Source organism: Melospiza melodia, chromosome 6 (genome assembly GCF_035770615.1).
Source record: "Melospiza melodia melodia isolate bMelMel2 chromosome 6, bMelMel2.pri, whole genome shotgun sequence".
NCBI classification, from domain to species: Eukaryota; Metazoa; Chordata; class Aves; order Passeriformes; family Passerellidae; genus Melospiza; species Melospiza melodia.
This window is the reverse complement of record NC_086199.1, coordinates 54,898,960-54,966,397: the sequence shown is the minus strand read 5'-3', so window position 1 is coordinate 54,966,397 and position 67,438 is coordinate 54,898,960. Positions and strand designations below refer to the sequence as shown.

General features: G+C 51.3%; 13 protein-coding genes across 13 annotated transcripts in view; 1 reads left to right on the top strand and 12 right to left on the bottom strand.

Annotated features, from left to right (window-relative positions):
• The window catches only part of LOC134419816 (mas-related G-protein coupled receptor member H-like), a 3,230-nt gene extending 227 nt beyond the window's left edge, over window positions 1–3,003 (bottom strand). Inside the window, exon 1 of the mRNA XM_063159423.1 lies at window positions 1–3,003. This exon is cut by the window's left edge and continues 227 nt beyond it. Coding sequence (XP_063015493.1) covers window positions 1,916–2,938 — 1,023 coding nt within the window. The 5' untranslated portion in view covers window positions 2,939–3,003 and the 3' untranslated portion in view covers window positions 1–1,915.
• A 2,624-nt stretch (window positions 3,004–5,627) lies between these two features.
• On the bottom strand, window positions 5,628–6,832 carry LOC134419906 (mas-related G-protein coupled receptor member H-like). The gene has a single exon (XM_063159507.1). The coding sequence runs from the start codon at window positions 6,648–6,650 to the stop codon at window positions 5,628–5,630; it is 1,023 nt and encodes a 340-aa protein (XP_063015577.1). The 5' UTR covers window positions 6,651–6,832.
• Window positions 6,833–9,457: 2,625 nt separating this feature from the next.
• Window positions 9,458–11,219, bottom strand: LOC134419815 (proto-oncogene Mas-like). Its single transcript, XM_063159421.1, is given in 4 exon segments — window positions 9,458–10,514; window positions 10,517–10,643; window positions 10,645–10,850; window positions 10,853–11,219. Coding segments are annotated over 4 exon segments (942 nt in total). The 3' UTR covers window positions 9,458–10,272.
• Window positions 11,220–21,118: 9,899 nt separating this feature from the next.
• LOC134419814 (mas-related G-protein coupled receptor member H-like) lies at window positions 21,119–22,335 on the bottom strand. The gene is given in 2 exon segments (XM_063159420.1): window positions 21,119–21,831; window positions 21,834–22,335. Coding segments are annotated over 2 exon segments (918 nt in total). The 3' UTR covers window positions 21,119–21,415.
• A 4,818-nt stretch (window positions 22,336–27,153) lies between these two features.
• LOC134419813 (mas-related G-protein coupled receptor member H-like) lies at window positions 27,154–28,059 on the bottom strand. Its single transcript, XM_063159419.1, has one exon. The coding sequence runs from the start codon at window positions 28,057–28,059 to the stop codon at window positions 27,154–27,156; it is 906 nt and encodes a 301-aa protein (XP_063015489.1).
• A 4,911-nt stretch (window positions 28,060–32,970) lies between these two features.
• LOC134419812 (mas-related G-protein coupled receptor member D-like) lies at window positions 32,971–33,973 on the bottom strand. Its single transcript, XM_063159418.1, has one exon. It carries the CDS (start codon window positions 33,886–33,888, stop codon window positions 32,971–32,973), a length of 918 nt encoding a protein of 305 aa, XP_063015488.1. The 5' UTR covers window positions 33,889–33,973.
• Window positions 33,974–36,884: 2,911 nt separating this feature from the next.
• Window positions 36,885–37,892, top strand: LOC134419905 (mas-related G-protein coupled receptor member A1-like). Its single transcript, XM_063159506.1, is given in 4 exon segments — window positions 36,885–37,071; window positions 37,074–37,343; window positions 37,346–37,590; window positions 37,593–37,892. Coding segments are annotated over 4 exon segments (1,002 nt in total).
• A 2,636-nt stretch (window positions 37,893–40,528) lies between these two features.
• LOC134419811 (mas-related G-protein coupled receptor member H-like) lies at window positions 40,529–41,545 on the bottom strand. Its single transcript, XM_063159417.1, has one exon. It carries the CDS (start codon window positions 41,435–41,437, stop codon window positions 40,529–40,531), a length of 909 nt encoding a protein of 302 aa, XP_063015487.1. The 5' UTR covers window positions 41,438–41,545.
• Window positions 41,546–46,235: 4,690 nt separating this feature from the next.
• On the bottom strand, window positions 46,236–47,321 carry LOC134419810 (mas-related G-protein coupled receptor member A1-like). Its single transcript, XM_063159416.1, has one exon. It carries the CDS (start codon window positions 47,211–47,213, stop codon window positions 46,236–46,238), a length of 978 nt encoding a protein of 325 aa, XP_063015486.1. The 5' UTR covers window positions 47,214–47,321.
• Window positions 47,322–54,760: 7,439 nt separating this feature from the next.
• On the bottom strand, window positions 54,761–55,732 carry LOC134419904 (mas-related G-protein coupled receptor member D-like). The gene has a single exon (XM_063159505.1). The coding sequence runs from the start codon at window positions 55,730–55,732 to the stop codon at window positions 54,761–54,763; it is 972 nt and encodes a 323-aa protein (XP_063015575.1).
• Window positions 55,733–57,216: 1,484 nt separating this feature from the next.
• On the bottom strand, window positions 57,217–58,181 carry LOC134419809 (mas-related G-protein coupled receptor member A6-like). Its single transcript, XM_063159414.1, is given in 2 exon segments — window positions 57,217–58,064; window positions 58,067–58,181. Coding segments are annotated over 2 exon segments (963 nt in total).
• A 2,481-nt stretch (window positions 58,182–60,662) lies between these two features.
• LOC134419903 (mas-related G-protein coupled receptor member H-like) lies at window positions 60,663–61,691 on the bottom strand. The gene is made up of 2 exons (XM_063159504.1): window positions 61,306–61,691; window positions 60,663–61,266 (listed from the first exon to the last, which is right to left on the bottom strand). The coding sequence occupies exons 1-2, from the start codon at window positions 61,650–61,652 to the stop codon at window positions 60,663–60,665; spliced, it is 951 nt and encodes a 316-aa protein (XP_063015574.1). The 5' UTR covers window positions 61,653–61,691.
• A 2,411-nt stretch (window positions 61,692–64,102) lies between these two features.
• LOC134419902 (proto-oncogene Mas-like) lies at window positions 64,103–66,078 on the bottom strand. Its single transcript, XM_063159503.1, has 2 exons — window positions 66,074–66,078; window positions 64,103–65,075 (listed from the first exon to the last, which is right to left on the bottom strand). Exons 1-2 carry the CDS (start codon window positions 66,076–66,078, stop codon window positions 64,103–64,105), a joined length of 978 nt encoding a protein of 325 aa, XP_063015573.1.
• Between the last annotated feature and the right edge of the window lie 1,360 nt (window positions 66,079–67,438).

The window sequence follows — 67,438 nt, the reverse complement described above, 5'->3', positions numbered from 1 at the left end:
AAGGAAAGCCACAGTCCAGGGAACTTCTCGGCCTCAGCCAGCTGAAAAAGCCTAAAAGCAAAGGAGATTTCTGTGTTGCATGTCTGTGCTGCAGACAGCATGGTCTGGGAGCAGGAATGGGGAGGAGTGAGCGCAGCTTCTGGAAACAAACTGCTGCATCTGCTCTGCCCCTCTTTGCTCAAGAACCAGTCTGAAATGTGCAAAACCTATTTCTGGGTGAAACAGATGAATGGGGATAAAATTCAGCTCATAAAGTCACGCAGGAGAGGTTGGAACCAACGGTAGAGATCATCTCATTCCATCTCTCCTTCTTCCATGGGCAGGGACAGCTAGGAAAACTTTTGCTTTGAAGTCTTGCTCTTTTGAAAGGAAGCTCGAGTAGGGAGTGGCCTGGGTGACAGTGGAGACAAGGAACATGTTGGGAAGCAGAAAAACTTCATGGAAGGATAATGGACCTTCTGCACTTGCCTTGGGAGGGACGCCCAGGCTGAGTTGTTTTTCCCTGAACAAGGGGTTCCACCATGGAAAGTTTTCTGTTTCCAATGGACAGGAGATGGGAGTCAGGGAGAGAAAAACCATATCAAAAGTCAAAGTCTCTTCTGTTAATTTTTACCAACTCTGTTAACAAATGCTCCTTAGGTGTTTAACCTCATGTGTGTCTACAAATCCTGACTGCACACATGACTTTCATTCTCACTTCCCTTCCCAGAAGCAGTGGCATGTTGGTTTCCCCTGGATTTAAGGCAGTGGGAAAAGGAGGGACAACTTCCCCCTGAGCAAGAGATGTGGCTGCTGCCCAGGTCTCTCCCAGCAGGAATCAGGAGCTCTTGGCACTGCCAACATCATCCCAACCATTGCAGGCATGTGCCTTAGGAAGGGCTCTGGTATGAGACAGGGACCTGCCCTGCTCCCAGACCAGCCAGAGGCTTTAGAATGGGATAAAAGAAGGAAATGAACCATTTTGGACAGTGTTTTACCAAAGCAGGCCCTGCAGTGAAGCCTGGATGTTATTTATTCCACTAATTCTGGGCCAGGAATTACCGCTCTGGAAACAAAGATCAGGAGAGGCTGGACTGTGGCTGGAGCTGCTGTGCAGAGTGGCTGTGCAGCTCCTCCTGAGGGTGGCCAGGTTCAGGATGGAGGTGCTCAAGGGCTTCCTTAGACATTGATGCTGGGGAACCAGAGGATGGATGGCCCCATTCTGCAGAAGAGCAGCATAACCCCCTAATTTCTGTGCAATTAAATGGTCCAAGCATCTGGTGATGGGAATTTCCATGTTTAAAGCTCTTTTTGTCCACCTGTTCCAGGCTTCAGTGGAGTTCACCTTTCATCCAGCACTTTGATATTCAGAAGGATTTAATTGTGGAATTCAAGAATGTGAGACATTCCCACTGAAAGGATTAGGGAATGTTGCTGTCCCTCCCCAGCTCTACAGCCCTACCTGGTGTCCCTTCCCATCAGCTGGGAATGCAGGGCTGGCTCTGCTGGACAGAAGGGGAAGGATGCTCCCTGTGATCCCAAGCCCTCTCCTGCCATCCAGAGGCACCAGCCCTGCAGGGATTTGGGAAATCACTGCCACGCTGTGCTGGGTTTGTCCCCAGGGATGAAGGTGTCCCATTCTTTGCAGGAAAGAGCTCCCTGGAAACACCATGGAACTCATCTGCTGAGCCAAAGGAGATGGAGTTCATTCCCTGGGGCTGAGGCCATGAGGGTCATTGCATGGGGAATAGAGCTGGGGAACAGCACTGAGCCCAGCTGCACTGCTTGGAGCCATGTGGATCCAGGAGGGAGGAGGAAAGCCATGCTGCAATGTGCTCCCTGCAGAGCATCCCAAAAAATCACCCAAGGCAATGCCCCTGCTCCCTTCTCCTGCATGAATACACCACCATGGGGAAGGTGATCCCATGGATATTTATTAATGAGAAGACTCAAGGAAACCCTCAGCCTCTGGCCGAGGTCCTTCAGCAGAGCAGTGGAAGGGATCAGCAGGCTCACATCCCCGTGTCCCTGAGGCATCATCGCTGTGGTCAGTTTTTTGTTTCTGCTCCTCAAAGACCCTCTGGAGGGAATCCCTGAGAGATCGCACTCTACAGAGCCTCCAGCAGCTCGCCATGGAGCAGGGTCTTGTGCACCACCCTGCCAAGAAGTAGATGAAGGGTTTGATGCTGCTGTTGATGCAGGTGAGCAGGAAAACCACCTGTGAGGACACATCGATGTAACCGAGCTGCTGCATAAAATGGCAGACGCTGAGGAGGAGAGTGAGGAGCACAGTGATGACGATAACGGTGTCGCGCCTCTTGTGTTGCTGCTGCTGGGAGTCCCACTTGGCCTTAAGGGAATCCATTGTGCTGGAAACGAGCATGGGTGCAACAAAGAAGAGCAGGATGAGGGTGTATATGGAGATGAGAGGCGCACGACAGTACTTCTCCTCGTGTGACGGGCACAGGAAAGTCACTGCAGGAATGACAGCAAAGAGAGCAAAGAAGGCACAAGATTGGACACTTCCGACCACCAACCACATGCACTCGGGAAGGTCATAGGGGCAGCAGCGCTGGAAGAGGTTGCGCACATAAAGCACAGTGATACTGCGTATCAGCTGAAACAGCCCCCAGTAGTAGGAGACCACTGACATCCGGAAAAGGAAACTCAGGTACAGCAGGGGCATAATATGAGAGCAGGACACATCCTCCACGAGGAAGAGAAGGGCAGAGAGGACTGTGAAGAGAAGGAAGAGGAAATCAGTGACAGCCAAGTCAAAGATGCCAGAGTTATGGCTTTGCAGGCTGAGGAGGCCGATGACAGCCCCGTTCCCAGCCAGCCCACAGAGGCAGATGAGCAGTGTCACACTGTGTATGGCCACTCTGGTGACATCTGTCTCACACAGATCATCTCCTTCAGTGGGTGAGGCAGGAGATGGGGACACGGTGGTCACCTCCATGGATGGACGCTGGGCAGGCAGTGGGATGTGGCCCCTGGCTGTGGTCAGAGTGGATGGGCAATGAGTGCTTGGAGAATCCAGGGATGGACCGTGTGGCTCCTCAGCAGCTCCCTGAGGTGGGAAGGATTCAGTGGGGAGGAGTGAGATGTGCAGGGAAGGAGGGCAGTGGAAATAGTGGAAATGGTGGGGTGGGAGAGGAAGATGGGAGGAACAGAGCAGCTGCTGCAGGAGAGGAAGGTGGGGTAGGGAGGAAGGCAAACATTCCACTGACCTGTTCCCTGTGGGGCAGCAGCAGGCAAAGGGCTCTGTGCAGATCAGCGGCGCTTCCTGGTCCCTCTTGCTCCTTTGGGATCCATGTCCTAAAGCGGCTCCTGCCAGGTCAGGGACATGAAGGAGAAAGTGCCCAGGTCACCAGGAGCTCCCCATTCCCGTCCTGCTGGCTCCTCTCTGTGCCCTGTCCTGGTGTTGCTCCCCAGCTTTCAGTGCAGTCCCAGGGCAGTCGCAAATTGCATCTTGGGCTACATCCAAATGTTGCTTCCTCCAAGACAATTATCTTGGGGTTTTTTGCAACAGAGAAAGTGTTTTTTTGTCAAAAGGTCCTAAATGAAATATTCTGCACATGGTTTATTTCTTCCTCATTAGGAATATTCCTTCTCAGCTAAACCTCCCATATTCTGACTGCCTTCCATCTCCTGACAGGCTTTTACCAGTCCTCATATCTCATGCCTGAGCAGTCATAGCTATGATAAAATAGAAGCATAAAATATCCAGAGTTGGAACGTAGCCACAAGGTTCATGGAGTTGAGCTCCTGGCCCTGCTCAGGACATCCCAACAATCCCAGCCTGTGCCTGAGAGCATTGTCCAAATGCTCCTTGAGCTCTGTCAGGCCTGGTGCTTTTTGCAGCAGGGGAACTCCTGTCTGGGGTGGTTGTTGGATGACCTGAGGAATCCTCATGGAATGGTTTGGGTTGGAAGGAACCTTAGAGATCCTCTCATTCCATCTCTCCTTCTGCAATGGGCAGGGACATCCAGGAAAACTTCTGATTTGAAATCATTTCTCTTTTGAAAGGAAGCCCCGGGAGGGAGTCGCCTGGGTGACAGTGGAGACAAGGAAGGTGCTGGGAACTTGGAAAAATACATTGAGGATCATGATCTTGCTGCACTTGCCTTGGGAGAAGCCCCTTGGCTGAAATGTCATTCCCTGGATAAGATGATGTGGAAAGTTCCTACTCTCCACTGGGCAAAAAAACGGGAAACAGGGAGAGAAAAATCCTTTCAGATGTCAAAGTCTCTCTGTTCTCTTAATTATAATCAATTCCTTAGGAGTTAGAAATGCTTATGAGCATTATAAATGTTCCTAAGATGTTAAACCTCATGTGTGTCTCAAAGTTTCACTCCACAGAAGGCTTTCACTCTCAGTTCCCTTTCCAGAAGCAGTGGCACATTGGTTTCCCCTGGATTTAAGGCAGTGGGAAAAGGAGGGACAACTTCCCCCTGAGCAAGAGATGTGGCTGCTGCCCAGGTCTGTGCCAGGAGGAATCAGGAGCTCTTGGCACTGCCAACATCAACCCAATCATTGCAGGCACGTTCCTTAGGAAGGGCTCTGGTATGAGACCGGGACCTGCCCTGCTCCCAGACCAGCCAGAGGCTTTAGAATGGGATAAAAGAAGGAAATGAACCATTTTGGACACTGTTTAACAGGGACAGGCCCTGCAGTGAAGCCTGGATGTTGTTTATTCAACAAATTTGGGGTCCAATATTACCCTGATGAAGGCAAACAAAAACCATGAATGCAAATCTGATTGAGGGGTAGTTACAGAATGACAAAGATCAGGAGAGGCTGGACTGTGGCTGGAGCTGCTGTGCAGAGTGGCCGTGCAGCTCCTCCTGAGGGTGGCCAGGTTCAGGATGGAGGTGCTCAGGGGCTTCCCTGGACACTGATGCAGGGGAACCAGAGGATGGATGGCCCCATTCTGCAGAAGAGCAGCATAACCCCCTAATTTCTGTGCAATTCAATGGTCCAAGCATCTGGTGATGGGAATGTCCATATTCCATGTACTTTCTGGATACAGGCACAGGAGTTCAGTGGAGTTCACTATCAACACTGCACTTTTCTCAGAAAGATTAAGTTCTGGAATTGAAAAATGTGAGACATTCCCACTGAAAGGATAAGGGAATGTTGCTGTCCCTCCCCAGCTCTACAGCCCTACCTGGTGTCCCTTCCCATCAGCTGGGAATGCAGGGCTGGCTCTGCTGGACAGAAGGGGAAGGATGCTCCCTGTGATCCCAACCCCTCTCCTGCCATCCAGAGGCACCAGCCCTGCAGGGATTTGGGAAATCACTGCCACGCCGTGCTGGGTGTGTCCCCAGGGATTAAGGTGTCCCATTCTTTGCAGGCAAGAGATCCCTGATGAAAACACCATGGAACTCATCTGCTGAGCCAAAGGAGATGGAGTTCATTCCCTGGGGCCGAGGCCATGAGGGTCATTGGCATGGGGAATAGAGCTGGGGAACAGCACTGAGCCCAGCTGCACTGCTTAGAGCCATGTGGATCCAGGAGGGAGCAGGAAAGCCATGCTGCAATGTTCTCCCTGCAGAGCATCCCAAAAAATCACCCAAGGCAATGCCCCTGCTCCCTTCTCCTGCAGGAATGCACCACCATGGGGAAGGTGATCCCATGGATATTTATTAATGAGAAGACTCAAGGAAACCCTCAGCCTCTGGCCGAGGTCCTTCAGCAGAGCAGTGGAAGGGATCAGCAGGCTCACATCCCCGTGTCCCTGAGGCATCATTGCTGTGGTCAGTTTTTTCTTTCTGCTCCTCAAAGACCCTCTGGAGGGAATCCCTGAGAGATCGCACTCTACAGAGCCTCCAGCAGCTCGCCATGGAGCAGGGTCTTGTGCACCACCCTGCCAAGAAGTAGATGAAGGGTTTGATGCTGCTGTTCATGCTGGTGAGCAGGAAAACAATGTGGGATGACACAGCGATGTACCCAAGCTGCTGCAGGAAATTGCAGAGGCTTAGGATGAGAGTGAGGAGCACAGTGAGGAAGACAGAGATGTCACTCCTCATGGGTTGCTGCTGCTGGGAGCCCCACTTGGCCTTAATGAAATCGATTGTGCTGGAAATGACCACGGGTGCAGCAAAGAAGAGCAGGATGATCGTGAACACAGAGATGAAAGTCGCCCGGCAGCGCTCCTGCTCTTGTGATGGGCACAGGAAAGTCACCGTGGGAATGACAGTGAAGAGAGCAAAGAAGCCATAGGATTTGGCACTGTTTGCCACCAACCACATGCGCTCAGGAGGGTTCCAGTGGCAGCACAACTTCCATATCTTGTACATGTACCGCACGGGGCTGTTGACCATCAGCCAGAACAGTGCCCAGTAATACGAGGACACAGACAGCTCAAAAAAAAACTGTATGTACAGCCTGGGCATGATATGAAAGCAGGACACGTCCTCCACCAGGAAGAGGAGGGCAGAGAGGACTGTGAGGAGAAGGAAGAGGAAGTCAGTGACAGCCAGGTCAAAGATTTCGTTTTTGCAGCTTTTCAGGCTGAGGAGGCCGATGACAGCCCCGTTCCCAGCCAGCCCACAGAGGCAGATGAGCAGGGTCACACTGTGTATGGCCACATTTGTCACATCTGCCTCACACAGATCTTCTCCTTCAGTGAGTGAGGCAGGAGATGGGGACACGGTGGTCACCTCCATGGATGGATGCTGGGCAGGCAGTGGGATGTGGCCCCTGGCTGTGGTCAGAGTGGATGGGCAGTCAGTGCTTGGAGAATCCAGGGATGGACCATGTGGCTCCTCAGCAGCTCCCTGCAGTGGGAAGGATTCAGTGGGGAGGAGTGAGATGTGCAGGGGAGGAGGGCAGTGGGAATGGTGGGGTGTGAGAGGGAGTTGGGAGGGTTGGGGTTGTTTGGCAGGACATTGCTAAAGAAGGGACAATAAACATTTTCACCTCCCCTGAAGTTGCTTAAAGATTACCAGGGCAGAAAGATAAAAGGATATATAGGTGTGGACACAGGATGATAAACATGGCTGGAATCACGGGGGACAGTGATAAGGAGGCCCACAGTAATTTGGGGTAAGTTCTGCAACAAGAAGCAAGAGCACATGGTGAAAAGAAAAGTTCAAGGCAAGACCACCTTTAATATCAGAGCACTCGGTGAATACGAACTCCAGGGACCCCTCTCAGTGAACCTCCTTGAGCATCAAAGGATGTTCAGTGGGAAGTGGATGCCAGGAAATGAGTTCTAGTAAAATGGTTCTTCTGTACTGGACAAGAACAAATTTTTAATGTCTACGTATGGCTATAGTGGATAAAATCACTGTTGCAAAGTCTCACAATACACATACAAATAAGGAGGGATCCTTCTGCATGTCCTGCTGCCTAATACTTCACTTGGCAACACCATTAGTTGGTGTTAAGAGCTTTGGTGTCAGTCCTCATCCATGCCATGCCATGCCATGCCTCCCATCGCCTCCCATGCCATGCTATCCCATGCCATCCCATCCCATCCCATCCCATCCCAGTTCCTGGGTTCCCAGTCCCTGGCCTCTCTCTGGCTGCAGGTGTGGCCTGTTGGGCTCTGCTGCTCTCCAGTGGGAGATTTGGGATTGGTGGCACCCAGAGCCCTCCTGCCCCCTCCAGCCCCTGTCTGCCTGATGCCTTGGGCTGGCTCCCTGGAACAGAGGCCAGAGCAGGTGAAGAGAATAAAAGGAGGCTTTGATGAAAGGCCTTCAAAAGGTTCACCCTGGTCTCTCCAAGCCTCCGAGAGGGGCTGCACCCAAAATGGACAATGGTCACTAGTTTTTCAGACAGATATCAGTTTGGTCCATTAAAAAATTTGGGGTTAATCCTCCAATTACAGCTTCAAGGAATGAAGTCATTTAGCCCCAGTTTGCCCTCCCCCAATTCACTTTTGTCTTTACTTTTCCATGCTGATGGCAGTGTCCTTGAATTTCAGGCCTAGAGGGATTGTTTTGTCTGACCAAAATGTGCAGACAGTTAACTAACACTTTCCATGGAGTTTAGAGTTATGCACTAATGCAGTACAGGATATGAAAAATAGAAAGGCTAAAATCCTAAGGCATCATGCCCCCTCTGACATTCTCTAGAAATTCCCCCCAGGCTGCCTTCGCCTCCAGACAGCCCCGCTCCTCTCCTGCCCCACTCAGGAGCCCCAGCAGTGTTTCTGCTCCTCCTGGCAATTCCATACTTCTGCAGTGCAATGAACAGCAGTGGGGCCATCCCTGTAGTGCCTCTTGTTTGTGTCCAGAGGAGGTTGGGGGACTGGAGAGCAGGGATGGAGCTGGGGAGGGGCATCTCCAAGAGAAAGACGGCCCCAAAGCCTTCCGGGGCAGGCTGGGGTGAGCAGCCCGTGGGGAGGGAGTGGAGCCTGAGGCCCGGGGCTGGGAGGGATGGGAAGGACGGGAGGTGGGTGGGCTGCATGGGGAGTGGGATGGGAGGGTGGTGTGGGAGGGGTGGGACATGATGGAGCTGCTGGGAAGATGTGGTGGGAAGGTGTGGGGTGTGGTGGGAAGGTGTGGGGTGTGGTGGGGCTGGAGAGAAGGTGTGGGGTGTGGTGGGGCTGGAGAGAAGGTGTGGGGTGTGGTGGGGCTGGAGAGAAGGTGTGGGATGTGGTGGGGCTGGAGGGAAGGTGTGGGATGTGGTGGGGCTGGAGAGAAGGTGTGGGGTGTGGTGGGGCTGGAGAGAAGGTGTGGGGTGTGGTGGGGCTGGAGAGAAGGTGTGGGGTGTGGTGGGGCTGGAGGGAAGGTGTGGGGTGTGGTGGGGCTGGTGGCCTCAGGGAAGCCCCAGGGAGGGGGGTGATGCCCCGTGGAGCCCATGGTGACAAACACAGGTGTCACCCTGCTCCTGGAAGGGGGTGGCTGTGTGGAGGGTCACGGCCTCCTCCTCTCCTTGCTGCTGCACCACCTGAGCCTGCTGAGGGAGCAGCTGAAGGCAGTGGAGAGGAAGAATTTCGGAAGGCAGAGATACAATTGCACCTGGCTCACAAAATTAAAAATTAAAGATCTCAGGGGATATCTCTGGTGTGGCACTCACAGAGCACTCAGGGTGGGGAATGCTGAGCCCCTGGTCCATCGTATCCATACCAGCCCAGCTCTGGCACTGGGGATCGTGGTTGCTGCAGGGAGCACAAGCCATGGCTGTGTCCCCTCTGACACCAAGACGTTTAAGTATCACAGCTAAAATGTGTTAGACTAATAAAAATTTTGAGTCAAAATTATGAACATATTGGAAATATATTTGCCATAGACGTGTTTAAAGAAACAGTAATTTTATCGGCATTTTTATACACTGTAACATGAAAGATTTTTTCTGGATACTCCCAATATTGCCCCCAGTTTTTTTTATATCAAGGTAAGGCTGTTTTGTTCGTTTTTATTCCTACCAGAATATGTTGTCTCTCTTAGTTTAATAGATAACCTGCGAGGTTTTTACTGCTAAACAATGTTTTAATTAATTTTATGTCCTGGTTAGACATTTCCTACAAATTAAGTTTTCTGAGGTGCACAAGCCTAGGAAATAGCTCTCTTATTGCCATTGCAATTTATCTCTTGCAATTTATTAACTAAGTCTTCTTGTACGTATTGTCCTCTGAAATCCTAATTCTCTCAAGATATCATTCTTATTCTATGATGTCCAATTAATTTCTATTTATATGAAAATCATTAAAAATACTTTATTTAATTTTGTTCCCCAACTCTTGACTCAAATCTCGAAGGGCTATGGGTCAATTGAGTTTTCTACTGACACTCAGCCAATACAGATCTAAATCAAAAGCAGGTAAAAAACCACAGTCAATTATGCCTTGACTAAATAAACATAGTTTGTTATTAAATTTCAAAACAGTCACAGAATTCCTGGCTAACCACCTCTCTGTCCCCTCCCTCCAGACACATTCCCGGCTGGCAGCAGCAGCCAGAGGAAGCCGGGAAGCGCTGGCAGAGGGGGCAAAGGCAGTTCGGGGTTCACGGTGCTGTTTATTGATATCAGACCTCAGTGGGATGCAGGAACCAGGTGCCAGGGGGAATTCTGGGGTCACAGCCGTGTTGGGAAGGATGCATTTGGGGCTAAAGTGCTCCAGGACCTGTGAGGGAGGGTCAAAGCTCCAATCATGCTCCAATGTGCTCTGTGCAGAGCATGCCTAACACATGGCCCTTGTCAAATGTCCCTGCTCCCTTTTCCTGCAGGAATATAGAGCAGGAGGGTGATAGCATGGATGTTTAATAATCTGCAGGCTCAAGGAAAACTTCAGTCACTGCCCCATGGTCCTGCATGGGGGCACTGAAGTGTTCAACAGGCTCAGATCCCCCTGTCCATGGTGGCATCATTACTGGGGGCAGTGCTCCCTTCTGGCTCCTCAAACACCTTCTGGAGGCACTCCCTGAGGGACCCCATGGAGCAGCACCTCCAGCACTTTGTTACTGAGATGTAGATGAAGGGGTTGATGCTGCTGTGCATGCAGGCAAACAGGAGAACAACCCGGGAGGACACAGTGGTGTAGCCGAGCTGCTGCAGGAAATTCCAGAGACTGAGGGGAGAGTGAGGAGCACAGCCAGGAAGACAATGATGTCAAGGCTCTTGGATTGCTGCTGCTGGGAGCTGCCCTTGAAGTGAATGAAGAGGATTGTGCTGGAAATGACCATGGATGGAGTAAAGATGAGGAAGTTGAGGAATGTATAAGGAGATGAGAGCCCCGCGGCAGCAGAGCTTGTGTTCCTGTGACTGGCACAGGGAATTCACCGCAGAAATGGCAGCGATGGCAGTGATGGAAAGGGCCCAGAGTATGGCACTGACCACCACCCATGAGAGGCCCTTGGGAAGGTGGCAGAAGAGCCCAGGTGGGCAGAGCATGGACCTGCCCCTCTCGATGCTGATGCCGTCAGCCGGTACAGCCCTACGCTGTGGAACATCAGGAAGAGGAGAAAAAGGAAGCGTATGGATGCTGGGGACATCATGGAGGAGCAGGAGAAATCCTCCTGCAGGAAGAGCAGAGTGGAGGGGACCATGAAGATGAGGAAGAGGAAGTTGATGAGGGCCAGGTCAAGGATGTAGGCAGTGATGGGTTTCATGGTGTCCCTGTGGATGCGGAACCCGAGGACCCAGAGCACAGCCCCGTTCCCAGCCAGCCCACAGAGGCAGATGAGCAGTGTCACACTGTGTGTGGCCATGCTGGGGACATCTGTCTCACACAGATCATCTCCTTCAGTGGGTGAGGCAGCAGATGGGGACACAATGCTCACCTCCATGGATGGATGCTGGGCATGCAGTGGGATGTGGCCCCAGGCTGTGGTCAGAGTGGCTGGGCAGTCAGTGCTTGGAGAATCCAGGGATGGACCATGTGGCTCCTCAGCAGCTCCCTGCAGTGGGAAGGGTTCAGTGGGGAGGAGTGAGATGTGCAGGGCAGGAGGGCAGTGGAAATTGTGGAGTGGGAGAGGGAGGTGGGAGGGTTGGGCTGGTTAGCAGGAGGCTGATAAATAACATAAAGAATAAACATTTTCAGTTCTTCTGAAGTTGTCCAAAAGTAAAGTGGCCAAATAATAAAAGGATGTAAAGACTGGCACACGAGATGATAAATGTGGCTGGAGCTGCCAGTGTAGAAGCAGATAAGGAGGCCTGCAAGATAAGGAGGTAATTGGGCCAATTCTGGAACAAGAAACAACACTGCTTGGCCAAAGTTCAAGGCAAGGGCACCTTTAATATGGCAGCATTCATTGAATATGACCCCCAGAGACACCCCTCTTCAAAAACCTCCAGGATTATAAAAGGACTTCCAGGATGAGTTGGATGCATGGAAATGAGTTCTAGAAAATGGTGGTTTTGTATTAGAAAAGAAATACTTTTTAATGCCTACATGTGGTTCTAATGGATAAATACCAAGTTGTAAAGTCCCACCATATACACAACACAAGAATAGATCCCTCTGTGTCCTATGCAGGTCGAGAATTCCTGCTTCCTCATGCTTTGCATTGTGTCAGAAAGTTTGTTCTGGCCCATTTCAGTATTAGGATACAGATGGGATGCACAGGAGAAGAGAGAGGAGCTGTGGAGGGCCCTGCAGTCACCGGGAGAGGGTGGCAGGAACAGAGCAGCTGCTGCAGGAGAGAAAGGTGGGGTAGGGAGGAAGGCAAACATTCCACTGACCTGTTCCCTGTGGGGCAGCAGCAGGCAAAGGGCTCTGTGCAGATCAGCAGCGCTTCCTGGTCCCTCTTGCTCCTTTGGGATCCATGTCCTAAAGCGGCTCCTGCCAGGTCAGGGACATGAAGGAGAAAGTGCCCAGATCACCAGGAGCTCCCCATTCCTGCCCTGCTGGTTTCTCCCTGTTCCCTCTCGTGGTGCTGCTCCCCAAGGCTCGGTGGGGTCACAGGGCAGACAGAAGGGGTTTTACAACATTGGGTACCTCAGAGCTCCACTCCCTTGGAGCTGTTTATCTTGAATTTTTATTTCTTTGCTACAAAGTAATTGGCTTTTGTCAAAAGTCCACGTGAAGAATTTTGCAAATGGCTCCTGATTTTCTTCTGATTACAAACACTCCTTCCCTGCAGGACGTCCCTTTCTCCAACTGCCTTCTCCCTCCCAAGAATTACTACCATTTCTTGTTTCTCTTCCCATAGGAATCATTATCCCTCCAGCTCCAGAGTGTTACTGGTGGCACTGGAATGCTGGCAGTGATGTTGAATTATCTGTTTGCTTGTCAGAAACAACTCCCATTCTGGAAATAGCTCCAGAATCATTGCTAAAGCCTGCCCTGGGCCCAAAGGAGCACAATTGAGAAAAGAATTCACATTTTTGTTATTGTCCCCCAGGCTCACAGAGCCCAAGGGAAGGACAGCACTCAGTTGCTTGCAGCCAGGTCATTGGCACTTAGAGCCCACCCTGATTACTGCCAATCCCCTTGATGATGCAATGAAAGCTATTAGAGACCAGGTTTGGGCTGCTGTGATTCCCTTTCCAGCCCTTCATTGGGGCTTATCCTCCTCAGGCCTCAGACTTGGCTGCACTTGTGTTTGTTTTTACCTGACCCCATCCCTCTGGGCAGCCTGTGCCAGGGCCTCAGCACCCTCACAGGGAAGGATTTCTTCCCAATATCCAATCTGACCCCACCCTCTGTCAGTGGGAAGCCATTCCCCCTTGTCCTGTCACTCCATGCCCTTGTCCAAAGTCCCTCTCCAACTGTCCTGGAGCCCCATCAGATCCTGGATCATGAAGTGTTTGCCCTTGAAAGGACTGGGCTGGTGAGGGGATGTGAGATTCCATAGCTGGGGACACCAACACGGTGTCAGCAGGGAACAGAGGTGACAGTTCTGGTCCCAGGACCAGCAGTTTCCAGGAGGAGCATCCCAGATCCCTGAGGCACATGTCAGCCTGGGTAGCCTCAGCTTTTTAGGAATTCCTTCTAATTCACTGTAGTCTGCTGACTGATTGCCAAGAGATTGTGGAAGAGGACTCAAATGAAAACTGCAACTTTCTAAGGATTAAAGCCAAGACAGCAGCGTGGATTTGCCTCTTCTCGGGAGAAATGCCATTGCTGACATCCTAAATCATCCCCATGCTGTGTGCCAGTGCTCCAGCTTGCACAGAGAATTTATTATTGCATTAATCTTCTAGGAAACTGTATGGTGAAGGTGAAAAACCTCTGAAATTGCAGTATACAAGGGGGAAAACTAGATTTGAATCAGAAATCGAAGTTTAACAGGAAATTTGTAGTGCAGAGTCCTTAGGATCCACCTCAAGAACGAGAGAGGGTAAGTTCAGGCTGTTCAAAAGATAAAATTTAAGGATTGAGGTTGCTATAAAATATAATACAAGTGGAGATGGAGCCCAAGTGCTCTGGGCACAGGTGTGGTTGCTGAGGCTCTCTCCCGTTGCTCATTTCCCGGGCAGAGTGCAGAGCAGCTGAGGAGCAGAGCCCTGAGCCCGTGGCAGGCTCTGAGGCAGCTGCCTGTGTGTGAGAGCCCTGGAGAACACGAGGCAGCACGGAGAGCAGGGGCTGTGGCAGGAGCTGGGACAGAGCCCGCGCCGGACGCTGCTCGGGCTCAGCCCGCGGGCTGCGCTCCCCTTTCCCAAGGGACCATTCCAGGGAACCTCCTGCAGATCCCGGCCCAGGGACAGCAGCTGGAGCCTGGCAGCTGAGGGCAGGGCACTGCGGGCAAGTTCTCCAGGCTGCCAGAGGAAACCAGCTCAGAGTCTTCTCTTCCACCTTCACCAGGGCCCCCTCATTGGGTGGAACCTGGTTATTGATTTTGGGGGCAGAACTGAGGTCTGTAGGGAATTCAAACCTATAAACACTGTGGGAAAAGGGAGGGAATATTGAAATGAATGTCCTGCTGAAGGAATCCAGCAGCTCAGTGATATCAACTGACACCTGAGAGTTCAGCTCAGATCCATCCCAATGCCATTTGCTCTCTGACACCTTCATGGGCAATCCTCTCCTTTTTCAATTCCTTTTCTGGTCCAGCTGTGTCATTTCCACAGCCAGGAAGGATGTATCTCCCTGGCTTTTGTGCCAGGCACACAGGACCAATCTCCCACATCCTCCTTGCCATCTGTCCTGTCCCTCACCCCTCCCTGTGCTGCTCCACATGGAAGCTGTGGGTGGGAAAAGATGGGAAAAGCCACGTTTGGGGGACAGCAGCGTTGCTCTGGTGTGTCTGTTTGTCACCCCTGCAGCTGTGTGAGGGCAGGAGAAGCAGCAGAGGTGTCACCATGAGCACTTTGTCCCCTGGCACGGAGGGAGCCAGCCTGTCGGTTTCTTGGCTGTTTAGGTGGCCTGGAAAGGCCCAGAGTGGCCTTGGACAGTCTGGCGCTTCAAAGGACGAGGAGAGACTTCAGATCTTTTCTCGGTCTCGGTGTTTATTAATTGTTTATCTAAAAGATTTTCTTTCAGCCTAACAGAGGTCTGCACAGCAAGCCAGCCATGGGCACACTGCGAGCCCCTAGGGCAGTCACTTATCTTTATATTCGAAGTTACGTGTACAATATTTATAATTTTTCTCCAATACCTTCTACCCTTATTAACTAGTGCACTTCTAGCAATAACCAATCTCAAAGTGCCAACATCACCACAGAAGATAGAAACCAAGAAGAAGAAGAACAAAACACGCCCCAATTCCTCCATCTTACTTCTTTAGACTCCCCTGTACAGAAATCTTAAACTCTGTATTTTATACTCTAATTAATTTATCTCTTCACCATTCACCCCAGTGAAATCTTCCCATCTTCATACAAGTGTCGTCTTCTGTGTAAGATCAAAGTCTTGCTACTAGACACTTCTAGCAACATTCCAAGACTCCCGAGCACCCCAAGAGTAGTCTCAGCCACTCTGCACCTCAGTCCTGAGGTGCTGAGATCCCACACCAGCCCTGCCTGCTGGAGCCAGCCCGGTGGGAAGGCATCCCAGGGGAGCTGGAATGAGGAGAGCCACGACAACTGGAGCCAGTGTGACAGCAGGCAGTGGAGCAAAGTGCCTGTCCCACTGCTGCTGCTGCTGCTGCTGCTGCTGCTGTGCCTGTGTGGGATGGTGGGAATGGGGCTGTGCTCTGGCCCCTTTGGCCAACAGCAGTGCCCACCCTCTGACTGACTTCCTGGCTGGGAGCTGTGCCAAGGAATTCACCCCCTCTGTTAGTGTTGCCTTCCAGAGGGCTTTTGAGGATGTACCAGAGCCAGGGAACAGGGACAACACAGGGGAGTCACCATCCAGTGGAACCATCATGAAAGAGAGGCATCTTAAAATAGAACCATAAAATATCCAGAGCTGGAAGGGACCCACAAGGATCATGGAGTGGTATAGTTGTTACCCTCTGCAAGAGGCCCAGGTAAACCTGAGTGGGAATGAAAATGCAACACATAAAAATCAGGCTGCCAGCTGTTAATCAAAGTTCACCATGTTCTTAACTCTGTCAGCAAAAGATGTTGTTTACATGTGTTAAATAGAAGATTCTAAATGGAATGCAACATTGGCAGCAGATGAGGAATTAGTTCTGATGTTTTGTTCTTCTGTGAAAATAAGTGAAAGGTATATCTGATAGCAGCCAAATCTAAAATCTGCACAGAGTCATCCTTTAACATTGATACCCTTTTATGCCACTGCGCAGAGTCACCTCCATGCCAAATCACTGCAGCTTTGTGTGTTTTGCTGGATGCCTCTGTAAAAACAGTTGGTCTGTTGACAGGAGTCAGTGCTGTGGTGTCAGCTTTCCATACAGGGGGAGGTTTCCCATATCTGTCCATAAATTATGTGAAGGATAATTGATAGGTAATTGCCAAAAAAATTTTGCAAGCATGGTTTGAAAACTGGTGTCCTCTGATAGCAGCCATGCCACATTGTCTTTCCTTGCAGGTATGTAGATGGTATGTGGATCCTGGCCACTGAGAGTTTGTTGTCGCTCTCTGCCTTTCTTAACCAAGAATGAGAACATATCATTAACAGTGCACACAGTCTTTGTTGCTGTGTAAGGCAAGCATAACCATTCTAACACTTGCAAAGGGTCTTTATCATTAACAAACCATGGAAACAAAACAGCTGAAGGTTGAAATTTGCTAGGAGTTATAGCAGGTACACAGATTTGTCAGGATCCCATCTCCAATTCTGTCAGTTTTCTATTGCTTGAGCACAGTGTGCAAGGGCAGTTTTAGCTTCTGGGGTCAATTGTCGAAGTGAGTACAGTTGAGGGTTTCTTCTGAGTAAGCTAAATAAAGGGTGTAAAAGTTCTGTAGACAAACCAAAAACAGGACACAATCAATTAAAGGAACCTAGCAGTTTCTGTAGTTAATTTCAAGTTAGGGTATCTTTAACACAATGCCTTAAAGACTGAGGGCTGATGGTCTGTTGAGTAATTCTCCATCCTAGAGGATGCCATGGGGACTCATGATGAGTCCTGCATTTTGAATTGCCTTCATTACAGCTACCTGAATAGAACATAAAATGGATTGATCATGAGCTGCGAGTAAAATGTCATCCATATAGTGATATATGGTGCAGTAGGAAATTTATGACAAACAGGCTGTAGGGCAAGATCAACTACCCTTTGGCAACACCTGCCTTGTGGCAGTACAGTCCAGTGAAATCTCTTCATTGGTTCTGGGTGGTTTAAGGCAGGCATGGAAAAGGCAAACTGAGGTGCATCATCAGGATGTAGAGGCATGGGGAAAAAAAAGAATTTTAGCTCTAAAATTAGTCAGGGCCAATTGACGGGAATCATTGTGGGTGATGGAAGCCCAGGCTGCAGATCCCCCATAGGTTCCCCATTTATTGCCCATAGATCCTGTAATAATTGTGGATTGCCATTTTGCTTACGTGCACAGAATATATGGGTGTGCCAGGGGCTAGAAGATGGATTGATATGGCCTAAAGACAAGCGTTCTTCCACAAGCTGTTTTAAGTTTAGTAGCTGTTCCTTTCCTAGGGGCCATTGTTTGACCCACACAGGGTCTTCAGTCCGCCATGTGAATTTACATGTGTCCAGTACTTGATTTTGGAACGGCTGATCAATGGCCCCTATGAAAAGGCCCTGCTGTGAGGCTGAGTCTATTTATATGGTTGTTCCAAATTGTCCCAGAACATCTCTTCCCCATTACATGTGTGGTATAGAGGCAATGAATGGGGCAGTCCAGGCAGTTTGCCCATCAGAGCCAAGGACAAGGCAAAGGTGAGTGCTCTGTCTAGGGCGCTGCATCCCTCCCACCCCAATCAGGGATGATGCACAGCTGATTGTGGGCCAATTACTAGGCCATTCATTAGTTTTAATGATACAGACATCAGCTCCCCTATCATCAACCCCTTTAAATCTTTTGCCATCTAACATTGGGCTAATTAGAATTGGCTGAGCTGTTCTAATAGAGCTTGTCCAGAAAATCTGTGGCTGACCTGTGGTGTCGAAGTTATCTGTGGCACTTTTGCCCTTGCCACTAGGGGTTTTGTTGGGGAAGGGAATAAGGTGTGATATACGTTGACCTGCAGGGATAAAGCAGGGTGGCGTGGGGGCCCATAGTATAATCTGTATTTTGCCCTCATAATCTGAATTAATAATTTTGGGCAGTACAAAAAGTCCCAACCTGGTGGCAGAGGAATGTCCTATTAACAAAGCATGAGTGTTATTACCAAGGGGTCCCCAGACCAAAATGTAGGAGCTAAATGTACCAAAGATGTCATTAGAGTTATGGATTCTCGTGAAGGCAAGATCCAGCCTGGGAGTGCCTGCAGTTGTAGGCAGGAGCTCACTTGCTAAAAGTCTTGTCTTGAATTGTTTTTGATTCTCAGGGGCACGTGGACCGGCCACCAGTTGAAAGTTTCCTGGCTGTGTAGCATTCCAATTCACAGGGTACTGGGAGTGGCAGTCAACAGCCCAATGCTTTCTCCTTCCACACCTGGACAATCTTTAGATGGTATTTTTATCCCACCCCCTTGTTGAGGGCAATCCTTTTTAAAATGACCCATCGAACCACATTTAAAACAGCCCCCTGCCCGCGTGTCCAGAATGCGAAATGTGCAGTTAAAGCCGCTGCTACAGAATTAGTGTTATCAGCAGCAGTTCCCACATTTTGGTATGCTCTGACCATATCTGCTATGTGGGTTATGAACAGCGAGCAATGCATTTCTACAATCTTTGTTTGCATTTGTAAAAGCAAGCAGCTGCAACAGGATAACTCTGGCCTCATCACTGTTGACCCACCAGGAGAGCGCGTCTTGTAGTCTGTCCAGGAACTGCATTAATAACTCTGCTGGAGCCTGTAAAGGCTTAGCAAAAGACAGGTTAGAATCTATACCCATCCCTGGGAGTCGCCGCAGGGCCTGCAGGGCTAGGCAAGCAATGATATCACATGCATCACACGAGTGGCCTGCCTGCACTGCACAGACTGCAGAGGGACCCTCTCCGGTCAGCTGCACAACAGGGTCTGGTGCATTTCTGTCCTGCAGCGCTTCTGCCTGCGCTGTACACAGCTCTTGCTAATCTGAGCCAGACTGCAAACTGAGTCACTGTTAGGATCATTTTCATGATGCTTTTCCATTATGCTTTTCATGGGGAGTGAGGATGTACGTGGTCCTGAAAGATCGTAGGTGGCTTAGGCCGTGATGGGAGGATATGCCGCTTTCTTTTACTAGCGCCCTCAGTTCTGTAATTACTTTATAGTCTAGCTCCTGATGTGCCGGCCAATGCTTCAGCTCATCTATTACTGGGCAGGCTGTAAGGCCACCAAATCACCCTCCTCAAAGCAGCTTCCTTCCATTTTTGCCAGTGCTGGACTGCTGCATGGCCATCTAGGGCAGGAAGTGAGCCGCTGCCCACTTGTGAGATGAGAGTTCCGCACACAGGGGTCCCACCGTGCAGGAACTTTTATCGGGGTAAGGCAATCCCCCAGGGCCTGGGTTGATCTCAGGGTAAGGCAATTCTGCAGGGTTTGGATTATTCTTGGGGTCATATACGGCTTCTAGTGGCACTGAGGGTTTGGGGGAATTAATGTCCAAAGCTGCAAAATGGCCGACATTCGCGTGACTTCATTTAATGGCCGCCATGATTGTCCCCCATGTAGCGAGGTGCCCGCAACCTTTGGCACTGCTGTACCTGGCGATATCAAAAAGTCTCTGCTGTATTGCTTGCCAGGTTGCTAATCCCGCTAAAGGGAAAATCTTTAACTTGATTAGACACCCAGTCCAGCAAGGTCCTTAGTTTCACATCAGCCATATTAATCGATTGCTGATGTAGGAGCCGCTTTACCTAGCCCAAGCTCCTACTTTGTTCCAGGGATATTCCACTCCAATACATTCTCCCACAGGCCTACTCACCCCCTAGGAGAGGTTGGCGCAATTTTAAATTCCTGAGTTCCTTCCCGAACTTCTCTCGGATCCTTCACTGAATACTTTTCCCAGATTTTCTCGGATGGCTCCTTGACCTAGTGGAAGCTGCTACTGGACTGGCCAGCACATTCTGTGCCGCCTTTGTAGGTCCCGATTCAGGTCTGCCATTTGTAGCACTTGGAACAAAGCGACACGGACTCCCTTATACATCCAAAGGAGATTGCTTCATTGTAAAAATCGACTGCTGTTTATACCTTTAATCTCAACCTGACATAATGGAAACCAAACTGAGGCCTAAAAGAACTTAACAGAAGGAGGGCACCCATTGACTGGCTCAGCTGCATTGCTGCTATGATCATGTCCTGCCATCCAATCAGCTTCCCGCTCATACTCTTGTCTGCATGTTCCCCCAGCCAATCAGCTTCCTGCTCATATGCTGTTCATGTGTTCCCCCAGCCAATCACAATCTCACTCCCATCTGACTCTCCCCTCGCTCCTGACTGCCTCTCAGCCCTCAGGCACCTCCCACCCGCCCAGCCTGCAGCTCTGCCTTTCCCTCAGGGCCTTCTGGCAAGCACAAGGCTTAATAACTTCAACAATAATAACAACTACAACCCCGTGTCCTACAGTCAGTTGTACCACACTGGAATCAAACTGAAACCAGAAATCCAACTCTCATTTATGGGTAGTTACAGAATGACAAAGATCTGGAGAGGCTGGACTGTGTCTGGAGCTGCTGTGCAGAGTGGCTGTGCAGCTCCTCCTGAGGGTGGCCAGGTTCAGGATGGAGGTGCTCAAGGGCTTCCCTGGACACTGATGCTGGGGAACCAGAGGATGGAAGGCCTCATTCTGCAGAAGAACAGCATAAGCCCATAATCTCTGTGCAATTCAATGGTCCAATCACCCGGTGATGGGAATTTTCATATTCTTCATATTCAGTTTACTTTCTGGTACAGGAGGCACAAAGGATCAGTGGAGTTCACTATTGACCCTGCACTTTACTCACAGGGATTTAATTCTGGAATTCAAGAATGTGACAAATTCCCACTGAAAGGATAAGGGAATGTTGCTGTTCCTCCCCAGCTCTGCAGCCCTACCTGGTGTCCCTTCCCATCAGCTGGGAATGCAGGGCTGGCTCTGCTGGACAGAAGGGGAAGGATGCTCCCTGTGATCCCAACCCCTCTCCTGCCATCCAGAGGCACCAGCCCTGCAGGGATTTGGGAAATCACTGCCACTCCATGATGGGTGTGTCCCTAGGGATGAAGGTGTCCCATTCTTTGCAGGCAATAGCTCCCTGGAAAAACCATGGATACTCATCTGCTGAGGCAAAGGAGATGGAGTTCATTCCCTGGGGCCGAGGCCATGAGGGTCATTGCATGGGGAATAGAGCTGGGGAGCAGCACTGAGCCCAGCTGCACTGCTTGGAGCCATGTGGATCCAGGAGGGAGGAGGAAAGCCATGCTGCAATGTGCTCCCTGCAGAGCATCCCACAAAAATCACCCAAGGCAATGCCCCTGCTCCCTTCTCCTGCAGGAATACAACAATAAAGGGAGAGTGGTCCGGTGGATATTGATTAATCAGGAGGTTAAAGGAAAGCTTCAGCCGCTCTCCTGGGGTCCTTCAGTAGAGCAGTGGAAGGGATCAGCAGGCTCAGATCCCCGTGTCCATGGCAGGGTCATCGCTGTGGGCCGTTTTTCCGTTTGACTCCTCAAAGACCCTCTGGAGAGAGAGCCAGAGGGACCCCATGGAGCGGGGCCTGCAACACCTCCCCACCAAGAAGTAGATGAAGGGTTTGATGTTGCTGTGGATGCAGGCGAGTAGGAAAACAACTTGTGAGGACACAGCGATGTAACCGAGCTGCTGCAGGAAATTGCAGAGGCTGAGGAGGAGAGTGAGGAGCACAATCATGACGATAACGATGTTGCGTTTCTCGGGCTGCTGCTGCTGGGAGCCCCACTTGGCCTTAATGAAATCAACTGTGTTGGAAATGAGCAGGGTGGCAACAACGAGGAGCAGGGTGATGGTGTGCACGGAGATGAGAGCTGCCCGGCAGTGCTCCTGCTGTGTGATGGGCACAGGAATCTCACTGTAGGAATGACAGCAAAGAGAGCAAAGAAGGCCCAGTACTGGACACTGTCCAAGACCCACACCAGGCGCTTGGGAAGGCCACAGCGGCAGCAGAGGCAGCAGAGCTTGTCCATATACCGCACTTTGCTGCTGTGCATCAGTCTGAATAGCACCCAGTAGTAGGACACCACTGAGAGCTGTAAAAGGTAATTCAGGTACAGCCGGGGCAAGATAGGAGAGCAGGACACGTCCTCCACCAGGAGGAGGAGGGCGGAGGGGAGCGCAAAGAGGAGGAAGAGGAAGTCAATGACAGCCAGGACAAAGAAGCGAGATTTATGAAATTTCAGTCGGAGAAGGCCGATGACAGCCCCATTGCCAGCCAGCCCACAGAGGCAGATGAGCAGGGTCACACTGTGTATGGCCACGCTGGTGACATCTGCCACACACAGATCATCTCCTTCAGTGGGTGAGGCAGAAGATGGGGACACGGTGCTCACCTCCATGGATGGATGCTGGGCAGGCAGTGGGATGTGGCCCCTGGCTGTGGTCAGACTGGATGGGCAGTCAGTGCTTGGAGAATCCAGGGATGGACCATGTGGCTCCTCAGCAGCTCCCTGCAGTGGGAAGGATTCAGTGGGGAGGAGTGAGGTTGGAGTGTCGGGTTGTTCTGTAGGGGATGCAGTAGGGAAGTACAGGACAGAGGAGGGGGGAGCTGTGGAGGGCACTGATCACCCAGAGCGGGTGTCAGGAACAGAGCAGCTGCTGCAGGAGAGGAAGGTGGGGTAGTGAGGAAGGCAAACATTCCACTCACCTGTTCCCTGTGGGGCAGCAGCAGGCAAAGGGCTCTGTGCAGATCAGCGGCGCTTCCTGGTCCCTCTTGCTCCTTTGGGATCCATGTCCTAAAGCGGCTCCTGCCAGGTCAGGGACAAGAAGGAGAAAGTGCCCAGGTCACCAGGAGCTCCCCATTCCCGTCCCGCTGGCTCCTCTCTGCGCCCTGTCCTCATGCTGCTCCCCAAGACTCAATGGGGTTATAGGGCAGGTGGAAGTTGTTTTACAACTTCAGCTACATCAGAGCTCCACTCCCTCGGAGTTATTTATCTTGATTTTTTTTTTCTTCGCCACAAAGAAATTGGCTTTTGTCAAAAGTCCACATGAAGGACTTTGCAAATGGCTCCACTATTTCTTCTGATTGGAAACACTCCTTCCCTGCAGAATGACCCATTCTCCAACTGCCTTCTCTCTACCATTCCTTATTTCTCTTCCCTGAGGTGTCATTGTCCCTCCATGAGAAGAGGGATGCTGGTGGTGCTGGTGGCACTGGAATGCTGCTGGCAGTGCTGGCAGTGCTGGTGAAGAGTCTGGCTGCTTGTCAGAAACTGCTCCCATTCTGGGAAGAGCTCCAGAACCGTTGCCAAAACTACCCCTTTGCCCAAAGAAGCAAAACTGAGGCAAGAATTCCCATTTTTGCATTCTACCCCAGGCTCACAGAGCCCAGAGGAAGGACAGCACTCAGTTGCTTGCAGCCAGGCTATCAGCACTTGGAGCCCACCCAATTACTGCCAATCCCCTTGATGATGCAATGAAAGCTATCAGGACCAGGGTGCTGTGAACTCCCTGCCAGCCCTTCACCAGAGCTGCTCCTGCTCCTCCTCAGTCCTGGGAACACTTGGGGTCGTTTGTGACACCTGATCCCAGACTGTCCCTATGCAAGCAGACATAACTGCCACTATACCAGATTGCTCCAAACCACATCCAGCCTGGCCTTGGCGACTTTCAGGGATCCAGGGACAGTCACAGCCTCTCTGGGCAACCTGTGCCAGGGCTCAGCACCCTCACAGGGAAGGATTTCTTCCCAATATCCAATCTGACCCCACCCTCTGTCAGTGGGAAGCCATTCCCCCTTGTCCTGTCACTCCATGCCCTTGTCCAAAATGCCTGTACACTGGTTCTAGAGCCCCATCAGCTGCTGGATCATGAAGTGTTTGCCCTTGAAAGGATTGGGCTGGTGAGGGGATGTGAGATTCCATAGCTGGGGACACAAACACGGTGTCAGCAGGGATGGGAGGTGACAGTTCTGGTCCCAGGGCCAGCAGTTTCCAGGAGGAGCATCCCAGATCCCTGAGGCACATGTCAGCCTGGGTAGGAATCATCTCACCTCAGCTCTCTAGGAATTCCTTGAATTCACTGTAGGCTGCTGTCTGACTGCCAAGGGAGTGTAGAAGATGACTCAGAGGAAACCTGCAACGTTCCAAGGATTAAAGCCACTGTGTTGTCAATGCAGAGAGATAGGGAGACTGACTTGGCGATCAGAATCAGATTTTATTGTGGGATACAAATGTTTATATACTATTTCAGGGAGACTAGTGATGTGTACTACAATGATTAGGTTAAAATCACATAGACAACCTTTTGTGTATAACAACATCTCTTGCTTGCAGAGTTTAATGGGATTTTCTTTTTCCGGTAAACCTGACTGATTTATTCTTTTTGCAATCTAGGTCTGATTTTCAAAGTTCTGTTTGCTTTTGCCAAGGCATCCTGTTATCAAACTCTTATGTTAACCAGGTCCAAAGTCCATCATCTGTCTTGTGTCCCCCAACATTCCAATACCACGGGAGTAGCATTGATTTGCCTCTTCTCAGAAGAAATGACCTGGCTGCATTCCTAAATCATCCCTCTGCTCTGTGCCAGTGCTCCAGCTCATGCACAGAATTTATTATCGTATGAATCCTCTTGGAAACTGTATGGTGAAGGTGAAATACCACTGAACTTGCAGTATACAAGGAGGAAAACTAGATTTGAACCAGAAATCAAAGTTTAATGAGCATTTGTATTACAGAGCCCTAAGGATCCACCTCAAGAATGAGAGGGGACAAGTTCAGGCAGTTCAAAAGACAAGATTTTGGGATTGAGGTTGCTATAAAATAGAATAGAAGCTGAGATGGAGCCCAAGTGCTCTGGGCACAGGTGTGGTTGCTGAGGCTCTCTCCCGTTGCTCATTTGCCGGGCAGAGTGAAGAGCAGCTGAGGAGCAGAGCCCTGAGCCCGTGGCAGGCTCTGAGGCAGCTGCCTGTGTGTGAGAGCCCTGGAGAACACGAGGCAGCACGGAGAGCAGGGGCTGTGGCAGGAGCTGGGACAGAGCCCGCGCCGGACGCTGCTCGGGCTCAGCCCGCGGGCTGCGCTCCCCTTTCCCAAGGGACCATTCCAGGGAACCTCCTGCAGATCCCGGCCCAGGGACAGCAGTTGGAGCCTGGCAGCTGCGCAAAGGAATTCACCTCTTCTGTAATTGTTGCATTGCAGACGTCTATTGAGGATGTGCTAGGGAATAGGGACAACACCTGGGAGTCATCATCAAGTGGAATCATCATGAAAGAGAACCATCATGAAATAGAGCAACTCTAACCCAAAGTTGGAAGGGAGCCACAAGCACCATGGAGTTGAGCTCCTGGCCCTGCACAGGGCATCGCAACAATCCCAGCCTGTGCCTGAGAGCATTGTCCAAATGCTCCTTGAGCTCTGTCAGGCTGCTGCTGTGTGCTGCAGGAGAACTCCTGCCTGGGCTGGATGCAGACTGATGTCAGGAATCCTTACGGAATTGTTTGGGTTAGAAGGAGCTTTAGAGATCATCTCATTCCATCTCTCCTCTACCATGGTCAGGGACATCCAGGAAAACTTATGTTTGAAATCGTTGCTCTTTTGAAAGGAAGCTCAGCTGGGGAGTGACCTGGGTGACTGGGAAGTAGAAAATGTACATTGGAGGATCATGATCCTCCTGCATTTGCCTTCAGAGAAATTCCCTGGCTGAGTTGTTCATCCCTGGAAAAGAGGTTGCACCTTGGAAAGTGTTGTCTTTCCAATTAACAGGAAAATGGGAGACAGAGAGAGAAAAACTTTCTCAGATGTCCAACTGTCTCTCTCTCATGTGTATGTCCAAAGCCTGACTCACCACACAAACCTTTCACTCTCACTCCCTTTCCAGAAGCAGTGGAACGTTGGATTCCCCTGGATTTAAGGCAGTGGGAAAAGGAGGGACAAATTTCCCCTGAGCAAGAGATGTGGCTGCTGCCCAGGTCTCTCCCAGGAGGAATCAGGAGCTCTTGGCACTGCCAACATCATCCCAAGCATTGCAGGCACGTGCCTTAGGAAGGGCTCTGGTATGAGACAGGGACCTGCCCTGCTCCCAGACCATCCAGAGGCTTAGAATGGGATAAAAGAAGGAAATGAGCCATTTTGGACACTGTTTAACAGAGACAAGCTCTGCAGTGCAGCCGGGATTTGGTTTATTCAACAAATTCAGAGGTTGGGACTACCACAGTGGAAAGAAACAAAAATCATGAATGCGAATCTGATTGGGGGTGGTTACAGAATGACAAAGATCAGGAGAGGCTGGACTGTGGCTGGAGCTGCTGTGCAGAGTGGCTGTGCAGCTCCTCCTGAGGGTAGCCAGGTTCAGGATGGAGGTGCTCAAGGGCTTCCCTGGACACTGATGCTGGGGAACCAGAGGATGGATGGCCCCATTCTGCAGAAGAGCAGCATAACCCCCTAATTTCTGTGCAATTAAATGGTCCAAGCATCTGGCGATGGGAATTTCCATATTCTGTGTACTTTATGGACACAGGCACAGGAGTTCAGTGGAGTTTGCTATCGACCCTGCAGTTTCGTCTGAAGGATTCAATTCTGGAATTGAAGAATGTGACAAATTCCCACTGAAAGGATAAGGGAATGTTGCTGTCCCTCCCCAGCTCTGCAGCCCTACCTGGTGTCCCTTCCCATCAGCTGGGAATGCAGAGCCAGCTCTGCTGGACAGAAGGGGAAGGATGCTCCCTGTGATCCCAACACCTCTCCTGCCATCCAGAGGCACCAGCCCTGCAGGGATTTGGGAAATCACTGCCACCCCATGCTGGGTGTGTCCCCAGGGATTAAGGTGTCCCATTCTTTGCAGGCAAGAGCTCCCTGAAAACACCATGGAACTCATCTGCTGAGCCAAAGGAGATGGAGTTCATTCCCTGGGGCCGAGGCCATGAGGGTCATTGCATGGGGAATAGAGCTGGGGAACAGCACTGAGCCCAGCTGCACTGCTTGGAGCCATGTGGATCCAGGAGGGAACAGGAAAGCCATGCTGCAATGTGCTCCCTGCAGAGCATCCCACAAAAATCACCCAAGCCAATGCCCCTGCTCCCTCCTCCTGCAGGAATACAACATGGCGAGGAGGGTGATCCTGTGGATATTGATTGATCAGGTGACTCAAGGAATCCCTCAGTCACTGTCCTAGGATCACTCAGCAGAGCAGTGGGAGGAATAAACAGGCTCAGATCCCCGTGTTCATGGCAGGATCATTTCTCTATGCAATTTCTTTTTCTGCTCCTCAAAGACCCTCTGGAGGGAGAGCCGGAGGGACCCCATGGAGCAGGGCCTGCAGCACCTCCCCAAGAAGAAGTAGATGAAGGGTTTGATGCTGCTGTGGATGCAGGCGAGCAGGAAAAAAACCTCTGATGACACAACGATGTAACTGAGGTGCTGCAGGAAATTGCAGAGGCTGAGGAGGAGAGTGAAGAGCGCAGTGATGAGGATAACAATGTCGCGCCTTTTGGGCTGCTGCTGCTGGGAGTCCACCTTGGAATTAATGAAATCAACTGTGATTGAAATGAGCATGGGTATAACAAAGAGGAGCAGCATGATGATGTACATGGAGATGAGAGCTGCCCGGCAGAGCTCCTGCTCATCTGATGGGCACAGGAATGTTACTGTGGGGATGACAGCAAAGAGAGCAAAGAAGGCCCAGTATTGGACACTTTCCACCACCCAAGTCAGGCGTAGAAGAAGGTTACAGTGACAGCAGAACTTGCAGAGCTTGTCCATATATACAACAGGTCTCCTGGGCATCAGCCATAACAGCGCCCAGTAGTAGGAGACCACTGAGAGCTGGAAAAGGAAACTCAGGTACAGCAGGGGCATGACAGGAGAGCAGGACACATCCTCCACCAGGAAAAGGAGGGTGGAGGGGACTGTGAGGAGAAGGAAGAGGAAATCAGTGACAGCCAGGACAAAGAAGCGATAGTTGGGGATTTTCAGGTTGAGGAGGCCGATGACAGCCCCGTTCCCAGCCAGCCCACAGAGGCAGATGAGTAGGGTCACAGTGTGTATGGCCACATCAGTGACATCTGTCCCACACAGATCATCTCCTTCAGTGGGTGAGGCAGCAGATGGGGACACTGTGGTCACCTCCATGGATGGATGCTGGGCAGGCAGTGGGATGTGGCTCCTGGCTGTGGTCAGAGTGGATGGGCAGTGAGTGCTTGGATAATCCAGGGATGGACCGTGTTGCTCCTCAGCAGCTCCCTGCAGTGGGAAGGATTCAGTGGGGAGGAGTGAGATGTGTAGGGGAGGAGGGCAGTGGAAATTGTGGGGTGTGAGAGGGAGGTGGGAGCTTTGGGTTGTTCAGGCACAGGGCTGGGCAGGGCACTACAGGCACTGGGAGAGGGCAGGAATTCCTGCTTCCAAATGCTTCCCATTGTGTTAAAAAATTATTTCAGCTGAACTCAGGGTCAAGATATAGAGGGGATGCACAGGGCAGAGGATGGGAGAGCTGGGAGGGCCCTGCAGTCACCGGGAGAGGGTGGCAGGAACAGAGCAGCTGCTGCAGGAGAGGAAGGTGGGGTGGGGAGGAAGGCAAACATTCCACTGACCTGTTCCCTGTGGGGCAGCAGCAGGCAAAGGGCTCTGTGCAGATCAGCAGCGCTTCCTGGTCCCTCTTGCTCCTTTGGGATCCATGTCCTAAAGTGGCTTCTCCTAGGTCAGAACCATGCAGAAGAAGTCTCCACATCACCAGGAGCTCCCCACTCCTATCCCTCTCTGCCCTGTCCTGTTGCTGCTCTCCAAGACTCAGTGGGGTCACAGGGCAATCGGAATTGGTTTTACAACTTTGGCTGTGTCAGAGTTCCACAGCTTAGTGTTACTGATCTTGATTTTTTTTTCCTTTGCCACAAAGGAGGTGGATTTTTTAATGGCTGTGCAATTTTTTCTGATAAGAAACAGTCCTTCCCAGCTCAAGGTGCATTCTGCAACTGCCTTCCCTCTCACAATAGGTTTCTACCATTCCTCATTTCTCTTCCTTGACAGGTCATCCTCCCTCCAGCAGCAACAGAATGCTGGAGCTGCTGGTGGCACTGGAATGCTGGCAGTGCTGCTGAGGCAGCTGGGTGTTTCTCAGAAATAACTCCCAGTCTAGAAATAGCTCCATGATACTTGCAAAAAGATTCCCTGGGCCTAAGGAAGCACAGCTGAGCTGCTTCTTTGTTCTAACCCCTTACCATCCTCATCTCTGCCCCCACTCCCCATCCCCACCCCATCCTATCACATCCCACAGGTTTCCCAGACAGAGCTGTTCCCCTACTCTGAGCGTGGTCTGTCAGGCTCTGCTCTCCTCCAGTGTGGAGATTTTCACGGCTTCCAGACCCCCTCCAACCCACTCTGACCCTCTCCTGGCCACTCCAAAACAGACTCCAATACCCCAGATGCCCCTGGGACCCTGTTCCCCCCCCGAACACCCTCGATCTTCCCCTGATCCACCAGGGACCCCCGGCAGTGTCCCTGCTCCTCCTGGCCATAGGGTTCTTGGACCCAGGAGGGAGGAGGAAAGCCCAGCTCCAATGTGCTCTTCAGGATCACACAGGATGATAAATGTGGCTGGAGCTAGTGCAGAAATAGATTTGGAGGCCTGCAGAGATTTTGGGGCAAGTTCTGTAACAAGCAGCAAGAGCACATGGCCAAAGGAAAAGTTCAAGGCAAGGTCGCCTTTAATATCTCAGCACTCAGTGAATGAGACCACCAGAGATCCCTCTAAATGATCCTCCAGGCCCAGGAAAGGACTTGGAGAAGGAGATAGATTCATGGAAATGAGTCCTAGGAAAGTGATGTTTATGTATTAGATAAGAAAGACACTTTAATGACTCTCTGTGGTTATGATGGATAAAACCCCTCTTGTAAAGTCTCTCCCCAAACACAAATATGGAGATATCCATCTGTATGTCCTCTGCTTCCTAATGCTTCCTATTCTGTTGCAAAGTTTATTCTGGCTGATTTTGGTATCACTCCCGATTCCCATCTCCACTCCTCATGCCACGCCATGCCACGCCATGCCAAGCCACGCCATGCCAAGCCACGCCATGCCATCCCATGCCATCCCATGCCATGCCATCCCATCCCATCCCTTCCCAACCCATCTCATCCCATCCCAACCGAACCCATCCCATCCCATCCCAACCCAACCCATCCCATCCCATCCAAACCCAATCCATCCCATCCCATCCCATCCCAACCCAAGCCAACCCAACCCAACCCATGGTCATTCCCCATGTTGAAGCTCTGCCCGTCAGGCTCTGCTGCTCTCCCATCAGGACATTTGGGATCAGCACCATCCAGATCCTTCCTGGTGCCTCCTGTCTGTTGCATATTCATACATCTCATATATGGTGCATAAATTCCATTCAAACAAAGGATTCTGTCTGGTCATCGTCAACTGTTCCCTCATAATCCTGATGGCATCTTCAGGACTGAGTGAGGCCAGAAGAAGTTTGTTTCTCCTGTTAAAGGAAGAAATAAATTCGTTTTCACAGAAAGAATTAGGTGTCCTGCGATTACTATCTCAGTGAAAGTACCTCATTCCTCTCTTTTAAAAAAAGTATCTTAACAGCATTACACTTGAAACTTTTTCTTTCTATTCTTGGAGTGTTTTTTTCTCCCAGTCCTCATCTCAACTCATGAGCGCCCTCTGTTAATTTTTGTTTCCCTCTCCTCTGCCCAGCTGAGAGCAGGAGAAAGTGAGTGAACGGCTTTCATGGGTGCCTGGCGTTTGGCCAGTGCCAAACCACGACAGGCTTGCAGCAGGTTATCAGCATCAGAGCCCACATTTCCTACTCACAGTACCCCTGATGATGCAATAAAAGTTATTGGTCACCAGATGTTGGGGTGTTGTGGTGCCCCTTGCAGCCCTTCACCAGAGCTCATCCTCCTCCTCCTCCTCAACCTTGGGAATACTTGTGGTTGTTTTTTCCTGATTTCACCCTTTGCCAGCAGGGACACCTTCCACTAGACCGGGCTGCTTCAAACCCCATCCAGCCTGGCCTGGAACACCTCCAGGGATGGGGAGGCCAGAGCATCTCTGGGAACCTGTGCCAGGGCCTCTCCTCCCCTGACAGGGAAGAATTTCTTCCCAATATTCCCCCTAACCCTGTTCTCTGGCAGTGGGAAGCCATTCCCCCCTTGTCCTGTCACTTCAGGCCTTTGTCCAAGGCACCTCTGCTGTTCTTGGAGCCTCTTCAGGCCCTGGAAGGGGCTCTAAGGTCTCCCTGAAGCCTTCCCTTCTCCAGGCTGAACAGCCCCAGCTCAGAGACCTCAGAGAAGCCACAGGGAGGGGGCTGATGCCCCGTGGACACAATGGTGACAAAGACAGATGTCATCCTGCTCCTGGAAGGGGGTGGCTGTGCTGAGGAGCGCGGACTGCTCCTCCCCTTGGAGCTGCACCATCTGAGCCTGCTGAGGGAGAGGCCAAAGCCAGGGCACAGGAAGAATTTCTGAAGGCACAAAACCACCAGCAAGGATATCAGTAAAAACCAGGTTTAATAATAAGCAGCAGCACAACAAAGTTCTGTCCCTGTGTGTGTGTGTTTGTGTGAGTGCAAGGGCAGGTGACAAAAGGACAGTAAGGATAAGGATTAAAAGGCAAATGGCCTGAATTCTGTAGAGCACTCAAACTTAACAGTAATTCAGTTCCACCTTAAACTGAACAATTCAGCTGAGGTATATCACTTAGCATCATTTAACCTTATTTATGCCTGATACTTCCTTCCAGGCTTGCCCCAGTGAGATGTCTCAGGTACTAACACAGCCGAGAGAGCAGCATTTCTGCCACATTTGCCCCAGCAGATGCAGACGTGTGTGCACACAGCCAGCCAGCCAGGCAGAGTGAGTGCAAGGTGCCTGTGAGCAATTGCCCTGGCAGGCAGTGAAATGCTCCCTGCGGATCCCTTTGCATCTCCTCCCTGGGCCAAGGGCTGGGCCTGGAGCCCCGGCAGGATGGGCCCAGGAGCCGTCGGCGTTCGGGGATCAGCCCAGGGCAGCAGCCGGGAGAGATCCCAGCTGGGAGAGGCCCCAGTGCCAGGGAGCTTCTGCTCAGCGCTGCTGGGCCCAGCAGAGCTCCAAGGCTCTCCTTTGGGGCCGCTGCTCACAGGGCCCCAAGGCATGGGCGGCACTCACAGCAATGGCTCAGCCTGGCCACACTTGGGGCCGGCAGCTTCCTGGGACAGTGGCAGAGCAGGGATGCTGTGGCATCCAGGGCAGTACAAGAATTTCCAAGGCTGTTGATGAAAGCCCAGGAGGTGGTTGGACAGCAGCAGTTGCTGGGAGCAGAGGGTGTTTCTGATCAGCGCCACAGGAGCTGAGCCCAGGGGCTGCTCCTCAAGGCTGAGGCCTAAGGAGCCTTTCTGAGATCCCAGTGCAGCCTGATTTTAGGAAAATTAATCCACAAACATCAGAGGTTTATGTCCAAACAGGAGACTGAGGAGTCCTTTGACTTTATTTGAGTAAAGGTAGAGGCTATGAGGCATTCCCCTGGGATCTCTCCAGTTTTTGTGAGGGCACAGCCTCCCTTTTTGTTCTAATTTCCTGGCTGCATTTCCATTCTCTCTTTCCCCACTGGCTCAGGTACTTGAGAGGTACAGACTCCCCAATACACCTTACACTAAAGATTTCCCTCTAATGTATAACCGACCCTTTCAATTTTTAAATCTTACACAATTTAGGGGTTTTTCTTCCCCATTCTTTCTTTCACGTTTTGATGTCTAATTTCATTTATCAGCATACCTGAAGTTTCTTTGCAAATGGAAATATCTTCTTCCATTCATCAATCAGTGGAATCCTTCCCATTGTTTCTTTTATTTCCCAGTGCTAGTTGTATCTACCAGCAGACCCACAGCTTGTTTGTGAAGACAAATCCGTCCTTGCTCTCACTGGAAAGGGGTTGGGTGATGCACCAGCACAGGGAGGGTGACACTTTAGATATTTATTCATCAGGTGAATTAAGCAGTCCCTCAGCCACAGTCCCAGAGTCCCTCAGTAGTGCAGCGGGAAGATTCAACAGACTCAGAGCACTGTGTCCATGGCAGGATCATGGCTGTGGGCAGTGTCTGTCTCCTCAAAGACCCTCTGGAGGGAGAGCCGGAGGGACCCCACAGAGCAGGGCCTCCAGCACCTCCCCACCAGGAAGTAGATGAAGGGTTTGATGGTGCTGTGGATGCAGGCGAGCAGGAAAACAACCTGAGAGGACACAATGGTGTAGCCGAGGTACTGCAGTAAATTCCAGAGGCTGAGGGGCAGAGTGAAGAGCACAATGAGGCAGATGACAATGTTGAGTCTCTTGGGTTGCTGCTGATGGGAGCCAGGCTTGACCTTAATGAAGAATATTGTGCTGGAAATGAGCACGACGGGAACACAGAGGAGAAGGTTGAAGGCGTGCACAGAGACGAGAGACACCCAGCATTGCTCAGATAGCTGGACAAAACACAGAGAAATCATGGTGGCAAAGACAGTGATGAAAGTGATGAGCAGGGCAAGCACCACCCATGAGAGGTGTTGGGGACGGTGGCAGCAGAGCCAGAGCGGGCAGCGGATGGAGAGGCACCTCAGGATGCTGATGCATGTCAGTGTGTACAGACAAAAGGTGTGTGACACCAGTGGCACCCTGAAAAGAAACCACACATACTGCAAGGGCATGATGATAGAGCAGGACACATTGCCCAGCAGGAAGAGCAGAGGGGAGGGCAACAGAATGAAGAGGAAGAGGAAGTCCAGAAGAGTCAGCATGAGGATGTAAATGATGGTGCTGTTCCTGGACAAACAGCGGGAGCCAAGGAGCCAGAGCACAGCCCCATTCCCAGCCAGCCCACAGAGGCAGATGAGCAGTGTCACACTGTGTATGGCCACACTGGTGACATCGGTCTCACACAGATCATCTCCTTCAGTGGGTGAGGCAGGAGATGGGGACACGGTGGTCACCTCCATGGATGGATGCTGGGCATGCAGTGGGATGTGGCCCCTGGCTGTGGTCAGAGTGGATGGGCAGTCAGTGCTTGGAGAATCCAGGGATGGACCAGGTGGATCCTCAGCAGCTCCCTGCAGTGGGAAGGATTCAGTGGGGAGGAGTGAGATGTGCAGGGGAGGAGGACAGTGGAACATGTAGGGTGAGAGAGGGAGGGTTGGGCTATTCGGGCACAGGGCAGAGGAGGGGGGAGCTGGAGCTGGCACTGCAGTCACCCAGAGAGGGTGGCAGGAACAGAGCAGTTGCTGCAGGAGAGGAAGGTGGGGTAGGGAGGAAGGCAAACATTCCACTGACCTGTTCCCTGTGGGGCAGCAGCAGGCAAAGGGCTCTGCGCAGATCAGCGGCGCTTCCTGGTCCCTCTTGCTCCTTTGGGATCCATGTCCTGCCAAGTCAGGGACATGAAGGAGAATGTGCCCAGGTCACCAGGAGCTCCCCATTCCCGTCCAGCTTGCTCCTCTCTGTGCCCTGCGCTGGAGTTGCTCCCCAAGGTTTGGAGGGATCATAGGGCAGGTGGAAGTTGTTTTACAACTTCACCTACGTCAGAGCTCCACTCCCTCATAGTTATTTATCTTGATATTTTTTTCTTGGCCCCAAAGGAATTGGCTTTTGTCAAAAGTCCACATGAAGAACTTTGCAAATGGCTCCACTATTTCTTCTGATTGGAAACACTCCTTCCCTGCAGAATGACCCATTCTCCAACTGCCTTCTCTCTACCATTCCTTATTTCTCTTCCCTGAGGTGTCATTGTCCCTCCATGAGAAGAGGGATGCTGGTGGTGCTGGTGGCACTGGAATGCTGCTGGCAGTGCTGGCAGTGCTGGTGAAGAGTCTGGCTGCTTGTCAGAAACTGCTCCCATTCTGGGAAGAGCTCCAGAACCATTGCCAAAACTACCCCTTTGCCCAAAGAAGCAAAACTGAGGCAAGAATTCCCATTTTTGCATTCTACCCCAGGCTCACAGAGCCCAGAGGAAGGACAGCACTCAGTTGCTTGCAGCCAGGCTATCAGCACTTGGAGCCCACCCAATTACTGCCAATCCCCTTGATGATGCAATGAAAGCTATCAGGGATCAGGGTGCTGTGAACTCCCTGCCAGCCCTTCACCAGAGCTGCTCCTGCTCCTCCTCAGTCCTGGGAACACTCGGGGTCGTTTGTGACACCTGATCCCAGACTATCCCTTTGCAAACAGAGACAACTGCCACTATACCAGATTGCTCCAAACCACATCCAGCCTGGCCTTGGGGACTTTCAGGGATACAGGGACAGCCACAGCCTCTCTGGGCAGCCTGTGCCAGGGCCTCAGCACCCTCACAGGGAAGGATTTCTTCCCAATATCCAATCTGACCCCACCCTCTGTCAGTGGGAAGCCATTCCCCCTTGTCCTGTCACTCCATGCCCTTGTCCAAAATGCCTGTACACTGGTTCTAGAGCCCCATCAGCTCCTGGATCATGAAGTGTTTGCCCTTGAAAAGATTGGGGTGGTGAGGGGATGTGAGATTCCATAGCTGGGGACACAAACACGGTGTCAGCAGGAAGAGAGGTGACAGTTCTGGTCCCAGGGCCAGCAGTTTCCAGCAGCAGCAACCCAGATCCCTGAGGCACATGTCAGCCTGGGTAGGCGTCATCTCACCTCAGCTCTCTAGGAATACCTTGGAATTCACTGTAAGCATCTGTCTGACTCCTAATGGAGTGTAGAGGATGTCTCAGATGAAACCTGCAACTTTCTAAAGATTAAAGCCAAGAGAGGAGCATGGATTTGGCTCTTCTCAGAAGAAATGCCATTGCTGACATCCTAAATCATCCCTGTGCTGTGTGCCTGTGCTCCAGCTCACACACATAATTTATTATTGCATGAATCTTCTTAAAACTGCCTGGTAAAGGTAAAGCACCTCTGAAATTGTGGCATACACATGGCAAAATTACATTTGAATCAGAAATCAAAGTTTAACAGCACATTTGTAGTGCAGGGTCCTGAGGATCCAACTCAAAAATGAGAGGGGGCAAGTTCAGGCTGTTCAAAAGATAAGAGTTCTGGATTGAGGTTGCTATAAAATGGAATAGAAGCTGAGATGGAGCCCAAGTGCTCTGGGCACAGGTGTGGTTGCTGAGGCTCTCTCCCGTTGCTCATTTCCCGGGCAGAGTGCAGAGCAGCTGAGGAGCAGAGCCCTGAGCCCGTGGCAGGCTCTGAGGCAGCTGCCTGTGTGTGAGAGCCCTGGAGAACACGAGGCAGCACGGAGAGCAGGGGCTGTGGCAGGAGCTGGGACAGAGCCCGCGCCGGACGCTGCTCGGGCTCAGCCCGCGGGCTGCGCTCCCCTTTCCCAAGGGACCATTCCAGGGAACCTCCTGCAGATCCCGGCCCAGGGACAGCAGCTGGAGCCTGGCAGCTGAGGGCAGGGCACTGCGGGCAAGTTCTCCCGGCTGCCAGAGGAAACCAGGTCAGACTCTTCTCTTCCACCTTCATCAGGGCCCCCTCATTGGGTGGAACCTGGTTATTGATTTTGGGGGCAGAACTGAGGTCTGTAGGGAATTCAAAGCTATAAATAGTGTGGGAAAAGGGAGGGAATATTGAAACAGGAGTGTCCTGCTGAAGGAATCCAGCATCTCAGTGATATCAACTGACACCTGAGAGTCCAGCTCAGATCCATCCCAAAGCCATTTGCTCTCTGATATCTCCATGGGCAATCCTCTCCTAATCCAATTGTTTTCCTCCTCCAGCTGTGTCCTGTCCACAGCCAGGAAGGAGGTATCTCCCTGGCTTTTGTGCCAGGCACACAGGACCAGGTTCCCACATCCTCTTTGCCATCTGTCAAGTCCCTCACCCCTCCCTGTGCTGCTATACATCGAAGCTGTGGGTGGGAAAAGATGGGAAAAGCCACGTTTGGGGGACAGCAGCGTTGCTCTGGTGTGTCTGTTTGTCACCCCTGCAGCTGTGTGAGGACAGGAGAAGCAGCAGAGGTGTCACCATGAGCACTTTGTCCCCTGGCACGGAGGGAGCCAGCCCTGCCTGCTGGAGCCAGCCCGGTGGGAAGGCATCCCAGGGGAGCTGGAATGAGGAGAGCCACGACAACTGGAGCCAGTGTGACAGCAGGCAGTGGAGCAAAGTGCCTGTCCCGCTGCTGCTGCTGCTGCTGCTGCTGTGCCTGTGTGGGATGGTGGGAATGGGGCTGTGCTCTGGCTCCTCAGCTACTGCATCCACAGGAACCCCATCACCCCCTGTGTGCTCAGCCTGGCCATGGCTGGCTCCACCTTCCTGCTCTCCATCACCATCACCCTGGGGATATTTTCTGTCCCAGAGAGCTTCTGCCACCAGCTGGGCTCGTGGGGTGTGACAGCTGGGCTGAAGGTCCCCATCCTCTTGGCTTTCACTGCTGCTGTCTCCTCTCTGACAGCCCTCAGTGCTGTCACAGCTCTGTTTGTCCTCCCGTGTCCTGCTGGCCCTGCCCCTGCTCCCAGTGCTTCCCGGTGCTCCTGTGTGCCCTGCTCTGGCTGCTCTCCTTCCTGCTCACTGCCACCCTCCATTGCTGCCCTTTGGTGCCCATGGCCTTGGTGCTGAGCTGCCCCTTCTCAGTGCTCAGCCTGCCCTGTTCTGCTCTGGCCCTGCTGGCCAGGCTCCTGTGCTGCTCATGGAAACAGCTGCCAGGGAAGCTCTGTGCCCTGCTCCTGCTGCTCCTGTCATCTCCTTCCCCTTCTTCACTGCTGATTTTGGGCACTGGCTCTTGCTGAGGGCGTTTGCCTTCTCTGTCTTTGCCCCCAGCCCCTCTCTCCTGCTCACCTGTGCCCAGAGCTGTGCCCTCCCTCTGATTCACTGCCTGGCTGGGAGCTGTGCAAAGGAATTCACCCCCTCTGGTAGTGTTGCCTTGCAGAGGGCTTTTGAGGCTTTTGTGCCAGAGTCAGGGCATAAAGAGAATACAGTGGAATCATCATCAAGTGAAATCATCAGGAAAGATACTCTGCATAAAACAGAAGCATAAAATATCCAGAGTTGGAAGGGAGCCACAAGGATCATGGAGTTGAGCTCATGGCCCTGCACAGGACATCCCAACAATCCCATCCTGTGCCTGAGAGCATTGTCCAAATGCTCCTTGAGCTCTGTCAGGCTGGTGCTGTGTGCAGCAGGGGACCTCCTGCCTGGGGCTGTTGCTGGTGACACACGGAATCCTCATGGAATGGTTTGGGTTGTGTGCTGGTTTTGGGTAAATTTGGGAGGAAACCTTCAAATGGGATCCCTCTTGAAAACAAATTCAAGCAGCCCCTCCCCCAGCTGGTTCAGCAAAATATTTCCTGAGAGAAAAGTGGAAAAAACTGTTTATTTAACAAGAAAAGTATTCACAAGCATAACAAATCAAAATAATATGAAACAATAAAATCTCTTGCTGTTCTGAATGGTTGGCAAATTCAGACAGTCCTTGTTGTGGAGTGTAGTTTTGCTCACTCAGTCCCTTATCAGTCCCTCTGGTGCTGGAAAATGCCGTGTCCCAGGCTCCAGTGGGCCAGAGGTGTGAGCTCCCGGTGCTCTTCTGGGTTTTCAGTCCAGAGCAGGTTTGAACAGTTCCAAGCAAAAGGAAAACCACAGTCCAGGGAACTTCTCTGCCTCACAAGCTGAAAAAACCCAAAAGCAAAGGAGATTTCTGTGCTGCATGTCTGTGCTGCAGACAGCCCGGTCTGGGAGCAGGAATGGGGAGGAGTGAGCGCAGCTTCTGGAAACAAACTGCTGCATCTGCTCTGCCCCTCTTTGCTCAAGAACCAGTCTGAAATGTGCAAAACCTATTTCTGGGCTAAACAGATGAATGGGGACACAATTCAGCTCATAAAGTCAACCCAGTAAATGTTGGAAGGAACAGTAGAGATCATCTCATTTCATTTCTCCTTCTTCCATGGGCAGGGACAGCCAGGAAACCTTTTGCTTCAAAGTCTTGCTCTTTTGAAAGGAAGCTCAGGTAGGGAGTGGCCTGGATTACACAGGAGACAAGGAAGGTGCTGGGAAATAGAAAAAATACATGGAAGGATAATGGTCCTTCTGCACTTGCCTTGGGAGGGACTCCCTGGCTGAGTTATTCTTCCCTGGACAAGAGGTTGTACCTTGGAAAGTTTTGTCTTTCCAATGGACAGGAAATGGGAGTAAGGGAGAGAAAACCCCTCTCAGATGTCAAAGTCTTTCTTTACTGTTAATTATTAAAAATTCTGTGCATAAATGCTTCTTAGCTTTTTAACCTCATGTGTGTCCCCAAAGCCTGACTCACCACCCATGGCTTTCACTCTCACTCCCTTTGCCGAAGCAGTGGCACATTGGTTTTTCCTGGATTTAAGGCAGTGGGAAAAGGAGGGACAACTTCCCCCTGAGCAAGAGATGTGGCTGCTGCCCAGGTCTGTGCCAGGAGGAATCAGGAGCTCTTGGCACTGCCAACATCATCCCAAGCATTGCAGGCACGTGCCTTAGGAAGGGCTCTGGTATGAGACAGGAACCTGCCCTGCTCCCAGACCAGCCAGAGGCTTTAGAATGGGATAAAAGAAGGAAATGAACCATTTTGGACACTGTTCAACAGAGACAGGCCCTGCAGTGAAGCCTGGATATTGTTTATTCAACAAATTCAGAGGGTGGGTCTACCGCATTGGAAAGAGTCAAAACCCATGAATGCAAATCTGACTGAGGTGTAGTTACAGAATGACAAAGATCAGGAGAGGCTGGACAGTGGCTGAAGCTGCTGTGCAGAGTGGCTGTGCAGCTCCTCCTGAGGGTGGCCAGGTTCAGGATGGAGGTGCTCAGGGGCTTCCCTGGACACTGATGCTGGGGAACCAGAGGATGGATGGCCCCATTCTGCAGAAGAGCAGCTTAACCCCCTAATTTCTGTGCAATTAAATGGTCCAAGCATCTGGTGACAGGAATTTCCATATTCCATGTACATTCCTGGTACAGGCACAGGAGTTCAATGGAGTTCACTACCAACCCTGCACTTTCCTTGGAAGGCTTTAATTTTGGAATTCAAGCATGTGACAAATTCCCACTGAAAGGATAAGTGAATGTTGCTGTCCCTCCCCAGCTCTGCAGCCCTACCTGGTGTCCCTTCCCATCAGCTGGGAATGCAGGGCTGGCTCTGCTGGACAGAAGGGGAAGGATGCTGCCTGTGATCCCAACCCCTCTCCTGCCATCCAGAGGCACCAGCCCCGCAGAGATTTGGGAAATCACTGCCACCCTGTAGTGCTGGGAGTGTCCCCAGGGATTAAGGTGTCCCATGCTTTGCAGGCAAGAGCTCCCTGGAAACACCATGGAACTCATCTGCTGAGCCAAAGGAGATGGAGTTCATTCCCTGGGGCCGAGGCCATGAGGGTCATTGCATGGGGAATAGAGCTGGGGAGCAGCACTGAGCCCAGCTGCACTGCTTGGAGCCATGTGGATCCAGGAAAGAGGAGGAAGGTCATGCTGCAATGTGCTCCTTGCAGAGCATCCTACAAAAATCACCCAAGGCAATGCCCCTGCTCCCTTCTCCTGCGGGAATACAACAATAAAGGCCGGGTGATCCTGTGGATATTGATTAATCAGAAGGTTCAAGGAAACTCTCAGCCTCTGTGCTGAAGTTATTTATCACAGCAGTGGAAGGGATCAGCAGGCTCAGATCCCCGTGTCCATGGTGGGATCATTGCTGTGGGCAGTGTTTTCTCTCGGCTCCTCAATGACCCTCTGGAGGGAGAGCTGGAGGAACCTTATGGAGCAGGGCCTCCAGCACCTCCCTGCCAAGAAGTAGATGAGGGGTTTGATGGTGCTGTGGATGCAGGCGAGGAGGAAAACAACCTGAGAGGGTACTGTGATGTAACCGAGCTGCTGCAGGAAATTCCAGAGGCTGAGGAAGAGAATGAAGAGCGCCATAAGAAAGATAACGATGTCGTGCCTCTCGGGCTGCTGCTGCTGGGAGCCCCACTTGGCCTTAATGAAATTAATTGTGCCAGAAATGACCACAGGTGCAACAAAGAGGAGCAGCATGATGTTGTACAAGGAGATGAAATTTGCCTGACAGTTCTCCCTGCACCAGAATGTCACCATCAACATGACAGCAAAGAGAAGAGTGAAGGCCGACTTCTGGACACTGATTAGCACTGGCCTCAGGTGCTTGGGAAGCTCCCTGCGGCAGCAGAGCCAGCAGATCTTGCACATGTACAGCATAGTGCTGTTGAATATCAGCCAAAACACCCCTATGCTGTAGGAGAACAGTGACAACCCAAAAAGGAAATTCAGGTACAGCAGGGGCAGAATAGGAGAGCAGGAGACATCCTCCACCAAGAGGGTGAGGGCAGAGGGGACTGTAAGGAGAAAGAAGAGGAAGTCAAAGACAGCAAAGTAAAAGATGTCAGAATTACAGCTTATCAGGCTGAGGAGGCCGATGACAGCCCCGTTCCCAGCCAGCCCACAGAGGCAGATGAGCAGGGTCACACTGTGTATGGCCACACTGGTGACATCTGTCTCACACAGATCATCTCCTTCAGTGGGTGAGGCAGGAGATGGGGACACGGTGGTCACCTCCATGGATGGACGCTGGGCAGGCAGTGAGATGTGGCCCCTGTCTGTGGTCAGAGTGGATGGGCAGTCAGTGCTTGGAGAATGCAGGGATGGACCATGTGGCTCCTCAGCAGCTCCCTGCAGTGGGAAGGATTCAGTGGGGAGAAGTGAGATGTGCAGGGGAGGAGGGCAGTGGGAATGGTGGGGTGGGAGAGGGTGGCGGGAGGGTTCAGCTGCTGTGCAGGGGATTGATAAGTAGGAGACAATAAACATTTGTAACTCTTTTGAAGTTGCTTATACACTAACTGGGCAAATATATAAAAATATTTAAATATGTGGACCGTGGGTGATAACCATGGCTGGAGCCAGTGCAGAAACAAATAAGGAGGTCAGCAGTATTTTTAGTGCAAGTTCTGTAACAGGAAGCAAGAGCACATTGCCTAAGGAAAAGTTCAAGGCAAGGTCACCTTTAATATCAGAGCACTCAGGGAGTACATCCACGAGAACCCCTCTCAATGAAACTCCAGGATTATAAAAGGACTCCCACTGGGAAGTGGATGCATGGAAATGAGTACTGGGAAATTGGTGCTTATGTACTAGATAAGAAAAACTTTTTAACGTATGGTCAAAAAGAATAAAAACACAATTGTAAAGTCTCACAACATACAGAAATATGGAGAGATAAATCTGTGTGTCCTGCTGCTTAATACTTCCTTTGGTAGCAACATTAGTTGTTTTTAGGAACTTTATTCTGTCTGATTTTGGTATCATACCTCATCCCTATCTCCACCCCAATCTGCATGCCATGCCATGCCATGCCATGCCATGCCATGCCATGCCATGCCATGCCATGCCATGCCATGCCATGCCATGCCATGCCATGCCATGCCATGCCACGCCATGCCACGCCATGCCATGCCATGCCATGCCATCCCGATGGGTTCCCAGTCCCTGGCCTCTCCCTGGCTGCAGGTGTGGCCTGTTGGGCTCTGCTGCTCTCCAGTGGGAGATTTGGCATTGGTGGCACCCAGAGCCCTCCTGCCCCCTCCAGCCCCTGTCTGCCTGATGCCTTGGGCTGGCTCCCTGGAACAGAGGCCAGAGCAGGTGAAGAGAATAAAAGGAGGCATTGATGAAAGGCCTTCAAAAGGTTCACCTTGGGCTCTCAAAGCCTCCGAGAGGGGCTGCACCCAAAATGGACAATGGTCATGAGTTTTTCAGACAGATATCAGTTTGGTCCATTCACAAATTAGGGGTTAATCCTCCAGTTAGAGCTTCAGGTAATGAAGTCATTTAGCCTCAGTTTGCCCTCCCCCAATTCACTTTTGTCTATACTTTTCTGGGCCTGAGGCAGTAGAGTGTTCTTGAATTTCAGGCCTAGAGGGATTGTTTTGTCTGACCAAAATGTGCAGACAGTTAACTAACACTTTTACATGGAGTTTAGAGTTAGGCACTAATGCAGTACAAGATGTGAAAAATAGAAAGGCTAAAATCCTAAGGCATCATGCCTCCTCTGGCATCCTCTAGAAATTCCCCCCAGGCTGCCTTCCCCTCCAGACAGCCCCGCTCCTCTCCTGCCCCACTCAGGAGCCCCAGCAGTGTTTCTGCTCCTCCTGGCAATTCCATGCTTCTGCAGCGCAATGAACAGCAGTGGAGCCATCCCTGTAGTGCCTCTTGTTTGTGTCCAGAGGAGGTTGGGGGACTGGAGAGCAGGGATGGAGCTGGGGAGGGGCATCTCCAAGAGAAAGACGGCCCCAAAGCCTTCCGGGGCAGGCTGGGGTGAGCAGCCCGTGGGGAGGGAGTGGAGCCTGAGGCCCGGGGCTGGGAGGGATGGGAAGGACGGGAGGTGGGTGGGCTGCATGGGGAGTGGGATGGGAGGGTGGTGTGGGACATGATGGAGCTGCTGGGAAGATGTGGTGGGAAGGTGTGGGGTGTGGTGGGGCTGGAGAGAAGGTGTGGGGTGTGGTGGGACTGGAGAGAAGGTGTGGGGTGTGGTGGGGCTGGAGAGAAGGTGTGGGGTGTGGTGGGGCTGGAGAGAAGGTGTGGGGTGTGGTGGGACTGGAGAGAAGGTGTGGGGTGTGGTGGGGCTGGTGGCCTCAGGGAAGCCCCAGGGCGGGGGGTGATGCCCCGTGGAGCCCATGGTGACAAACACAGATGTCACCCTGCTCCTGGAAGGGGGTGGCTGTGTGGAGGGTCACGGCCTCCTCCTCTCCTTGCTGCTGCACCACCTGAGCCTGCTGAGGGAGCAGCTGAAGGCAGTGGAGAGGAAGAATTTCTGAAGGCAGAGACACCTTTGCACCTGGCTCACAAAATTAAAAATTAACGATCTCGGGGGAGATCTCTGCTGTGACACTCACAGAGCACTCGGGGTGGGGAATGCTGAGCCCTTGGGCCATTGTGTCTGTGCCAGCCCAGGTCTGGGCACTGGGGATCAGGGTTGCTCCAGGGAGCACAAACCACGGCTGTGTCCCCTCTGGCACCAAGAAGTTTAAGTGTAAAATCAAAAATGTATTAGACTAGAAATAATTTTGAGTTGAAATTGTTAACATATTGGAAATATATTTGCCATAGACAGTTTGAAAGCACCAACAATTATCAGGCATTTTTATACACGATAATGTCCAAGATTTTTTACAGATAGACCCCAAAGTGCTCCCAATATATTATATTTTGATATCTGTGTTGTAATTATTACCTGGATGTGCTGTCTCTTTTTGTTTAATGGATAACAGGGGTCGTTTCCAGGTAAACAGTGTTTTATTGGCAGTGCTTCAATGCTGGTGAAGGACGTCCATGCCCTGTCTCCCTGCACTATGAATGGGAAAGACGGAGGGGTTGGGGAAAGAAAGGTGATTTGAAGTTTTATTTTACTTCTCATTATCATCTTCTGAATCTGTTAATAATAATTTACTGGATACCAGGAAATTTGAACGTTTTCTTTTGCGTAGACTATTTTTTTCTCCCAGTCCTCATCTGAACTCATGAGCCCTTTGTTAATTTTTGTTTCCCTCTCCTCTGCCCAGCTGAGAGCAGGAGAAGGTGAGTGAACGGCTTTCATGGGTGCCTGGCGTTTGGCCAGTGCCAAACCATGACAGGTTTGCAGCAGGTTATCAGCATCAGAGCCCACATTTCTTACTGACAGTACCCCTGATGATGCAATAAAAGCTATTGGAGACCAGATGTTGGGGTGCTGGGGTGCCCCTTGCTGCCCTTCACCAGAGCTCATCCTCCTCAGCCTTGGGAATACTTGTGGTTGTTTTTTCCTGCTCTCACCCTTTGCAAGCAGGGACACCTTCCACTAGGCTGGGCTGCTTCAAACCCCATCCAGCCTGGCCTGGAACACCTCCAGGGATGGGGAGGCCAGAGCATCTCTGGGAACCTGTGCCAGGGCTTCTCCAGCCTGACAGGGAAGAATTTCTTCCCAATGTTCCCCCTAATCCTGTTCTCTGGCAGTGGGAAGCCATTTCCCCTTGTCCTGTCACTTCAGGCCTTTGTCCAATGCTCCTCTGCGGTTCTTGGAGCCTCTTCAGGCCCTGGAAGGGGCTCTAAGGTCTCCCTGCAGCCTTCCCTTCTCCAGGCTGAACAGCCCCAGCTCAGAGACCTCAGAGAAGCCACAGGGAGGGGGTTGATGCCCCGTGGAGACAATGGTGACAAACACAGATGTCACCCTGCTCCTGGAAGGGGGTGGCTGTGCTGAGGAGCACGGACTGCTCCTCCCCTTGGAGCTGCACCATCTGAGCCTGCTGAGGGAGAGGCCAAAGCCAGGGCAGGAGGAGAATTTCTGAAGGCACAAAACCACCAGCAAGGAAATCAGTAAAAACCAGGTTTAATATTAAGCAAACCAATATGCTATCCCTATTTGTGTGTTTGTGTGTGTTCAAGGGCGCATGACAAAAGGACAGCATGGGTAAGGATTAAAAGGAAAATGGCTTAAAAGCTTTACAACACTCAAACTGAAGAGTACTTCACTTACACCTTAAACTTAGCAATTCACCAGAGGAATATCAGCAGCATTTAATCTTATTTATTCCTGATAGATCCTTGGAGGCCCGACTCGCTCAGATGTCTCAGGTACTAACACAGCTGAGAGAGCAGCATTTCTGCCACATTTGCCCCAGCAGATGCAGACGTGTGTGCACACAGCCAGCCAGCCAGGCAGAGTGAGTGCAAGGTGCCTGTGAGCAATTGCCCTGGCAGGCAGTGAAATGCTCCCTGCGGATCCCTTTGCATCTCCTCCCTGGGCCAAGGGCTGGGCCTGGAGCCCCGGCAGGATGGGCCCAGGAGCCGTCGGCGTTCGGGGATCAGCCCAGGGCAGCAGCCGGGAGAGATCCCAGCTGGGAGAGGCCCCAGTGCCAGGGAGCTTCTGCTCAGCGCTGCTGGGCCCAGCAGAGCTCCAAGGCTCTCCTTTGGGGCCGCTGCTCACAGGGCCCCAAGGCATGGGCGGCACTCACAGCAATGGCTCAGCCTGGCCACACTTGGGGCCGGCAGCTTCCTGGGACAGTGGCAGAGCAGGGATGCTGTGGCATCCAGGGCAGTACAAGAATTTCCAAGGCTGTTGATAAAAGCCCAGGAGGTGGTTGGACAGCAGCAGTTGCTGGGAGCAGAGGGTGTTTCTGATCAGCGCCACAGGAGCTGAGCCCAGGGGCTGCTCCTCACGGCTGAGGTCTCCCAAGCACGGATCAGAGCCCAGAGCGGCCTGGAAAGGGGCTGGGGATGCAGCAGCATAGGGAGGGTGATCCTGTGGGTATTTATTGATCAGGAGACTCAAGGAATCTCTCAGCCACTGTCCCGGGGTCCTTCAGGAGTGCAGTGGAAGGGATCAATAGGCTCAGATAACTGTGTTCACAACAGGATCACCTCCACAGGCAGTGTTTTCTTCTGGCTCCCCAAAGACCCTGTGGATCGCCTCCCTTAGGGACTGCATGGAGAAGTACCTCCTGCAGCCCTCCATGGAGCAGTGTCTCCAGCAGCTCCCCGTGGAGTAGTCTCTCTTCCAGTTCCCCACCAAGAAGCAGATGAAGGGTTTGATGCTGCTGTTGATGCAGCCAAGTAGGAAAAGCGCCTGGGAGGACACAACTGTGTAACCGAGCTGCTGCAGGAGAAACCAGACACTGAGGGGCAGACTGACGAGTGCAACGAGGAAGATAACAACGTCAAGCCTCTTGTGTGGCTGCTGCTGGGAGCCAGGCTTGAGATGAATGAAGAGGATTGTGCTGGAAATGACCATGGGTACAGCAAATAGAAAAAGGTTGAGGGCGTACATGGAGGTGACAGCCACCTGGCATTGCTCCTGCTCGTGTGACTGGCACAGGGAAGTCACTGTGGGATTGACAGCGAAGGAAATGAAGAGGAGGACCCAGAACAGTGGAGTCATCAACACCCACAACAAGTGTTCGGACAGTTGGCAACCACAGAATACCAGGCAGAGGATGGATCTGCATCTCTGAATGCTGATGAACGTCAGCCGGTACAGCCCTATAATGTAGGTGAACAGCGACAGCTGGAAAAGCAAGCTCAAATACATCAGGGGCATTATAGCAGAGCAGGAAACCTCCTCCACAAGGAAGAGCAGGGTGGAGGGCAACATGAAGATGAGGAAGAGGAAGTCAACGTTGGCCTGTTTGGAGATGAAGTGGGTGATGGCATTAACGTGCAGGAGCCAGAGAATAACTCCATTCCCAGCCAGCCCACAGAGACCAACGATCAGCATCATAAAGTCTATGGCCATGTTGGAGACATTGATCTCACACTGAGCAGGTGTGTCAGTCGGTGAGGTGAAAAGAGGGGACACGGTGCTCACCTCCATGGATGGACACTGGGCAGGCAGTGGGATGTGGCCCCTGGCTGTGGTCAGAGTGGCTGGGCAGTCAATGCTTGGAGAATGCAGGGATGGACCATGTGGCTCCTCAGCAGCTCCCTGCAGTGGGAAGGATGTGGGTGGAGGAGGACTGGGGAGGAGGGAGATGTGCAGGGGAGGAGGGCAGTTGAAATTGTGGGGTGGGAGAGGGAGGTGGGAGGGTCGGACTGGTTAGCTGGAGGCTGATAAATAACATAGAGAATGAACATTTTCAGTTCTTCTGGAGTTTTTCAAAAGTAAAGTGGCCAAAATTTTAAAGGAATGTGTAATAGATAGATAATGGGATGATTCCTCTCACAGTTAAGGGATGAATACTGTGTGAATATTAAGAGAAGCTGTATTGATGTATGTTATTGCAGTCTGTTGTTTAGATGTCCCCTGTTGTCCCCAGAGTCCCCTTCTCCTCTTACGGTGTTGTTGCCATCAGAGAGCCTGAGTCATCTAGAACAGGTAGAAGGAAGGGCTGTACAAAAGCTTGTTGCTGGGGGCGTAGAGGTGCAGCATGACAACACCTGACCCTCCAGTCAAGCTGCAAGAAAGCAGGCTCCAGCAGTAAACACAAAGAAGGGCTGACTGACAGACTTTGGGAGGGGCCAGGTTTAGCTGATGCAACCCCCGGGGTATCAAAGGTGAAGCATCCATCTTGAAGATCAGCCAGCCACGTGCTTGGCAGCCATGAGGGAAGCTCCCAGGCCTGCTTCTCCTTATTTAGTCCTTTTGTTGCATTTTTTGTTAAGGTTTAATAAATCTTTAAAAATTTTAAAAAGTGGGTGGTTTTTTCTCACAGGATGTAAAGGCTGGCACACAGGATGACAAACATGGTAGGAACCAGTGCAGAAACAGATCAGGAGGCCTGCAGTGATTTTGGGGCAAATTCTGGAACAGGAAGCATGGCCAGAGGAAAAGTTCAAGGCAAGGGCACCTTTAATATAGCAGCATTCATTGAATGTGACCACCACAGAGACCCCTCTAAATGAACCTCAAGGATCATAAAATTACTTCCAGGAGGAGGTGGACGCATGGAAATGAGTTCTAGGAAAATGGTGTTTATGTATTAGATAAGAAAAACTTCTAAATGCCTACATGTGGTTCTAATGGATTAATACCCTGTTGTAAAGTCTCACCATACACCCAAGATAAGGAGAGATCCCTCTGTGTCCTGTGCAGGTCAAGAATTCCTGCTTCTTCATGCTTTGCATTGTGTTATAAAGTTTGTTCTGGCCCATTTCAGTATTAGGATACAGACAGGATGCACAAGAGGAGAGAGAGGATCTGGGGAGGGCCCTGCAGTCACTGGGAGAGGGTGTCAGGAACAGAGCAGCTGCTGCAGGAGAGGAAGGTGGGGTAGGGAGGAAGGCAAACATTCCACTGACCTGTTCCCTGTGGGGCAGCAGCAGGCAAAGGGCTCTGTGCAGATCAGCGGCGCTTCCTGGTCCCTCTTGCTCCTTTGGGATCCATGTCCTAAAGCGGCTCCTGCCAGGTCAGGGACATGAAGGAGAAAGTGCCCAGATCACCAGGAGCTCACCAGGAGCTCCCCATTCCTGCCCTGCTGGCTCCTCTCTGTGCCCTGTCCTGATGTTGTTTCTCAGGGCTGGGTGCCGTCATGGGGGTTAGGGGAAGTCAAAAATTACAACTTTGCGTACTTCAGATATTCAGTTCCTCTGAGTTATTTACGTTGGGTGTGGGGGTTCTTTTGGTGGTTTTTTTTTCCCGACAGCGGAAGTGGCTTTTGTCAGAAGCTCTAAATGAAGATTTTTTGTGACCGGCTCATCTTTTCCTCCTGATAAGAAACACTTCTTCCCTGCAGAGTGTCCCATTCTCCAACTGCCTGACCTGTCTAAATAAGTTTCTACCATTCCTCATTACTCTTCCCTGAGGGGTCATTGTCCCTCCAGCAGCAGAGGGATGCTGGTGTCACTGGAATGCTGCTTCCAGTGCTGGCAGTGTGGGTGAGGCAGCTGGGTGCTTCTCAGAAACACCTCCTGTTCCAGGAAGGGCTCTGAGATCATTGCAAAAACATGCTCTGGTCCCGAGGAAGCACAATTGAGATGCTTCCTCCTCCTATCCCGATCCCATCCCCATCCCCATCCCTCTCCCCACCCCACTCTCCATTCTCACCCCATCCTATCATATCCCACAGGTTTCCCAGACAGAGCCATTCCCCCACTCTGAACATGGCCTGTCAGGCTCTGCTCTCCTCTAGTGGGCAGATTTGGGATTGTTGGCATCCAGACCCCCTCCAGCCCACTCCGAGCCTCTCCTGACCCCTCCGAAACTGCCTCCAACACCTCAGACCGTCCCCAGGGCCCCCTGTTCACCCCTGTGGGAATTCAGCACATCCCTCTGGATGTCCAGAGTTGCCAAGAACCACGTCGGGGGACTTGGAGACCCAGGCATTTTGCCCGGAACACCTGGTGACTTGATTTTGATCCTTGCAATGAATTGCCAGCTTGGCATGGGGATGTGAAAGCCACACAGGTTTGAATGGTGTAATAATAGAATATTCACAGGGTGAAAATGTAGATTTTGGGATTTTTGGTATAGGGGTTATGGGGACAAGAAGGAGGAATCAGGGCATGTCTAGTGCCGCTTCTTTCTTCTTCTTGTTCTCCATTTTCTGCTGTGATGTTGGCACTTGGGGATGGTTTAGAATAGAAATGCATTGTCTAACATAGGTGATAGCTATTGGGAATTAAAAGTAAATATCATATATGTAGTTTGTAGTATAAAAAGACCACAGCGCCTCGGGGCGGTCAGAGTACTTGCGGCTGGTGTGCTGACCAGATCTTGGCTGGGCAGAAAGAAAATTTTGTAGATAAGAATTATGAAACAACCTGAAGACTGAAAAGTGAAGAGTCCAGACTCATTCTTCACAGTGTGGGCTGCTGCAGAACCATATCATGCATTTCGGGGCAGAGAACAGCCAGCCAGCCTGAGAACCCCAACAGCCCTGATCCTCCCCTGATCCACCAGGGACCCCCGGCAGTGTCCCTGCTCCTCTTGGCCATAGGGTTCGAGGGCCCAGGAGGGAGGAGGAACGCCTAACTCCAATGTGCTTCTCAAGAGAACAAAGGATAATAATCGTGGCTAGAGCCAGTGCAGAAACGGATTTGGAGGCCTGCAGTGGTTTTGGGGCAAGTTCTGTAACAAGAAGCAAGAGCACATGGGCAAAGGAAAAGTTAGAGTAAAAGTGACCTTTAATATTAGCGCACTCAGTGAATGCAACCACCAGAGACGCCTCTCAATGATCCTCCAGGATCAGAAAAGGACTTCAAGAAGGAGGTGGATGCCTGGGAATGGGTCCTAGGAAAGTGATGTTTATGTATTAGATAAGGAAAAAACGTTAATAACTCTGTGTGCTTATGATGGATAAAACCCGTGTTGTAAAGTCTCACTCCAAGGAGATATATGGAGAAATCCATCTATGTGTCCTTTGGAGGTAAAAAATTCCTGGTTCCTAATGTTTCCCATTGTTTTTGAAAGTTTATTCCAGATGAATTTAGTATCACTCCCAGTTCCCATCTCCACCCATTTCCCCATGCCATGCCATGCCATGCCATGCCATGCCATGCCATGCCATGCCATGCCATGCCATGCCATGCCATGCCATGCCATGCCATCCATTCCCATGCCATGCCATGCCATCCCATCCCGATGGGTTCCCAGTCCCTGGCCTCTCTCTGGCTGCAGGTGCGGCCTGTTGGGCTCTGCTGCTCTCCAGTGGGAGATTTGGGATTGGTGGCACCCAGAGCCCTCCTGCCCCCTCCAGCCCCTGTCTGCCTGATGCCTTGGGCTGGCTCCCTGGAACAGAGGCCAGAGCAGGTGAAGAGAATAAAAGGAGGCATTGATGAAAGGCCTTCAAAAGGTTCACCTTGGGCTCTCAAAGCCTCCGAGAGGGGCTGCACCCAAAATGGACAATGGTCATGAGTTTTTCATACGGATATAAGTTTGGTACATTTACAGATCAGAGGTTAATCCTCCAATTACAGCTTCAGGTAATGAAGTCATTTAGCCCCACTTTGCCCTCCCCCAATTCACTTTCTCTATACTTTTCCATGCTGATGGCAGTGTCCTTGAATTTCATGCCTAGAGGGATTGTTTTGCCTCAGCAAAATGTGCAGACAGTTAACTAACACTTTCCATGCAGTTTAGGGTTATGCACTAATGCAGTGCAAGATGTGAAAAATAGAAAGGCTAAAATCCTAAGGCATCATGCCCCCTTCTGACATCCTCTAGAAATTCCCGCCAGGCTGCCTTCCCCTCCAGACAGCCCCGCTCCTCTCCTGCCCCACTCAGGAGCCCCAGTAGTGTTTCTGCTCCTCCTGGCAATTCCATGCTTCTGCAGCGCAATGAACAGCAGTGGAGCCATCCCTGTAGTGCCTCTGGTTTGTGTCCAGAGGAGGTTGGGGGGCTGGAGAGCAGGGATGGAGCTGGGGAGGGGCATGTCCAAGAGAAAGACGGCCCCAAAGCCTTCCGGGGCAGGCTGGGGTGAGCAGCCCGTGGGGAGGGAGTGGAGCCTGAGGCCCGGGGCTGGGAGGGATGGGAAGGACGGGAGGTGGGTGGGCTGCATGGGGAGTGGGATGGGAGGGTGGTGTGGGAGGGGTGGGACATGATGGAGCTGCTGGGAAGATGTGGTGGGAAGGTGTGGGGTGTGGTGAGGCTGGAGAGAAGGTGTGGGGTGTGGTGGGGCTGGAGGGAAGGTGTGGGATGTGGTGGGGCTGGAGAGAAGGTGTGGGGTGTGGTGGGGCTGGTGGCCTCAGGGAACCCCCAGGGCGGGGGGTGTTGCCCCGTGGAGCCCATGGTGACAAACACAGGTGTCACCCTGCTCCTGGAAGGGGTTGGCTGTGCTGAGGATCACGACCTCCTCCTCCCCTTGCTCCTGCACCACCTGAGCCTGCTGAGAGAGCAGCTGAAGGCAGTGGAGAGGAAGAATTTCTGAAGGCAGAGATACAATTGCACCTGGCTCACAAAATTAAAAATTAACGATCCCAGGGGAGATCTCTGCTGTGACACTCACAGAGCACTCGAGGTGGGGAATGCTGAGCCTCTGGGCCATCCTGTCTGACCCTGCCCAGCTCTGGGCACTGGGGATCAGGGTTGCTCCAAGGAGCACAAACCACGGCTGTGTCCCCTCTGGCACCAAGAAGTTTAAGTGCAAAATCAAAAGTGTATTACAGAAGTAATAATTTTGAGTTGAAATTGTGAACATATTGGAAATATATTTGCCATAGACAGTTTGAAAGTACCAACAATTATCAGGCATTTTTATACACCATAATGTCCAAGATTTTTTACAGATAGACCCCAAAGTCCTCCAAATATATTATATTTTGATATCTGTGTTGTAATTATTACCTGGATATGCTGTCTCTTTTTGTTTAATGGATAACAGGGGTCGTTTCCAGGTAAACAGTGTTTTATTGGCAGTGCTTCAATGCTGGTGAAGGACATCCATGCCCTGTCTTCCTGCACTATGAATGGGAAAGATGGAGGGGTTGGGGAAAGAAAGGTGATTTAAAGTTTTATTTTACTTCTCATTATCATCTTCTGAATCTGTTAATAATAATTTACTGGATACCAGGAAATTTGAACGTTTTTTTTTTTTGCGGTGACTATTTTTTCTCCCAGTCCTCATCTGAACTCATGAGCCCTTTGTTAATTTTTGTTTCCCTCTCCTCTGCCCAGCTGAGAGCAGGAGAAAGTGAGTGAATGGCTTTTGTGGATGCCTGGCGTTTGGCCAGTGCCAAACCATGACAGGTTTGCAGCAGGTTAGCAGCATCAGAGCCCACATTTCCGACTCACAGTGCCCCTGATGGTGCAGTAAAAGGCATTGCAAACCAGATGTTGGGGTGCTGGGGTGCCCCTTGCAGCCCTTCACCAGAGCTCATCCTCCTCCTCCTCAGCCTTGGGAATACTTGTGGTTGTTTTTTTCTGCTCTCACCCTTTTCAAGCAGGGACACCTTCCACTAGGCTGGGCTGAGTCAAACCCCATCCAGCCTGGCCTGGAACACCTCCAGGGATGGGGAGGCCAGAGCATCTCTGGGAACCTGTGCCAGGGCCTCTCCACCCTCACAGGGAACAATTTCTTCCCAATGTTCCCCCTAATCCTGTTCTCTGGCAGTGGGAAGCCATTTCCCCTTGTCCTGTCACTTCAGGCCTTTGTCCAACGTGCCTCTGCAGTTATTGGTGCCTCTTTAGGCCCTGGAAGGGGCTCTAAGGTCTCCCTGAAGCCTTCCCTTCTCCAGGCTGAACAGCCCCAGCTCAGAGACCTCAGAGAAGCCACAGGGAGGGGGTTGATGCCCCGTGGAGACGAAGGTGACAAACACAGATGTCACCCTGCTCCTGGAAGGGGGTGGCTGTGCTGAGGAGTGAGGACTGCTCCTCCCCTTGGAGCTGCACCATCTGAGCCTGCTGAGGGAGAGGCCAAAGCCAGGGCAGAGAAAGAATTTCTGAAGGCACAAAACCACCAGCAAGGATATCAGTAAAAACCAGGTTTAATATTAAGCAAACCAATATGCTATCCCTATTTGTGTGTTTGTGTGTGTTCAAGGGCGCATGACAAAAGGACAGCATGGGTAAGGATTAAAAGGAAAATGGCTTAAAAGCTTTACAACACTCGAACTGAAGAGTACTTCACTTACACCTTAAACTTAGCAATTCACCAGAGGAATATCAGCAGCATTTAATCTTATTTATTCCTGATAGATCCTTGGAGGCCCGACTCGCTCAGATGTCTCAGGTACTAACACAGCTGAGAGGGCAGCATTTCTGCCACATTTGCCCCAGCAGATGCAGACGTGTGTGCACACAGCCAGCCAGCCAGGCAGAGTGAGTGCAAGGTGCCTGTGAGCAATTGCCCTGGCAGGCAGTGAAATGCTCCCTGCGGATCCCTTTGCATCTCCTCCCTGGGCCAAGGGCTGGGCCTGGAGCCCTGGCGGGATGGGCCCAGGAGCCGTCGGCGTTCGGGGATCAGCCCAGGGCAGCAGCCGGGAGAGATCCCAGCTGGGAGAGGCCCCAGTGCCAGGGAGCTTCTGCTCAGCGCTGCTGGGCCCAGCAGAGCTCCAAGGCTCTCCTTTGGGGCCGCTGCTCACAGGGCCCCAAGGCATGGGCGGCACTCACAGCAATGGCTCAGCCTGGCCACACTTGGGGCCGGCAGCTTCCTGGGACAGTGGCAGAGCAGGGGTGCTGTGGCATCCAGGGCAGTACAAGAATTTCCAAGGCTGTTGATGAAAGCCCAGGAGGTGGTTGGACAGCAGCAGTTGCTGGGAGCAGAGGGTGTTTCTGATCAGTGCCACAGGAGCTGAGCCCAGGGGCTGCTCCTCAAGGCTGAGGCCTCCCAAGCACGGATCAGAGCCCCGAGCGGCCTGGAAAGGGGCTGGGGATGCAGCAGCACAGGGAGGGTGATCCTGTGGGTATTTATTGATCAGGAGACTCAAGGAATCCCTCAGCCACTGTACCGGGGTCCTTCAGGAGTGCAGTTGAAGGGATCAAGAGGCTCAGACATCTGTTTGTTTGGTGGGATCATTTCTGTGGGCAGGGTTTTCTTCTGGCTCCTCACACACCCTCTGTGGGGAGAGCCAGAGTGTCCCCACAGAACAGGGCCTCCAGCACCTCCCTGCCAAGAAGAAGATAAAGGATTTCATGCTGCTGTTGGTACAGGTGAGCAGGAAAAAAAAATGGGAGTGCACAGCAATGTAACAAAGCTGCTGCAGGAAATTCCAGAGGATGGAAAGGAGAGTGAAGAGACCAATGGAGACAGCAACGATGTCGAGCCCCTCGGGTTGCTGCTGCTGTGAGCCCCACTTGGCCTTAATTGAATTAATTGTGCTGGAAAATACCAGCACAGTTATGGGTGTGACAAGGAGGAGCAGGATGATGGCCCACGTGGTGATGAGGGCTGCCTGGCAGTGCTCCAGGTAATTTGATTGGCACTGGGATGTCAGTGTGGGAATCTCAGTGAAGAGAGTAGAGAAAGCCCAAAACTGGACAATCATCACCACCCAAAGCAGATGATCAGGAATGTCACGGCGGCAGCAGCACTTCAAGAGCTTTTTGATATACATTGCAAGGCCGAAAGTCATCAGCCAGAGCGGCGCCCAGTAGCAGGAGAACAAAGAGAGCTGGAAAAGGAAATGCAGGTACAGCACGGGCAGGATAAGAGAGCAGGAGACGTCCTCTTCCAGGAGGATGAGGACAGAGGGGACTGTGAGGAGAAGGAAGAGGAAGTCGGTGACAGCCATGCCACGGATGAAAAAGTTATCACCTTTCAGGCTGAGGAGGCTGATGACAGCCCTGTTCCCAGCCAGCCCACAGAGGCAGATGAGCAGCGTCACACTGTGGGTGGCCAGAGTGGTGACATCAGTGTCACAGAGATCATCTCCTTCAGTGAGTGAGGCAGGAGATGGGGACACGGTGCTCACCTCTATGGATGGATGCTGGGCAGGCAGTGGGATGTGGCCCCTGGCCATGGTCAGAGTGGATGGGCAATGAGTGCTTGGAGAATCCAGGGATGGACCGTGTGGCTCCTCAGCAGCTCCCTGGAGTGGGAAGGATTCAGTGGGGAGGAGTGAGATGTGCAGGGGAGGAGGGCAGGGGAAATTGTGGATTGGGAGAGGGAGGCAGTAAGTTGGTCAGTTCAGCAGGGGATGCGGAACTAAAGCACAGGGCAGAGGAGGGGGAAGTTAGGGAGGGCACTGCGGTCACCGGGAGAGGGTGTCAGGAACAGAGCAGCTGCTGCAGGAGAGGAAGGTGGGGTAGGGAGGAAGGCAAACATTCCACTGACCTGTTCCCTGTGGGGCAGCAGCAGGCAAAGGGGTCTGTGCAGATCAGCGGCGCTTCCTGGTCCCTCTTGCTCCTTTGGGATCCATGTCCTAAAGCGGCTCCTGCCAGGTCAGGGACATGAAGGAGAAAGTGCCCAGGTCACCAGGAGCTCCCCATTGAGCCGGCTCCTCTCTGTGCCATGACCTGCTGCTGTTTCGTAAGTCTCAGTGCCTGGGCACGGTGCTTTTACAACTTCGGCTTGCTTGGAGTTCCACAGCCTCTGTGTTAATGATCTTGATTCTTTTCATTTTCCCCTAAAAATCAAGTGGTGTTTTTGTTTGTGGTGAGAAACGACGCCTCACTTAAACTTTTTAGAAGTTTTTTAAACTACAGCAAGGGACAAGATAAGGTAAAAGTGCTCACTGGCAGCCAGAAGCACGGCCAGAGGCACACTGCCCAAAATAGTAACAGGATTTGTAGCCTCTTTGTAATCCAACCCCCACATTCAGACACATTCCGCTTTTCCAACACAGCTCCTCCTCCCTCCCTCCCTCCTTCCCGGAGCTTGTGCAGCGCTTCGGGCTTCGGCTCCCCACCACGGTCAGAGATCAGCATTACAACTCTCAACGTGAACACAGTACTCATGTTAGAAAAACTCCAAAGCTTAATTTTATTTTTTTTTTAATAAGACAAAAGAGGAAGGATGCTCCCTGTGATTCTAACCCTTCTCCTGCCATCCAGAGGCACCAGCTCTGCAGGGATTTGGGAAATCACTGCCACCCTGCGCTGGGTGTGTCCCCAGGGAATAAGGTGTCCCATGCTTTGCAGGCAAGAGCTCCCTGGAAACACCATGGAACTCATCTGCTGAGCCAAAGGAGATGGAGTTCATTCCCTGGGGCCGAGGCCATGAGGGTCATTGCATGGGGAATAGAGCTGGGGAGCAGCACTGAGCCCAGCTGCACTGCTTGGAGCCATGTGGATGCAGGAGGGAGGAGGAAAGCCATGCTCCAATGTGCTCCCTGCAGAGCATCCCACAAAAATCACCCAAGCCAATGCTCCTGCTCCCTTCTCCTGCAGGAATACAGCACCATGGGGAGGGTGGTCCTGTGGATAAAGTAATCAGGTGACTCCAGAAAACCTTCAGCCTCTGTGCTAAAGTCCTTCAGCAAAGCAGTGGAAGGGATCAAAAGGCTCAGATCACTGTATCCCTGGTGTCATCATCCCTGTGGTCAGTTTTTTCTTTCTGCTTCTCAAAGACCCTCTGGAGGGAATCCCTGAGGGCCCCCACTGTACAGTGCTTGCAGCAGCTCGCCATGGAGCAGGACCTCCAGGAGTTCTGCATGGAGTTGTCTGTCCTCCAGCTACCAACCAAGAAGCAGATGAAGGGTTTGATGCTGCTGTTGATGCTGGCGAACAGGAAAAAAAATTGGGATGGCACAACGATGTACCCGAGCTGCTGCAGGAAATGGCAGAAGCTGAGGATGACAGTTAACAGTGCAGTGAGGTGGATAACGATGTCACGCCTCTTAGGCTGCTGCTGCTGGGAGCCACACTTGGCCTTAATGAAATCACTTGTGATTGAAATGAGCAGGGGTGCAGCAAAGAAGAGCAGGACGAAGGTGTACATGGAGATGAGAGCTGCCCAACAGTGCTTCTGCTCGTGTGATGGGCACAGGAATGTCACAGTGAGAATGACAGTGAAGAGAGCAAAGAAAGCCCAGTATTGGACACTGATCACCAACAGCCACAGGCGCTTGGGAAGGTCCCAGTGGCAGCAGAGCTTGCAGGACACGTATATATACTGCACATTGCTCATGGGTATCAGCTGGAATAACCCCCAGTAGTAGGAGACCACTGTAAGCTGGAAAAAGAAATTCTGGTACAGTAGGGGCACAATAGAGGAGCAGGAGGCATCCTCCACCAGGAAGAGGAGGGCAGAGGGGACTGTGAAGAGAAGGAAGAGGAAGTCAGCAACAGCCAGGTTAAACATGCGATAATTACCGCTTTTCACTGTGAGGAGGCAGATGACAACCCCGTTCCACAGAGGCAGATGAGCAGTGTCACACTGTGTATGGCCATGCTGGAGACATCTGTTTCAGACAGATCATCTCCTTCAGTGGGTGAGATGGCAGGGGGGGACACGGTGGTCACCTCCATGGATGGATGCTGGGCAGGCAGTGGGATGTGGCCCCTGGCTGTGGTCAGAGTGGATGGGCAGTCAGTGCTTGGAGAATCCAGGGATGGACCATGTGGCTCCTCAGCAGCTCCCTGGAGTGGGAAGGATTCAGTGGGGAGGAGTGAGATGTGCAGGGGAGGAGGGCAGGGGAAATTGTGGATTGGGAGAGGGAGGAGGGAAGGTTGGGCAGTTCAGCAGGGGATGTGGAAGGGAAGTGCAGTGTAGAGGAGGGGGGAGCTGGGGAGAGCACTGCAGTCACGGGGAGAGGGTGTCAACAACAGAGCAGCTGCTGCAGGAGAGGAAGGTGGGATAGGGAGTAAGGCAAACATTCCACTGACCTGTTCCCTGTGGGGCAGCAGCAGGCAAAGGGCTCCGTGCAGATCAGCGGCGCTTCCTGGTCCCTCTTGTTCCTTTGGGATCCATGTCCTAAAGCGGCTCCTGCCAGGTCAGGGACATGAAGGAGAAAGTGCCCAGGTCACCAGGAGCTCCCCATTCTCATCCTGCTGGCTCCTCTCCGTGCCCTGTCCGGGTGCTGCTCCCCAAGGCTCAGTGGGGTCATAGGGCAGGCAGAAGTGGTTTTGCAACTTCAGCTACGTCAGAGCTCCACTCCCTCGGAGTTACTTATCTTGAATTTTTTTTATCTTTGTCTCAAAGGGATTGGCTTTTCTCAGAAGTCCACATGAAGAATTTTGCAAATGGCTCCTCTTTTTTTCTGTTTAGAAACATTTCTTCCCTGCAGTGTCCCATTCTCTGATTGCTTTTCCTCTCTCAGCAGGTTTCTACAACTCCTTGTTTCTCTTCCCTGAGTGGTCATTGTCCCTCCAGCAGCAGAGGGATGCTGGTGATGCTGGTGTCACTGGAATGCTGCTGGCAGTGCTGGCAGTGCTCTTGAAGCACCTGGCTGCTTCTCAGAAACTGCTCCCATTCTGGAAAGATTTCTGACATCTTTGCCAAAACCTGGGCCCGAAGCACCACAACTGAGACAAGAACTCCCATTTTTGTCATTCCAATGCAGGCTCACACAGCCCAATGGATAGACAGCACTCAGTTGCTTGAAGCCAGGTTATCAGCACTTAGAGCCCACCCTGATTACTACCATCACCTTGATGAGGTAATGAAAGTTTTAGGGACCAGATTTTGGGGTGCTGTGATCCCCTTTCCAGCCCTTCATTGGGGATCATCCTCCCCCTCCTCAGATATGGGAGCCCTTGTGTTTGTTTTTACCCGACCCCATCCTTCTGGGCAACCTGTGCCAGGGCCTCAGCACCCTCACAGGGAAGGATTTCTTCCCAATATCCAATCTGACCACACCCTCTGTCAGTGGGAAGCCATTCCCCCTTGTCCTGTCACTCCATGCCCTTGTTCAAAATGCCTGTCCACCGGTTCTAGAGCCCCATCAGCTCTTGGATCATTAAGTGTTTGCCCTTGATAGGTCTGGCCTGGTGAGATTTCATAGCTGGGGACACAAATGCAGTGTCAGCAGAAAGAGAGGTGACAGTTCTGACCCCAGGGCCCCCACACATGCCAGTTTCCCGGAGGAGCATCCCAGATCCCTGAGGCACATGTCAGCCTGGGTAGGAATCATCTCACCTCTTTTTAGGAATTTCTTGGAATTCACTGTAGGCTGGTATCTGATTGCCAGGGGAGTGTAGAGGATGACTCAGATGAAACCTGCAACTTTCTAAGGATTAAAGCCAAGAGAGCAGCATGGATTTGCCTCTTCTCAGAAGAGATGACATTGCTGAAATCCTAAATCATCCCTCTGCTGTGTGTTTCACCTCATTCACAGAATTTATTATTGCATGAATCCTCTTGGAAACTGCATGGTGAAGGTGAAGTACCACTGAAATTGTGGTACACAATTTGCAAAATTAGATTTGAAACAGAAATCATAGGTTTTGTCCTGCAGAGTCCAAAAAATCCACCTGTGCAACGCGAGGTAGCGATTTCAGCCAATTCACAGACAAGATTTCAGGATAAGTGTTGCTAAGAGGAACCTGACATAAACTGCTTTTCCTAGAAGGAATGTAGTGCTCTTGGAATTGTCAAAAGATGGCTCATTCCAGACATTGTAGGCACTAGCCTTAAGAAGAGCTCTTCTGTGAGACAGGTACCTGCCCTCCTCACAGAAAATCCAGAGGCTTTAGAATGGGAAAAACTAAGGAAATGAGTCAGTTTCTGATGCAGATTCCCAGGGACAAGCTCTGCAGCAAATCCCTGATGTTGTTTATTCAGTAAAATCTGGGGCAGGAGTTACCACATTGAAAAAAACCAAAAAGAAATAATCCAAACATGATTTCGGGGTAGCAACAAAATTAAAAATATCAGTACATGAGAGTTTATTCCTTGAGGCCAAGGCAATGAGGGTCATTCCATGGGGAATACAGGAACAGGACTGAGCTCAGAGCCATGTGCTCCAATACTTCTGGCTGTCTCTGAGGTGCCACATGTGCAGAAGTGCCTCACAGAGCTGTCACCTGCACCACAGTGTCCCCAGCCCCGTGGCTCCCCTCGTCACTCCCGCCTTTCTCCTCAAACACCCTCCGCAGAGCCACTCTGACCGAGCGCTGGAAGCGGCGCCGCCGGCAGCTCCCCACCAGCACGTAAATCACCGGGTTGAGGGAGCAGTTCAGCAGTGCCAGGAACAAAGAGGGGTCTTCTGGGAATAAATCACCGGAATCTGGGAGATTGATGAAAACCTCCATGCAGAAAGGGATGCCAAAGGCAAAGAACAGCAGGACGTTGAGCACGATGGCCACAAAGAGCTTCCCTGGCTGCCGCCTCCGGGAGCCACAGCGCAGCTTGAGGAACAGGAACAGGTTGGAAACCAACATCATGAGGGAAAAAACCACGGAAATGGCCAGGGCTACACCTGCAATGACGGTCCCAGAGTCCTCAGTGTAGGTGCAGGTGAGGTAGAGGGAGGAAACAAAAGCCCCTGCCAGGGCCCAGAGGGCCCCGCTGACTGCGGCCGAGAGGTGCCGGGGGCGGTGGCAGCGGTACCAGATGGGGCACAGGATGGAGACACAGCGCTCCACGCTGAGGGCTGCCAGCAGCCCCAGGCTGCTCAGGTCAAACACGTGGCACGGGAACCCAAGGACAAACACAAAGCGCTGATAGTGGTGAATAAAAGGAAACAAAGATGTGCAGAATGCTGCTAAGGTCAGAAAAGCCAACAGAAGCAGGAGAAACAGGAGGAGCAGGGAGAAGTCTGCAACAGCCAGATTTAGGATGTAGACAGTGAAAGGGCTCTGCTGTGTGTGGAAGCCCAGGAACCACAAGACCACCCCATTCCCTGCCAGCCCACAGAGGGAGATCCCCAGGCACACCCCTGCAAAGGCAATCAGGCTGGAGGGAATGCTGGAGCATTCAGATCTGATATATTCCTCCCAGTCCAGAGATCCATAAAGTGTATTGTTCAGGGTGAGGTTTGTTGTGCTGTTCTCCTCCATGGTGAATGATCCTGCTCCCAGCAGCTGCCTTCTCCCTTTCCCACCACCTCCTACGGAGAGATGGGGAACCAGAGGGAAATAAGGGACATCAGCACTCCCAGCATTTCCCAACTGCCCACACAGCCCCACGCCAGCCCCAGGAAGAACCCCCACCCCTGCAGTGCCCAAGACTGGTTCCCTGAACTCCTACCTCCGGTAGGAACAGCACTGACACAGCAGCACCAGCTCTTTGTGGCCATCGTCCTGCTGTTCTTTGCCTTTGGCATCCCTTTCTGCATGGAGGTTTTCGTCAATCTCCCAGATTCCGGTGATTTATTCCCAGAAGACCCCTCTTTGTTCCTGGCACTGCTGAACTGCTCCCTCAACCCGGTGATTTACGTGCTGGTGGGGAGCTGCCGGCGGCGCCGCTTCCAGCGCTCGGTCAGAGTGGCTCTGCGGAGGGTGTTTGAGGAGAAAGGCGGGAGTGACGAGGGGAGCCACGGGGCTGGGGACACTGTGGTGGAGGTGACAGCTCTGTGAGGCACTTCTGCACATGTGGCACCTCAGAGACAGTCAGAAGTATGGAGACAAGGGCACTCCAAGCAGCGTAGCCAGGCTCAGTCCAGTTCCCCAGCTGGGTTTATTCTCCATGGAACTGCCCTCGCTGCCCCATCCATAGGGAATAAACTCTGTTGATGAGGCAAAGTCTGCAAAAATGCGGAGAGGAAGGGGAGTTGAGATTTGGGGTGTAAGGGGGCAAGAGAAGGGTGAAAATTACAATTTGGGGAAATGGGAGAGGAAAAAGAGAGAAAGGGGAGAGGGAAAAAAAAAAGAAAAAATCCAACAAAGTAAAAAAGGAAACTAAGCAAGAGAATGAATGGGAGAGAAACAGAAAAGAAAAAAAAGAAAGCATGGTAGAAAGTAAAAAATAAAGATTGAGAATGGCAAAGGATTTGCTTGGAGAGGACAGATAAAGAAGGATATCCCTGGTGTGCTAAATCCCCATAAATATTTGGGTCAGTCACACAGGGGCTGGTCCTGCTCCCTCTGGAATCATTGGAGGAAAAGTTATTCACCTAAGCACAGCAGTGTTATACCAAAAACCATCTGGATGTAGCTGTTATAAAATAAACTTGGCTTTTCTGTCCTTTTTCAGTAGACACTTAGTGGAAGGTTCTTCCTGTGCCTTAAATTAAAAAAAAAATATTTATCTGAGTTTACATTGAGTGTGTTTTTATCAGCTGATAAATCAGATAGCAACAACAACAACAACAACTTTAAATAGACTTTTTATCCCTTTAGGGGGGAAAAAACAACAAAAAAGAGAATTCTGGTCTTTTTAATAATACAAAAATATTTTGTTTTCCCAATGATAAAAACATTTGAGATATCAAAAAGATCACATTTTGAACATGAATTTGTGAGGTTTTACAAAGAAAATTACCCACATTGACTTATAAATGTTAGGTAGTCTGATAGCACAAATAATCCCATTTTGCCCCTCAAAGGATTTGGTTTAGAAAATAATTTGTTGAAAATCATGGTATTTATTTACCTTGTTCTGTTTCCTGTATTTTCCCCACTATCCTTAGATTTATTTCTAATTGTAAAGTAGATTTAAAAGCCATGGATTCTGATGTGTCCTTTTAAAGGAAGAAATTACAACCCAATGCATGCTGTAGATAAATACAGAGACTCTGTCAAAGGCTGGAGGAAATTAAAATAACATGCAACAATATGATAATATAAAATACTAATCTCCAGTCACATATTTCTTTGAAATACAAGACAAGCGAGGATGAAACTCAATGAATAAATTTTTAAAACAAATTGGAAGGAGTGGGAGCCCTCTCCTGCTCTGTGGTGTGGAAAAATCCCTGGTTCAGAGAAGAAATGGACTTGGATGTGAATCTTTTCAGTCCTTGAAATGCTCACATTAGGAGACCCAGAGTGGCTCTGTGAGCCACCAAAGGCTGTGTGTGTGCTCTGACATGGGATGGGAATTCTAAGTGAAGAGGGATAGATGGATTCTCCTTCAGGAATTTTATGCCTGCTTCCAACAGGAGGATTGTTGGTACTGATCTTCTTTTCAGAGATCTGAGTGAAAAGCAACACAGAATTTATGAGCTTATGAATGACAAGGATTTATCCTGAGCAAGATTTCTTTGATGAAATTCAGACACCAAGACATTTCAGTCTTATCAAATGGATATTATTTAAAAGTCACTGGAAGAAAGAAACAGGAACTTTTAATGTGTCTTAAATACAGGTCAGGTAAATTCTGTGCTCCAGGTGCTTATGTGCCATATGGGGCACTTAAAATAATGACCCAAAGGGGGGGTCTTAAAATAATGAGGACTTAAAATTATGACCTGAAATGTCTACAAAGAGGGTACTGAGGGTCAGGTGAGATGAACCTTCCCCAGTACCTCAGAGTCCTTCAGTTCTGCCAAGACATTCCAGGCAGGATTTTAGGAGGACATGGTTATCGTGTCCCGCGTTTCCCGCTCGTCTCTGTCATCCGCTGAGTCTTGGAAGGCCCTCTGGAATGCCAACCTGAGGGTGAGCCGGAATTTCCGATCCCTGTAGCTTCCCACCAGGAAGTAAATGATGGGGTTGAGTGTGCTGTTGACGCAGGACAGCACAAAGCCAATCTCTGGGGAATACAGGAACTTGAGGCCCAGGAAGTCCAGGAGGATGAGGACACTGAGGGGCACGGCGAAAATGAGGAAGAAGAGGATGGTGAGCATGATGACGGTGAAGAGCCGGCCCGTTTGGAAGGGCTGGGAGCTGCACTTGACCCGCAGGAAGAGGGTGAGGCTGAAGAGCAGCAAGAGGGGCGCGCAGACGAGGAAATCCAAGGCTCCGATGGCGATGAGCAGGTGCTGGCAGGCCCTGGGAGAGGGGCGAACGGTGCACAGGACATATCCCAGAGTGTTCAGGAGCAGGGACAGGGCCCAGAGCAGGCCAGACACCACGGCAGACAGGTGCTTCGGGCGGTGTGTCCGGCACCAGATGGGGGACAGCACAGACAGCCAGCGCTCAGTGCTGATGGCCGTCAGCAGGTACAGGCCTGTGCCGTACATGAAGAGATCCAGGAAGAGGAAGATCCCAAACTGCACCCCCACGTTGAACTGCATCAGGTACTGCACGGTCTCCACGGGGATGCACAGCAGGTACCCGAAGTCGGCAGCCGCCAGGTTCAGGATGTAGACGGTGAAGTGGTTCCTGCGGATGCGGAAGCCCTGGTACCACAGGACCAGGCCGTTCCCCACCATCCCACAGGCAGCACTCAGCAGGCAGAAGCTCTCCATGAACTTGAGGACAGTGTAGGATGGCTGGGGTTGTCCCACAGCCCCGCTGTGGTTGGTCCCAGGAGCATGGATGGCTGTGGTTGGAAGGACCATTGATGTGGTTGAGGGTCTGATGATGGGTGATTCGGACCTGGGAGCAGAGAGAGGAGAGGTGGAAACTCCAGGGTGACTTTTCTAGAGGGGTTCCTTGGTTTGTTCCAAGGCTTTGTAGCTAGAACTTGATTTCATGGAACTTTAAAATAAATTGGTTTGGAAAGGACCAAGACCCTGGAGTAACAGGATAAAGGGTGAAGGCTTCACACTGACAGAGTGTGGGTTTAGATGGGAGACTGGGAATAAATTCTTCCTTGTGAGGGTGGTGAAGCTCTGGCACAGGTTACCTAGAGAAACTGTGGCTGCCCCATCTGTGGAGGTGTCCAAAGCCAGGCTGGAGCAATCTGGGATAGTGGAAGGTGTCTCTGCCCATTGCAGGGGGTTGGAACTGGATGATCTTTAAGGTACCTTCCAGCCCAAACCACTCAGGAATTCTGTGATTCCATGAGAACAATTGGTAGTTTTTTATATTAATGAGTGATTTCTGTTTTAATAAAGTGCCATTTGATGTGGTTCTCCTTGGTCCCATGTACAGTAACAAATAAACATTTTGGTTTGGCAGAGCCCTCAGCTTCTCCCTCAGAAACAGCAAGAACCACATGTAAGAAACCACAGATTATCTTGTCCTCACAGGACATGGGAGCTGTGGCTCTGATAGCTTTTCCACACCACTCCATGAGTTAAGTCATTATTTCCTTCCCCGTGGTACTGAGATCTGATTGAGAATCTTGGGGATGAAAAAAATGGGTTTAAAACCTTTTTTTATGGTCTGATGAGAACAAATACAATGGCTCTTCTGCTGTCTCCCAACCAGCTGTTAATTTGGACATGGAAGGCAGAGAAGTTAAAAAGAGGATAGGAACAAAAAATGAGGTTTTCTGGGAAGATGTGAATCACTGAACCATGTAGCCAGCATGAATCCTCTGTTCTCTTTTTGCGTCGCAGCAGCACACATGGAGACAGACTTCCAAAAGCACCCAGAACGTGACAGACTGAATCGCTGCTGTTCCATTCCAGCACCACAGGCACACTGACCTCATGGACAGAGGGAAAAGAAGTGTGTGGTGCAGGGAATTTCAAGGCCAAGTTGGATGGGGCTTGGAGCAACCTGGGCTAGTGGAAGGTGTCCCTGCCCATGGCAGGGGGTGGGACTGGATGGGCTTTAAGGTCCCTTTCAGCCTAAATTATTTGAGGATTCTATGATTTCCTTTAGGGTTGATTGAAACCAGGGAACTTCTGGCAGTGCAGAGCTGGATGATCCCATCCTCAGCTCTTGTAGCACCTTGAGCACTTCTAGCATGAACACTGTAGAGAGCAGCCCTATGGCTGTTCTTCCCTCACAGCCTGCTCCAGGGGTGGCCACAAATGATCACGTTTTTGCAGAAATTAGCAGAAACAGCCTCAAGTTCTGTGCAGCTTTTCTGCTGTGAGAACAGAGGAAGGCTCGGTGGTTAAGTGGTTTCCTGGCTTCTGTGCAACCAAATTTCCACTCGATCTGAAGAGAGTGTGAACATTTGAGTGTCACCTAAGTTCTGTCTCAGCCCACTGACACCTCCAGAGGTGCATCTCTCTCCACTGGGGATTCAAGGGATGACAGGTGATAATTCCCAATGTTAAATGGCTTTGTGCCATTGATCATGTCATGGAATCATGGAATGGTTTGTGTTGGGAGGGATCTTGAAGCTCATCTTGTTCCAACCTCCTGCCACAGCCAGGGACACCTTCCACAGACCAGGTTGCTCCAAATCCCTGCCAACCTGGCTTTGGACACTTTCAGGAATAAGGCAGCCACAGCTCCTCTGGGCAACCTGTGCCTCATCACCCTCACAGGGAAGAATTTCCTCCCAAGACCTAATTCAAATCCACCATCTTCCAGTTCAAAATAATTCCTGTCACTCCGGGCCCTTCTCCAAAGTCCCTCTCCAGCTGTCTTGGAGCACCTTTAGGCACTGGAAGGTGCTGTATGTGCATAAAGACTGCCAGGAACAGAAACGGCTGCAATGGGTAAATGAGAAAACATTGATAGCTTTGCCTTCTGCTGCAATAGAAGTGATGAGATCCTTATCTTACTTCTGTAGACCATGGAGAAGAACACTGCAAAAGTCACTCATGGTTCTCATTTATTTATCATAGTCCCTTGGAAAGACTGAATTCCTGTTTCCAAGACACATTCAAGACACGATCCCACTTCCTTATGTAACTAATAAGTGAAAGCTCTTCTCAAACAGCAGCAGCCTGAGTCCAGGTGATCTTTTTCTCCCTTGAGATTAAACATCCTCCATGTGATTTGCCTGCAAATCCTGCCTGTAGTTCCTGAGGCAGAACAACCCTGATCCCACAAAGGTGTCTCAGACAGTGGACAGAAAGTTCTGGTGTTGTAATGCCAGGTATCTGAGTAAT

Excerpts from the sequence above, each read along its gene's own strand:
- LOC134419813 (XM_063159419.1), bottom strand. The coding sequence starts at position 28,059 with ATGGAGGTGACCACAGTGTCCCCATCTGCTGCCTCACCCACTGAAGGA.
- LOC134419906 (XM_063159507.1), bottom strand. The coding sequence starts at position 6,650 with ATGGAGGTGACCACCGTGTCCCCATCTCCTGCCTCACTCACTGAAGGA.
- LOC134419810 (XM_063159416.1), bottom strand. The coding sequence starts at position 47,213 with ATGGAGGTGAGCACCGTGTCCCCTCTTTTCACCTCACCGACTGACACA.
- LOC134419812 (XM_063159418.1), bottom strand. The coding sequence starts at position 33,888 with ATGGAGGTGACCACCGTGTCCCCATCTCCTGCCTCACCCACTGAAGGA.
- LOC134419811 (XM_063159417.1), bottom strand. The coding sequence starts at position 41,437 with ATGGAGGTGACCACCGTGTCCCCATCTCCTGCCTCACCCACTGAAGGA.
- LOC134419903 (XM_063159504.1), bottom strand. The coding sequence starts at position 61,652 with ATGGAGGAGAACAGCACAACAAACCTCACCCTGAACAATACACTTTAT. Across the intron at positions 61,267-61,305 it reads CACCACTATCAGCGCTTTGT|CAGCCTGGGGCTGCTGGCAG; the intron begins GTTTGTCCTTGG and ends GTTTGACCTGAG.
- LOC134419904 (XM_063159505.1), bottom strand. The coding sequence starts at position 55,732 with ATGGCCAGGGGCCACATCCCACTGCCTGCCCAGCATCCATCCATAGAG.